General features: G+C 38.9%; 1 long non-coding RNA gene across 1 annotated transcript; it reads right to left on the bottom strand.

The window, feature by feature from the left end:
• Positions 1 to 40,899: 40,899 nt before the first annotated feature.
• LOC145529422 (uncharacterized) lies at positions 40,900 to 67,091 on the bottom strand. The gene is made up of 3 exons (XR_014071207.1): positions 66,908 to 67,091; positions 65,896 to 66,003; positions 40,900 to 42,312 (listed from the first exon to the last, which is right to left on the bottom strand). It is a non-coding gene; the product is annotated as an uncharacterized LOC145529422 (long non-coding RNA).
• Positions 67,092 to 72,089: the final 4,998 nt, after the last annotated feature.

Genomic DNA, 72,089 nt, shown 5'->3' with positions numbered 1-72,089 from the left:
CCAGATATATTGTAAAAATACAGATCACTAAAAAAAGTTAACAAACAAAGAAACAGTCTATTAAGCCACATTCCATAACTGAAACAATAATTTTTAAGAAGTTTTGTAGCTCTGATAACTGCTTCTGCAGCTATGAAAATCAACACTTAATCATATACTTAGTATCTTTTAAGGAATATAAAGATTTATCTTACCAGTAGTAACTCCATGCATTTTTCCATCTCTTTACAAATATAAATTTTTAGATTATTAACATTATTCTTCTGGTTTACTAATTCCACTTAAAATAAAATGATTAAACTTGAATTTCTTGTCCCAGAGAGTGGAAGTCATTTACCTTTGACTTCTTATCATGTTCAGGTCACTTTAGTCACACAGCTGTGTCCCCATGGACTGGAGCACACCAGACTTTCCTATGCATCACCAACTCCTGGAGCATACTTAAATTCATGTCCATCGAGTCAGTGATGCCATCCAACCATTTCATCCTCAGTCGTCCTCTTCTCCTCTAGCCTTCAATCTTTCCCAGCATCAGGGTCTTTTCCAATGAGTCAGTTCTTCACATCAGGTGGCCAAAGTACTGGAGTTTCAGCTTTAGCATCAGTCCTTCCAATGAATATTCAGGACTGATTTCCTTTAGGATGGACTGGTTGGATCTCCTTGCAGTCCAAGGGACTCTCAAGAGTCTTCTCCAACACCACAGTTCAAAAGCATCAATTCTTTGGCGCTCAGCTTTCTTTATAGTCCAACTCTCACATCCATACATGCTGCTGCTGCTGCTAAGTGGCTTCAGTTGTGTCCGACTCTGTGCGACCCCATAGACGACAGCCCACCAGGCTCCGCTGTCCCTGGGATTCTCCAGGCAAGAACACTGAAGTGGGTTGCCATTTCTTTCTCCAATGCAAGAAAGGGAAAAGTGAAAGTGAAGTCGGTCAGTCATGTCTGACTCTCAGCGACCCCATGGACTGCAGCCCACCAGGCTCCTCCATCCATGGGATTTTCCAGGCAAGAGTACTGGAGTGGGGTGCCATTGCCTTCTCCTCATCCATACATGACTACTGGAGAAACCATAGCTTTGACTAGACGGACCTCTGTTGGCAAAGTAATGTCTCTGCCCTTTATTATGCTGTCTAGGTTGGTCATAACTTTTCTTCTAGGAGCAAGTGTCTTTTAATTTCATGGCTGCCATCACCATCTGCAGTGATTTTGGAACCCCCCAAAATAAAGTTTGTCACTAATTCCACTGTTTCCCCATCTATTTGCCATGAAGTGCTGGGACTGGATGCCATGATCTTAGTTTTCTAAATGTTGAGCTTTAAGCCAGCTTTTTCACTCTCTGCTTTCACTTTCATCAAGAGGTTCTTTAATTCTTCTTTGCTTTCTGCCATAAGGGTAGTTTCATCTGCATATCTGAGATTATTGATATTTCTCCCAGCAATCTTGATTCCAGCTTGTGCTTCATCCAGCCTGGGATTTTGCATGGTGTACTCTGCATAGAAGTTAAATAGGCAGGGTGACAATATAAAGCCTTGACATACTCCTTTCCCGATTTGGTACCAGTCTGTTGCCGCATGTCCAGTCCTAACTGTTGCTTCCTGACCTGCATACAGATTTCACAGGAGGCAGGTCAGATGCTCTGTTATTCCCATCTCTCAGAATTTTCCACAGTTTGTGGTGATCCACACAGTCAAAGGCTTTGGCATAGTCAATAAAGCAGAAGTAGATGTTTTTCTGGAACTCTCTTGATTTTTCGATGATCCAATAGATGCTGGCAATTTGATCTATGGTTCCTCTGCCTTTTCTAAATCCAGCTTGAACATCTGGAAGTTCATGGTTCATGTACTGCTGAAGCCTGGCTTGAAGAATTTTGAGCATTACTTTACTAGCATGTGTGATGAGTGCAATTATGCAGTAGTTTTAGCATTCTTTGGCATTGCCTTTTTTTGGGATTGGAATGAAAACTGACCTTTCCAGTCCTGTGGCCACTACTGAGTTTTCCATATTTACTGGCATATTGAGTGCAGCAGTTTCACAACATCATCTTTTAGGATTTGAAATAGATCAACTGGAATTCCATTGCCCCCACTAGCTTTGTTTGTAGTGATGCTTCCTAAGGCTCACTTGACTTCACATTCCAGGATGTCTGGCTCTAGATGAATGATTACACCATCGTGGTTATCTGAGTCAGGAAGATCTTTTTTTGTATAGTTCTTCTGTGTATTCTTGCCACCTTTTCTTAAGATCTTCCGCTTCTGTGAGGTCCATACAATTTCCGTCCTTTTTGTGCCCATCTTTGCATAAAATGTACCCTTGATATCACTAATTTTTTTGAAGAGATCTCTAGTCTTTCCCACTCTATTGTTTTCCTCTTTTTTTTTTTTTTTTGCATTGATCACTGTGGAAGGCTTTCTTATCTGTCCTTGCTATTCTTTGGAACTCTGCATTCAAAGGGTATATTTTCCTTTTCTCCTTGTCTTTTGCATCTTTTCTTTTCTCAGCTCTTTGTGAGGACTCCTCAGGCAACCATTTTGCCTTTTTGCATTTCTTCTTCTTGGGGATGGTCTTGATCACTACCTCCTGTACTATGTCATGAACCTCTGTCCATAGTTCTTCTGGCACTCTGCCTATCAGATCTAAGCCCTTGAATCTATTTGTCACTTCCACTGTATAGCCGTAAGGGATTTGATTTAGGTCATACCTGAATGGTCTAGTGGTTTTCCCTACTTTCTTCAATTTAAGTCTGAATTTGACAATAAGGAGTTCATGATCTGAGCCACAGTCTGCTCCTGGTCTTGTGTTTGCTGACAGTATAGAGCTTCTCCATCTTTGGCTGTAGAGAATATAATCAATCTGAATTTGGTATTGACCACCTGGTGATGTCCATGTGTAGAGTCTTCTCTTGTGTTATTGAAGAGGGTGTTTGCTATGACCAGTGTATTCTCTTGGAAAAACTCTGTTAGCCTTTTACCTGCTTTGTTTTGTACTCCAAGGCCAAATTTGCCTGATACTCCAGGTATCTCTTGACTTCCTACTTTTGCATTCCAGTCCCTTACAATAAAAAGGACATCTTTTTCGGGTGTTAGCTCCAAAAGGTCTTGTAGGTCTGCATAGAACTGTTCAACTTCAGCTTCTTCAGCCTTACTGGTTGGGATATAGACTTGGATTACCATGATATTGAATGGTTTGCCTTAGAAAGGAACAGAGATCATTCTGTCATTTTTGAGATTGCATCAATTACTGCATTTTGGACTTTTTTGTTGACTATGATGGCTACTCCATTTCTTCTAAGGGATTCTTGCCCACAGTAGTAGATATAATGGTCATCTGAGTTAAATTCCAGTTTATTTTAGTTCACTGATTCCTAAAATGTTGATGTTCACTCTTGCCATTTCCTTTTTGACATTTCCAATTTGCCTTGATTCATGGACCTAACGTTCCAGGTTCCTGTACAATATTGCTCTCATCGGACTTTACTTCCGTCACCAGTCACATCCACAACTGGGTGTTGTTTTTGCTTTGGCTCCATCTTTTCATTCTTTCTGGAGTTATTTCTCCACTGATCTCCAGTAGCATATTGGGGACCTACCAAACTGGGGAGTTCATCTTTCAGTGTCCTATCTTTTTGCCTTTTCATACTGTTCTTGGGGTTCTTAAGGTAAGAATATTGCAGTGCTTTGCCAGTCCCTTCTCCAGTGGACCACATTTTGTCAGAACTCTGTGCCATGACCGATCCATCTTGGGTAGCCCTACACGGCATGGCTTAGTTTCATTGAGATAGACAAAGCTGTGGTCCATGTGATCAGCTTGGTTAGTTTTCTGTGATTGTAGTTTTCATTCTGCCTGCCCTCTGATGGAGAAGGATAAGAGGCTTATGGAAGTTTCCTGATGGGAGAGACTGACAGAAGGAGAAACTGGGTCTTGTTCTGATGGGGTCCCTGTTGTTTGACCTGAAGCCAAACTATGGTGGAGGTAATGAAGATAATGGTGACCCCCTTCAAAAGGTCCCATGCAGGCACTGCTGCGCTCAGTTCCCCTAACCCTGCAGCAGGCCACCACCATCCCACGCCTCTGCCGGAGACTCCTGGACACTCACGGGCAAGTCTGGGTCAGTCTCTTGTGGGTCTAACACTCCTTTCTCCTGGGTCTTGTTGCAAACAAGGTTTTGTCTGTGTCCTCCAAGAGTCTGTTTCCCCACACAGTGTAGGTAAGGATATTAGAACTCTGATCCTTTTGACCACTTTTCATCAGTGATCAATATCTATCAGCCATAACTTTACCTGTACACTGTCAAATTAATGCAGCAGCAGCAGATAACCTTCTTTTTATATGATAAAGTTGAAAACTTTTATTTATTATTTACCTGGTGGCTATGGAAACACTGCTCCCTGTGAAACAGATTGCTATGTCTTGATTAGATTTTCTTCTTTAGTTCCTGTGAACTCCAAGGAGACTATTTCAAACATGAAGTTCAAGTGGATTCTCTTTTCTCACATGTCATTAATTACCAAAATTATGCCATAGATATTTTTAATTTTATTTACTTATTTTCTTTCACTTCTTGGACATACTCTATGGCATGGGGGAATCTTAGTTCCTAGGCCAGGAATCCTACCTGCATCCCTTTCACTGGAAGCAGAGAATTTTAACCAGTGGATAACCAGGGAAGTTCTATGCCATATATTTAAATTTGGTTAACATTGGGTAAAATTAAATTTCCATTTTATTTTATTTTTTGTTAAGAAATTACATATTTTTGTACTGGGTAATTGTTGAATGGAATGCATTGTACCTTCTGTTGAGCATATTTTACTCATAACTCCCTGAGTTCCTGTTCTGTTTTGGAAAAGTATCTTTCTAGACCAACTCTGTGGGCATCTTTTGTAAAATTTTTTTTTTTTTTAAACCACATTCTTTCTTATATCCTAGATCTTTCTCCTTCCTTAAAAAAACACAAGAAATATATTCTTATGTATTGCAATCTCTTTATTGTGACCTTGTATTTGGTTGATAGCTTGTATGGAGTCCCAACTTGGAGCTCAGGGGGAAGCAGGGAGGGGTTCCCCAGAAGGAACTTGGGGGAGACTAACAGTTGTTGTTCTTTATGCTCACCCCACACCCCAGATGCCCTAGTTTAAAGTGACCTTCTCAAAATTTTACCAGATTTCAAATTTGGTGCCAATTTTGTTCACAGGCATATGCTTTAGTTTTATCAAAGTAGAAATATTTGAACCATTTGTCTTTTGTTTTCCAAAACTGTACAATATTAAGTACAGAACTATCTTTTGCGGGGTTTTGCTTTGCTAACTTTTTTTTTTTTTAAGTTCCTTTCAATTTGAAGATCTCTGTCTTTACTGCTGGTAAGTATTTTACTACTTTTTTAAAAGTAACTTTTTAAAGTTATAATTTTCTACCTTCTCTTTTCTCTGTTGTCTCTCACTGGAATATTCATTAATTGAGTATTAGGTCTATTTGGTTGACCTTGCTTTGCTTCTCTGATAGCTCAGCTGGTAAAGAATCCACCTGCAATGCAGGAGACCCCAATTCAATTCCTGGTCAGGAAGATCCCCAGAAGAAGGGATAGGCTACCCACTCCAGTATTCTTGGGCTTCCTTGGTGGCTCAGCTGGTAAAGAATCTGCCTGCAACGCTGGAGACCTGGGTTCGATCCCTGCATTGGGAGGATCCCCTGGAGAAGGGATCCCCGCTCCAGTTTTCTGGTCTGGAGAATTCCATGGAATGTGTAGTCCACAGGGTCACAAAGAGTCAGACATGAGTAAGTGACTTTCACTTTCACTTTTAGTTGATTCTTGGCCTCTTATTTTTCTTCTGCTTCTTTCTTTTAATTTGCAACAGGTTTTTCTTACTTCCCAATGTTTCCCTTTTTTGCATCTTTATTTTCTTGAGAATTTGCAATGAGATCAGTTTTTGTGTTTTGTAATTCCACAAAGTTATTTATTTATTTAGAACTCAAGTATTTTTCTTTTTTTTCCCTTTTTCTGTTTTGATCAGTTGGTTTTTGTTATAGATTTCAGTTTGATCACTTACTTTCTGGTTGCTATTTTCTTCATGTGTCTGGTGATCAGAAGTTTTCTATTGACATTTTATGATGACAAAATTGGATTAATTATTCTGTGCAGCAATCCTGATATTCCTCTTTTGCTATGCAAGTGAATTTGCTTACATAATAAGCCTTCTCTGAACAAAGAGACTGACAAGTGTTCTGTGAGGGGATGAAGTGGTCAATTTTGAGGCTTTGCTGGGGATAAGTGGGGAGTAGGCAGCCAACTGCTTAGAAATTTGGTACGTTGTTTTCTCGAACTGAAATTTCATACAGGGGATTATCTGCTATTGTTTGCTTCCCATTTGGCCACTTCTAAATTTAGATTTACAATAGAAAGTTCTTGAAACATCCAGCAATTTGCACACTCTTTATTCCAGAGGACGGTTCTCCTATTGTGTGAATTCTGCTTCCCTGATCTGAGTTGGTTTGAGCGATGTAGAAGAAGGCATCAAAACTCAAGCAAACCCCTTGCTGCTCTTTTAATAGTTTGATCAACCAGCGTGGTTGACGGAGGAGATGCGGTTGATCTTCCATCTCCACACTCCCTCCAGGGTGGGTCTGAGGATCCAAATTCTCTCCATTCTCACTTCGTGTGCTCTGGGTAGGGATTGACGTCTTCTTAGTTCCTGGAGTAAAGCACGTGACCCCAAACCAAGGGAATTAATTCAACCCATTTTGTTGGCCACAGGATTCTTTCTAGAACAAGCAAGTATTTATTCTGATGCAAAAAAAATTTTAATTAATTTTATATTATACACAAAATAAATTTAGATGGATTAAATCACTAAATATGAAAAAGAACTATCTAGCAACTATTAATCTAAAGGAAAATCATTTTATGATTTTGGGCTAGTAGAAGTGTTTCTTTTTAAATTATATTCTGAAATCACAAAACATCAAAGGGAACATTGAAATATTTGATGACAGAAAAATATAAATATTTTGTGTTTTTGACAAGCTCTAAACTGCAGGCAGAAATTGGCAAGACAATTTCTGTTATTAAACTACCGATTGTAATAGATATTATCTAAAGAATTCCTGTCAAATAGTAAGAAAAAGACAAGAAATCATGAATAAAAACTCATGACTATTTACCAAAGTAGATATGTATAAGAATGCTTACTTCAACTGTGTTCTGGCGGTAAAAAATTGGGTTTTGTTAGTCATTCAGTCGTGTCTGATTCTGTGTGGCCCCATGGACTATAGCCTGCCAGACTCCTCTGTTCATGGGATTTCCCAGGAAAGAATACTGAAGTGGGTTGCCATTTCCTCTTAAAGGAGTTCTTCCCCATCCAGAGATTGAACCCACATCTCTTGTGTCTCCTGCACTGGCAGGTGAATTCTTTACCACCAGCACCACCAGGGCAGCCCCCTAAATTGGAAGAAACACGAATGTCCAATAATCAAATTAGAATATTCTATATGCATCACATATTCATTGTTGTTCAGTCTCAGTTGTGTCTGACTCTTTGTGAACCCATGGACTGCAGCACGCCAGGCTTCCCTGTCCTTCACCATTTCCCAAGGAGCTTGCTCAAACTCATGTCCATTGAGTCAGTGATGCTATCCAACCATCTCTTCCACTGTTGTCTCTTTTTCCCACTGCCTTCTATCTTTCCCAGCATCAGAGTCTTTTTCAATGAGTCAATTCTTTGCATCAGGTGGCCAAAGTATTGGAGCTTCAGCTTCATCATCATTCCTTCCAATGAATATTCAGGACTGATTTCCTTTTTAGGATTGTCTAGTTTGGTCTCCTTGTAGTCCACAGGACTCTCAAGAGTCTTCTCCAACACCACAATTGGAAAGCATCAGTTCTTCAGTGCTCAGCCTTTATGGTCCAACTCTCACATCCATACATGAAGACTGAAAAAACCAAAGCTTTGGCTATATGGACCTTTGTCAACAAAATAATGTCTCTGCTTTTTAATATGCTCCCTAGGTTTGTCATAGCTTTTCTTTCAAGAAGCAAGCATCTTTTAATTTCATGGCTGCAGTCACCGTCGACAGTGATTTTGGAGCCCAAGAATATAAAGTCTGTCACTCTTTCCACTTTTTCCCCATCTGTTTGCCATGAAGTGATGGGACCAGGTGCCATGACCTCAGTTTTTTGAATGTTGAATTTTAAGATCTTTCCTGTAGCTCTCCTGCAACACAGGAGACCTGGGTTTGATCCCTGGGTCAGGAAGATCCTCTGGAGGAGGGAATGGCAATCCATTGCAGTATTTTTGCCTGGAGAATCCCATAGACAGAGGAGCCTGGAATGCTTCAGTCTGACTAACACTACTACAAGCCAGCTATTTAACTCTCCTCTTTCAGCTTCATCAAGAGGATCTTTAGTTCCTCTTTGCTTGCTGCCATAAAGGTGGTATCATCTATATAACTGAAGTTATTGATATTTTTCCCAGCAATCTTGATTCCAGCTTGTAGCTTCATCCAGCCCAGCGTTTCTCATGATGTACTCTGCATATAAGTTAAATAAGCAGGGTGACAATATACAGCCTTGACGTACTCCTTTCCCAATTTGGCACCAGTCTGTTGTTCCATGTCCAGTTTTAACTGTTGCTTCTTGACCTGCACAGAGGTTTCTCAGGGGGCAGGTAAAGTGGTCTGGTATTCCCATCTCTAAGAATTTTCTAGTTTGTTTTGATCCACACAGTCAAAGGCTTTAGCATAGTTGATGAAGCACATATATTAACATTAATAAAAATGAGCTTGCTCTACATGTATTTACTTGGATAAAACTCAGATATGCCAAACATAAAAAGCAAGTTGCAAAAGCCTATATATTCTGAGAATTTTATGAAACATTTGAGGCATGCGATAAAATTGTGTGTTTTTATTTATTTACAGATTAAGTGTACAAATAGTAAAAGCAAACAAGTGGGCATTATTATCTGGAAGGTGAGAAGAAGGAGGTAAGGGGATAGAATATACGTTAAGATGATGTACTGATCTATTCAGTGACCTTCATTTCTATTTGACGTTTTGTTTCTTAAGGTCGGCTCTTCCTTTAATGTCTAAATATGTTTTCACTGGGCTTCCCTGGTGGCTTAGTGGTAACGAATTCACCTGTCAGTGCAGGAGACGTGGGTTCTCTCTGGCCCAGGAAGATTCCCCATGCCGAGGAGCAGCTAAGCCTGAGAGCCTCAGCTACCGAGCCTGCGTGCAGCGCCCACTGAGGCCTGAGGACCAGAGGCGTGCTCTGCAACATGAGGAGCCACCGCCGGGAGGCGCCCTCGCGCCACAGCTAGAGAGTAGCGCCAGTAACCTCAACTAGAGAAAAGCCCTCGCAGCAAGGAAGACTCAGCACAGCCAGAAATAAATACATAGAATCATTAAAAAAATAATAATAAATATGTTTTCATTAATTAAAAATTAAAAGCAATATGATTTAGAGGATATCACTTAAGCTTCGGCATCCAAAAGCTAACCCTAACCTCGTAGGCAAAGATGTATTGTTTTGTCAGTTGTAACCTGTAGAATGGTATTCCCAGCTGGATCAGTGATGAAGAATCCACCTGCCAATGAGGGAGACTCAGGAGATGCAGGTTTCGATCCCTGGGTCGGGAAGATATGTTGGAGGAGAAAACGACAACCATTCCAGGATTCTTGCCTGGGAAATCCCATGGACAGAGGAACCTGGTGGGCTGGGGTCACGAAAGAGTTGGCAAGCCTTAGAGACCAAACATAGCAGCAACAACCTTCAGAATGCCAAATTATACAGGCAGGTACTGCTGTTCCTGTCATCTTCCAGTTGAAAATCAGAAATTTAAATTAGGAAATACAGACTATCTGAGCCTGAATATTGAGATCTTGGAGGTACTTAATATCAGGATCAGCAGCTTCTTTGAGGATGGGTCCCAGATCTAGATCTCGAAATTTCTTTTACATGGAAATGGAAGAGTGAGGCAAGATTTGCAATTCTGAGAAAGCTCATTAAACTCTCATTGAACAGACAAGAAAAGTGGAAATTAATAAATTAACCTCGTCCTTGTGTTTGAAATTTGACACTTGCTTGTTTGGCAAATGGAAGAATTAACCCATGTAGTCGAGTGAGTTGTTCAAGTCCAAAGAGAGTCCTTTCATTGAGGTAATATGTTATGCCCCAAAGGAGTAAATCTCTTATATTTCTGACTTCTTCAGACTTGTATCACTACATTGTCCAAGGAAAATCATTATAGTAATGTTAATAATCTTTAATTATTTGACAAGCATTCCAGATCATACATAATTGCCTTCATGTTATTCTCATTCTATTTTAAATGGTCAATGACAACTTTGACTGTTAGAAAGCACTAAATGTTAAAACAGTAGCATCGTAACTACTAATTTTCCAACTGTTTATATGAAGAGTTTATAATATTCTCAAATCGACCGGAGATCTCTGAATTATAACCTTAACCTCAAGGGGCCTAGCCTGGAAATATGTATCTTAAAAACATCTCCCTAGATGGTTGTAGTCATTAGCCATATTTGAAAAAAAAAAAAAGTTAAATGATTTGTATCACTACTCATTTTTAGATTTTTGGTTATTACTTTATATTTCATTTTTTACTTGCATATTGATTTTATGTTGATTATCTGATGTATATGCATTGCTTGATTATAAGATATGTCATTTCATGCATTGATTTGCCTTACTGTGCCACATGAGGAGATTGATTTAGTTTTGTAAGAAATCATAAACTCTAACTCATCAGGACTCAAAATATATATCTATAGTTACAAGCAATGTCTTCTTTCACAACCCAGAACCAGTGATCAGCATTTGCTATTTTTATTTCCCTAGTAAAATACTTTTATTATTTAAAAAACTGAAGCAGGGTCTAGATTAACTGCAGCTGAACCAGATGGAGCTGAGATATTTAAACTTAAGAACATAAAAATATTACAGTTCGTCAGATCAAAGGTGCATCTTAGTTTCTTATCTCTGACACGGACATACGGAAGGTTAAAAGGTATTAGTTGGTAGTTATACTTCATGACACAAACCTCTAAAGCTACAGGCTAGATCCTAAACCTTATTCTTTTTAAGGATGAATTTTACTCATATTTTATTCACATATTTTTTTTTCAAATCCCTCTTACTTAATTTGTTCTATTTCTTAGATCATCTTCTTTGCATTCTTAATGAATTCTATATTTTCATTACCTCTTCTATAAAATAACAGGACTTGCTTTTCATCCTATTTTGCTTTCTTCAGCCTCAAAGGATTGTTCCTTCTTGTAAACTTCCTAGATAATTGGGTTGATCTGTGTCCACTTTTGTCTCACTGTAATGGTGTTAGAGACTGACATAGCCTTTTCAAACAATTTCTGGATAGAAAAAAAGTTTTGTAGAAATGGAAGCTACTGTATCTCTTTAACTATATTAATGTTCTATTCTGTAGATTTTTCTAAATCGTGTGCTTTCTTGTTAAAACACTTATGAAATGGGTGCATTAAGTCTTTGGGTAAGGTTTTACTTTTGGGTTTATTTTCTAAACCTCTCATGGTGAATGCCAGTAACATATTGTAAATATTTTATATTTTCAATCTGTTTAACCAAGAAATTAACTGGCCATGATTTTCCTCAAGAAGCTTTCAATAGAAGACTATGACAGAGAATCTACAATTTTCTTTTTTGACTGGGAATGGGAACATTCATTCATTTGTCGTTCTATGTGTGTCTTTTTTGAGTGTCTATCCTGTGTCAGCCACAATGCTAGATGTTGTAGATGTAATGATGAGAAAAAAAATCTCCATCCTCATGGATGTAGCTTACATTCCATGTGAGTAGGGGTTGCAAAATAATTAGACTAGTAAATGGTAGTGTGGTGGGTGATGAGATACATCATCTCACGGAAGAGTCCAATGGTAGCGTGGTGGGTGATGAGATACATCATTTCATGGCAAAGTAAAATGGTAGTGTAGTGGGTGATGAGATACATCATCTCATGGCAGAGTCCAGTGGTAGCGTGGTGGGTGATGAGATACATAATTTCATGGCAAAGTAAAATGGTAGCGTGGTGGGTGATGAGATGCATCATCTCATGGCAGAGTCCAGTGGTAGCGTGGTGGGTGATGAGATACATCGTCTCATGGCAGAGTCCAGTGGTAGCGTGGTGGGTGATGAGATACGTTAAAGAGAAAATAAAGCAGGTCATGGGGAGTCAGATCGCACTGGGCCTTCTATATAAAAACAAAAAATGTTGTCTTTTAACCTGAGTGAGAAGGGAGATGATTAGAGGATTTGAAAGAAAAACAAAACTTCATCTAGCCTGTTGTTAATAGCATCAACCAAGTAGCCACATTCAGATAACATTCCAGGAAGGCAAGGTGAGTAGCAGAAAGGGCGATTGCTTTAATGCAGGAGACAGCTGATGATGGTTTGAGCAAGTGTAAGGGCAGTGAGGCCTGGTTAGAATGTAGACATATTTAGGAAGCAGGTCCACAGCTTAAGAAAATGAGAAATTTCAAAGGAATTTTCATGTCATTTGTCCAAAGCAAATAGAAATAAATTATGTCAACTGAGATAGGGAAGGCAGAATTTCAAGAGTTCCTGTTTTCAAGCCATAGTAAGTATAATTTAGTGGGTAGTTTGAAATCCAGAGTAGAATCCTAATTGATAGACATTCGCTGATCCCAGTTAGAATGTGGGTCTAACTTAGACACGATACCTGCACGCGTGTGTGCTAAGTCACTTTAGTCCTGTCTGACTCTGTGACCCCATGGATGGTAGCCCGCCAGGCTCCTCTGTCCATGGGATTCTCCAGGCAAGAACACTGGAGTGGGTTGCCATACCCTCCTCCAGGGGGTCTTCTCAACACAGAGAGCGAACCTGAGCCTCTTACGTCTCGTGCATTGGCAGGCATGTTCTTTACCACTAGAACATGCTGGGAAGCCCATATAAGATACCTAGAACAGTCAAATTCATAGAATCAGAAACTACGTTGGCATATCCCAGGGTCTATGCCTCTCTATCCCAGAGAGGGGGGAGGAGGAATGGGAGTTAGTGTGTAATGGGACAGAGTTTCAGTTTAGGAAAGTGAAAAATTTGGCAGATGGATGATGGTGAGAGTTACACAACAATGTGAATGTACTTAATGCCACTGAACTGTACAGTTAAATATGGTTAAAAAAAGAGAATGAGGGTCTAAACTGAGTGATCTGAAAGTGAACTGGAGGACTCACTATCATCAGATCAGTTCCTAGAAATGACCTGGAGATATTTAGGGAGATTTCTTTTTATATCCATTTATCTTCAACTGCTCTGATGTGACAAGACTTTCTTTAGAGTCATTCCATAGTGTCCCAGGAACATGAGCCTCAGTGAGCCTGTAATATGCTCTAAGACCCTTTCGTGAATGGCTGCTGAACTGCCTTCCAGGGAGCCCTTTGGGTGGCTGCAGAGACCCAGGCTTGTGAAGAGGGTCTGCTCTCTTGCTACAGATTCTCATACCATGTACGAATCTCTCCTGAAAGTTCTGTTGCCAACCCTGGCCACAGCAGCCTGTAATCTGAAGTCCATGTGGGCAGCCACGGGCTTAGTAGGATAATACATTGATTGGCATTCTGACTCTTCCTGCATTAAGACAACAATAAATACACCAATATTTTGCTTTCTTTTAAGAACATATTTTCATATTTTATACTTTCTTTAGGACCTTTTCTATTAATATGCAAATATTAATCTTTAGATGTAAGGCTTCACAAATATAAACTGGTACTGGGTAAGTGCAGAAAAGAAAAAAAATTATTTTAAAAATTTGGGGATCCCAGAGGGAAACTGTGTGGTGAAGAGCTAGTTTACTGGGGAAAGTAAGCCGACTACTCCATCCCTGTGGGCAGTGGCACCAAGTTAAGCTTCTCGTAGAGTCATAGCCGAGATAATGAATTCCAGTCATTTTCAGTGTGTTGTCTGCCTCCCCAAGAGCCTGAATCTCAGAGAAAGAACAACTAATTCATTGGATCCATTGGTTGGGCCAGACCTACTCCCACCCATTGGGCACATGAGTGACACTTGTCTACAAAAATGCACTTTATGTAATGGTGTGATCAGGAGGAATAAAAGCAAATATCATGTGCCTACTATGAGGGATATTTTGAATCAGAAAAGAAAAAAAAATTGTTGTTAAAAATATTATTGAAGGCCCTTTGAAAAAAATCATATAGTAAATCAGAAGAGTAAGAATTCTACTTTCACCAACATGCATTCCAGAGGAAATAAAGAATGAAGTATTCAAATCAAATTAAAAAAATTAGAGTAAGGAAAGGCACCCAATATGAAGTGAAAAATCAAGGAAAAGTCAGAAAGAAAGAAAACTGGAAGAATTTATTGCTTTATCAATGAGGAGGGTTCCATTGGTTGGAAAAAAAAAAGCCAGAATAATTAGAGGGCATATTATAAAGTTGGAAGAATCTTATTATACTTAGCACACACAGGGTTAATATTTTTAATAACTTCTACAAATCAGTATGAAAAAGGTGACCACCCCAATAGAAATATGAGCAGGGAACTTTAACTGACATTTTACAAAGAAGAAATGTAAATGGCCAAAGAATATGCGAAAATGCACTCAATCTCCCTAGCATTCAAAGACATTAAATGAAAATAACAATGAGGTGTCATTTTCATCTACTAAATTGTCAATGACATTAAAAATCATTATACCAAGTATTTAGATGACTATGGTGAAAGGGAAGCTCCCTTGATAATGGTGAGAGATTTTCTGAGCTGATTGTATAAGTTCATGCCTTTTCAACTGAGGTTTTAAGAGTAAAGATTTTTAGTGGCAGTTTGTTGTTGTTGCTGGATATAAAACAAACCAACTCTGGTAGGCTTAAACAAAAGAAAGCATTGTTGGCAGGGTATTATGGTATCTCACAGGCTTCCCTGGTACCTCAGATGGTGAAGAAACTGACTATAATGCAGGAGACCTTGGTTCAATCCCTGGGTCAGGAAGATCCCTCGGAGAAGGGCATGGCTACCCACTCCAGTATTCTTGCCGGAGAACCCATGGACAGAGGAGCCTGGCAGGCTACAGTGCATGGGATCGCAAAGAGTCTGATACAACTGAGAGACTAACACTATGGAATCTAAAATGGTGCCAAGCAGCCAGCCTTTGAAGATAGTATGAATCTGGTAGCTCTAGGAAAGTGATCAATAATGGTCTTGACAATTGGAAGAATCAACGCAGTTCTCTGAATTTCTTTCTCTAGAGCACCGCCAATGTCACGCTACCCAGCCATGGCAAGGTGCTGATTAAATAAGTCTATCGCCTGGCTGTTTCTAGACTGCACTGTAGGACCTATATTGAAGACTTGTCATGTGTGATGAAGTGTAGTTCTGGAAAGCTGAGCTGACTCACATGTCAGTTTTACGTAAGCTGAAATAGAGAAGGGAAAAGGAAGGAATCCGGGAGAATGATCTGCAGTCCTGCCATTGACAGTAACTCACATCCGAGAACGAACTAGTTATCATTCATTTGGTTCTTACTGTGTGTTGAAAATTATACTAGACACTAGAAATTAACACACCCCGTCTCTCATTATGGATAGTTTACTTTTTACGAAAATTGTATGTTGATATCTTGCTAGCTCTGTTCATCATACGTCTTCACGCATGGTTTTTGGTGTCATGTTTTTGTGATGGTTCTCCACAGTTTAAGTTGCAATTTATATATAATATCTTATATATGCTTTATATATCACAGATTATATGTTTGTATTTTTTTAAAGAAAAATAGTGTTTGGAGTTTTACCTTTGCTTGCATATGTTAGAAAAATTTCAAGTGCATTCAATAAATTTTGAAATTCCTATTTACATAAAAATGTAAATTACAAATAATTCTCTAATAAAGGAAGCCACTTGGTAGGGTTCAGTCTTTAGGGAACACATATTATTAGTCCAGTCTAAGTTACTTATTCAAATCTTTATATGTGTTATGTCTATTTAATATATATATATTTCAAGTTGTCATTAATGAAAGCTGCACTATATCTCAATTTTTAATGAGACATACCAGAACAATATTAGAAAAAAAGAATGATGTGATAAATTATATATGAAACATTTTACATAGAAGTAAGCACAATAATTAAAATCACAGACTCTGCCATTTAATGGCTGGATGACCAATAGTAAGTTATAAAATTTCTCTGAGTCTAATTTTCCTTATATGACAAACAGAAATATTAATAGTTTATACCTCATAGTTTTACATGATGATAAATGAGCTTATACATATAAGGTACTTAGCAAAAGTAGCTGGAAAATAATGTTAGTCAATGTTCATATTATTATTGACATAAATATCAGCTATACTGTAACAGCGATACACACAAACAGATGATAAATAGGAAGTATGGAGCATGTATTATTACCACAGGTTATTCTATGATCAATTTATGATTTAAAGAGCTGGATTAGGATGGTAATTCAAAAAACTTGAACTTGAAGCATATTCTACAGAAGTTTGATTGTTGAACCCAAATAAAATGAACAGAACACTAATTTTTAAAATATTTTAAGACTTTATTATATCTTTAGAGCAGTTTTAGGTTCACAGAAAAATTGAGAGGAAGGTACAGAGATTCCTCTATAGCCTTTATTCCCACATAAACCCCATAACCTCCCCCATTATAAACACCACCACCAGAGCAGTACATTTGTTACAACTGATGAAAATGTATTGATAAATCATAATCATCCAAACTTCATAATTTACCGTCGGGTTCAGTCTTGTTGTACATTCTCTGGCTGTGGACAAATATGAAATGACATGTATCCATAACACTGATTTTTAAGAAGTGTTAGTTGGCATTATAAATGGCTAAGAAGTTGTCTAGAACTGACTGTAGGCCATATTATCCACGCGCACCTCTGGCCTTTGAAAGCATTAGTTTCCAGCATAAATAGCATTTGCAGTGACAGTTACGGAGCCTAAAGGATAAGCTATTGAAAAGGTAAGAGTGTATTTATTCAGATTTTATTTGTCTAGAGGCCGCTGTTGACTGTGTTTTCCAGAGTTAACCTCAAAGAGAAGCATACCAATCGGACTTGGAAAGGGAAGAGGAAAATCTTCTGAACAGAGCAGCGAGGTTGTGAATTTAAAAGGAAAGGACAGGGAAGACTAAAGATTGACTAGATGGATTTTCAAAGGACCAACTTGAGGGAGAAAACTCAAACTACACTATGGGATAGTGTATTCTGATTTAAATGTGTATGCTGAAGTTCTTTTGACAGAAGAGAAATAGAATGGGAAAGTAAAAGCAAGAATGCCATCATACATCAATGAATTTGATACTCAAGGTATTCATTTGAATTCTCATTTAGATGTCGAGCTTAAAAAGTATCAGCAACAACAAAACCAACAAGCACAGAGGTGGTAGTGAAAATTAAATAAAAATTTTAAATATTCTAAATTGAGTGAACTCGTACAATTATAAAATAGGCTCCAGGCCACTTATCAATTATACATTTACACTGGAGGATAGGGATTGCAGCGTGAACATCTTTGCATGCCCCACATCACTGAGCACGGTAACTTGCATATAGCAGATATTCAGCAAATATTTGGTGAAAGAAGAATTCTTCATGGAATGCAAAATAAGTGTAAGACATGGTCCTTGCATTTATAGATCTTCCACTTTTCTGGGCCAGACCCAACTGACAAACATCCATGTACTGAATAATATTTATATGATGCAAAACACGAAAAAATTTAGATGACAATAACATAAGTAATATATTTTATAATTCTGTAGTGTCAATAAATAGAATTTTAAAAACTCAATGTGATTCTTAACATGAATAGAAGACTTTATGGAAGAGAGAGACATTGATTTGGGGTTTGAAAAATGGGGAAATGTCAGAAAGGTGGAATGAGAAACAGGGAAAATGCTTTGTGAAAACTATCAGGTAAATTACAAGAAAACATTATTAATATTTATGGTATTGGAGTGAGCACAAAGGGAACAAAGAAACAGTAATGAATGGATATGGGAGAGTTTATTCTGAACCTAGTTTATCAATTCCATATGAAGTTTCTATTTAAAGGCATCATAATTTATTTCCACATGATGAAACTAGGAACTGTCACACTGTTAGATCTATTAGAAGGAAATATGTCTTTTGGTTCAGTTAATTCAATTCCACAAGTATTTATTAAGCACTTATCTGAGCAAAGCACTATAGAATCATCCATGTACAAGCAATTAAAATTTAACTGGTTCAAAGAATATTTGCTACATCATTTCATGTTAAAAAGAGTTAACTGTTACCATATCCATTCTTGATCTTCTTATACAAGTGCCTTAATTTAGAGGCTTGAGATTAGAATAAATATAATATCACCCAAGCTGAGTATCTCAATATTCATATTCAAACTGGTTTTAGAGAAACAGCATTATTAAAAAATAATAGCATGTCTCTTTAGAATGCCATTTATAATATACTTTCATATTTATTAACTTATTGGATCCTGGAGAAAACAATTACATTTGGTTGGATAGATATATTCTATTTTACATACGATGATTAATAATTTTCCAAGAGCTTTCTACTATTTGAATATTTTGAAGCCACACTTTGGACATAAGATCTTTATGAGAAAAATCAAATGTTCTTTCAACTGTACAATGCTGCCACAGAGGTAGCCATGCCACCATGCTATCCAAGTGGTCATCTGAATGGTCTACTAGTATTGTGGGTCTAACTATGCAAAGATATACCTAAGTAAATAAAATGAAGGGGGGGCATTTACATAAAATTTTCAATAAATGTGATCAGTGTAGACTAGTAGTTCTTGCTCAGGAAATTTTGCCTTTCTTCTCCCAGAGAACAATTGGCAAATCTGTAACTTTTTGTTGTTGTTGTTATTGTCACAACTGGGAAGGGTAGATGCAAATAGTGGGGAAAGGCTGCAGACGCTGTTAAATATGCTGCAATGCACAGGACAGCACAATAGCATCACCACCACAAACACACAAACACAAACACAAGGGCTCACTAAGCAAAGAACTGTTTGGCGTGAAATATAAATAGTGCTGAGGTTTTAAAAAACTTGGACAACCGAGACAATTCAGGAAAAAATAAGATGGCATTTTAAAAAATATGTGAAGCTTGATGTACTTCTAATGGTTACATAGTCTGTGTAACAATCTCAGCATTCTTCTGGGTCTAAATCATCTGATTTGGAGATTTGGGAGTTGTCATTTTTACTCATTTTCCTCTGTAAACATCTTCTTTCTCTGTGTCAGCAGTTTGAAAAATAAATGAAAGAACAACATTCCTTGTCGAGATTCCTCCTCTCACATTACTGTTATTATTATTATTATTATTTTTTAAGCAGCAAATACTGCTACTGGCCGAAGTTTCTGAGTGTACAATTCACTTCTGTTCAGTTTTAAAGGGGAATTCAGTAAGATGTTACCAGCTAGGGAGAGATTGAGTTGTGGGACTCAAGAAACAAAGTAAAACAAATATAACACGCAGCTGTCCTTGTCAATTCATCACTCTTTGTTTGAGTTTCCTGTTGAAACAGTTTAGAGGCCAGTTTGGTTTGGTCAGGCTACTTGTGCTGTAGGGCATGGATTTTACATTTGACATCTAGTTAAGTTGGTTAAGTTTAGTATCAGCTAACAATTGATATTTGTTCCTCTCCATTTAATATTTATAAGTGTAAAGTTTAAAGACAAAAGGAAAACATGAGACTAAAAATGAAAGCAAAAACCATTTCATGGAAAATCCTGTGAAACATACCAAGGAGTATGAACTTTATCCAATAGGTGATAGAAGGCATGACTCGGATGTAATCAGAGCTGTGTTCCATGTGATCAGCTCTGCTTTATAGCTTAATCGTTATGATGTTTTTGTGGATTATGGATTTTACTCATCAAAACGAAAGGGAAGAGCAATTAGAGGATTCTGGGTCTATTATTGTACTGATGGTTATTTGTTGAATGAAGGTTTTCAGTGATTAGATTATGTGCAATAAACTTTCCTGACCAATATGTACAATACACTTGCTGCCTTGGCTAGCTTTTATTCAATATATTCATATTGAGTAAATATGAATATTTGAGGCAAAAATATTATTGAATCGTACTGTTACCATGTCTAAACTCATACAGTTTGCTGCACAACAGGCCAATAATTGAGAGGAGACTTATTGGGGCAAGGAATAATGACTTTATTTGGAAAGCCATCTAACTGATAAGATGATGGTTTCATGCCCCAGAGAACCATCTTTCCTCAGAATTCATGCTCCTTTTATACTAAAAGGGGAGGGAGTAAAGTCAAACAATTCCTGGTTTCCATCAGCCTTCTGATGGGATGTATTAATTTCTTTCTCCCTGCAGTCATTCACAGATGGGTCTAGTCAGGATGTTTCCTATGAGCTACACAAACGTATTTTAGCTTAATGCTTATTACCTGGGAAGCAGGGTTCCCAGGGGTAGGCCATTTTATATAATTTAAGCTTATAGGCAACATCCTTTTAGTGATTAACTTGTAAAAGAATACAAAATGTTCTTCCCTATTTCATCCTGTGATAGTCTCTATGCCATGGCTGGATGCAACTCATGGAAATCTAAAAACTCAGAGTGATAAAAAAAAAAAGTCCTCTTCTCTCTACATTTCCAAAACACAGGGTAGGCAAGGAACAAGACAACTGCAGTAATCACTGCTATTCAGACAGGAACAAAGGGAATCGCACAGCTACTCTGAAAACCCACTGGGCAGATACTGGGAGGCCCATTATCCTGGGGATAGCGGGTCTTCCTTGACTGGCTCTGCTTATGGCCCTGCGAGTACCTCTCAAGTTCATTGTTCCTCAAGGCTTTGATGCTACCTCTGTGTGCTCTCCTGTTCCAAGGCATTTCGTGACATCTGAGGGAGGCGCTGAAGAGAGGGCTCTCCCTGCTGGCAGGTCTACGTTCTCAGGCTGCCCCTCGTCCCAAGAAATTTGGGGGCCAGTGGCTGTTTAACTTGATCAGTCAGAGTCTTTGGGCCAAGTTTTAGAGTGCTTTTGTTTTTTGGGCTTCCCTGGTGGCTCAGATGGTAAAGCATCTGCCTGCAATGAGGGAGACCAGGGTTCGATCCCTGGGTGGGGAAGATCCCCTGGAGAAGGAAATGGCAACCCACTCCAGTACTCTTGCCGGGAAAGTCCCATGGACAGAGGAGAGTGGTAGGCTACTGTCCATGGGGTCGCAAAGAGTCAGACACGACTGAGCGACTTCACTTTTTACAGTGCTTTTGGCACTAAGACTCTCTCAAAAACATGTTTCTAATAGATTTGATTTCAGTTACTACCATGTGCCAGTACGTCTATAGACTTACAGATATTTTGAGATTTTTAGACTTCTGTGGATTGTGTCCTTAGTCTCTTTTCACTGAGCTATTTTCTTGGAAAAAAAAAAATTCCTGGAGGGCATCTTAATCCCATCAGAGGTCTTAACAAAAGATGTGACAGTCTTGCCTTAGGCTGATCTTTCTCCCCAGCTCTTAATCTGACAATCATTTGAAGGCTGAAGAGGCTGGAGATGAGAATCAGTTACATCTTGAGACTTTGAAAGTCCAGGCATATTTGGATTCTCTCTTCTCCTTTTATCCCTTCTTGTAAAAAAGGCCAAATCTTTCCCAAGCTCATCTCTGTCTCATGATATTTATCAACCACACCTAGTGTGGTTAACATCTCTTAACATGTGTTTTAACATCTCTTGCCCAAACCTACACATTCATTAGGTATATCTTCTGCCTCCTGAGTCCCTTCAGGTATCAGTCTTGTCAAATATTTGGCCATAAATAATACTTCCTTTTTGATCGAATCAGAAATAACAGTTTCTCTGCTGCCTTCCACTCAGCTCCAAAGCCATGGGATGCAAATTTCAGGTTTTTGCTTTACCAGCACGCATCATGTATGTATCAATGACTACGTTTATACGCTATTGCTCCAATGATGCTATGAACCCAATCCTCTCCAAATCTCAGTGGTTTACAATAATATGTATTGATCTCTTGCAAGCTGGCTGCAGCAGGTCCATGCCAGGCAGACCGCATGGTCAGGTTCTGGTTGGTACCACATGACTCTCCTTCAAGAGCTTCCTTTGATGGAGAAGCTCTAATATAAGTATGCTGAGGTCCTGCCAGGGTGAAGATGACACAAGGCTGACAGACACTTTCACTGGCCTCTAAAGATGCCACGGGAACCTGACCCTCCTTTACCTTCACTCCTGTTCCGTTGGCCAGTGCATATCCCGTGAACAAATCCATCACTAGCAAGATGGGAGTGGACCCTCCTCCAAGGGCAGGTGGGCAAGGGAGAGTAGGTGTTACTGAGCTATAATCCCCTATAAAAGTTATTATGTCACACTGCTGTACAGAACATAGATGACTAACAAGTACCTATTTACAGCATAGAGAACTCTACTCAACAGTTTGTAATAACCTATAAGGGAAAAGAATCTGTAAAAGAATATATATATATATATTCAGATATATATTGAGGAAGAAAATATAGGAAGAAATTTACATCAATAGTAATTTATTAGTTAGTGCTCACTAAACATCAGAAGAGATTGCAGAGCTGCACCAATAAAGCAAGAAGCATATCCTAAAGCTGATCCTAGTGTAAAGGGTATGTTTCTTCATATATAAATACATATCTGAATCACTGTGCTATCCACCTGAAACTAACATGGCATTGTAAATTAACTATACTTCAATTTAAAAATTAATTAAAAAAAGAATGTAGTATGTATCAGGCATGATATGTGTTGGGGTCTATGTGGATCCATACAAATCAATGTTTCCATGGATTTACAAATATTTTGTGCCGGGAGCCAGCTCACGAGATCCCACCCATGACAGAGTCATGAGGAGAAGGACTGACGAGCAAGGCTTTTTAGGCCTCAGGGATTTTTGGCAGGCTGCCTCAGTGCTCACCTTAAAGATGATATCTGTCTTTTTGATGTTTGCTATAATAAACTTCTTTTTATTTTTTGTGACTTAGACAAAAGGCCTTTTCTTGATTTTTTTCTAAAATAGATCAATTTGAAACCTCAATCGACAAGGCCCCTGAATGGTAACACCTTAATAAAACTATCTAGTATATAGAATATGTTAATCTAAATTTTTTCTTGTTAGCATATTGGTTTGTTTAATAAATGTACCTGTGCCTTTGGAGCTAATGTGCATGACTGTTCTTTAACAATAAACAACATTGAGAGCCTCCACACAGAAAGCCCCAATGGGCACAGAGCCCTTCGTAGGAAAAAAGGCTTATTAGGAAATATAAGAGATATTGCTTTATGAAGCTGTTATTTAGTCTATATTTACTCACTATGTTTTTGTTCTTAACGTATTTAGCCTATATAATGAAAGCATGATAGTTAGAGATTTATATAAATAGAAGTTTAGCTTTAATACAAATAATAAGACGATTGTTAATTCAGCTGGTGATTTTGCTAAGCACTGATCTTGGCGCTACATTGTTTTCAGCTTGCTGTGCCATGACTTTATGGGACCACATTCTTTTCTGTTAGGCTCAAGGCATGAGATAGAGTACAGAAAACAGGTTTTACCTTGAAATTCTGAGTTTATGAATTTTTTTTTTGTCATAATCTGCTGTGCCTGTATTTTTTAAAAAAATGTAGCCCTGGTACTTTTTGTGCCTGATGCAAAAGTGTCTTGGCTGATCAACCCTTATCAATAAAAGAGTCACCAGATGTTAGTAGGCCTCCAGGCCAGAAGATGATGTAAACAACTTTAAACTTTTTGTAACTAAAAACACAAACAGGGTCCTGGTTTTGATAAGGGTCAAAAACTGCTGACCCATTGATTTGATTTGGCATGACTTTACACTTTATATTTGTTTTTATGTACAACTAAAAATAGAAAAGCTGTCTTAAAAACAATAAAGTCAGGAGACACTTGGAGATGCTAAGACTCACTGTGTCTTTTTATTTGCCAACGCCATCCATCCTGAGGGAACCCCTGGACCAGCTGGAGCAGGACTCCGGCAATGTTGCTTAACAAAGAAATGGCATTTGAAAATCAACACTTTAGTTTCTTTTCTTCTGATAGGTCATATACATGTATGTGCAAAATAATAAAAAGAGAATAGCTAGCCTAATTTCTTTCACACACCCTAAAATATAATTCAGTAGGTGAGAATATATCTATTTTTTGTCAGCTGTTTAAAAAACATTACCAGTGTTGTGGTGTATTCTTCAAGGTTATTTAGGACATTGTGAAACTCATAATTAAATTTAAGGTTTGGTTTGCTAGCTTAATGCTTATTCCTAATTGAATGAGATTAATTATCTTTCAAAGAGAAGGTTTAGAAAAGAATATTTGTTTTAAGTTATACAAGTCCATAAATGTAGCCTGTTTGCTATGGAACAAAGATCATAAATTGCAACAGATTTTGAGAAATAATACTAATACTAAAACTTCAAAGAAATATTCAGGTTATTTCTGGTGTATCACCTAAGAGTACTCAGGAATCAATTTTGCATGGGAGAAAGATGACTTTGTCATTAAAAATCAATCAAAAGTAAACTTTCAAAGTTCAAAAAAGAAAACTATGTATTAAAATGAAAAATGACTTTTAGCAGTCATTTTACTTTAAAATCTTAATAACCTCACTAAAATAAATATGATTTAATAAATGAGAGATAACACAGATATGTTGCCATGGAAAAAGTCTCTGATCCTATAATGATAAAAACTTTTCGATTAAAAGAAAAAAAATTAAGAGCAGGAAGAAAATGACTCAGGGTTGAGGAAGAAAATCGAGGAAGAAATTTATATTCACAGTAATTGATTAGATACTGTTCACTAAACATCAGAAGAGGTTGCAGGGCTGCATCGATAAAGTAGGAAACACATCCTACAGCTGATCCTCGTGTGAAGGGTATGTTCTCCATCTCTCATGGTGTTGGAATATTGGTCAAGTCTCAAGCTTAGGACTGCAACACACAAACAGGGATCTGTTGCAACCCCTGAGCTTTGTTTAGTAGAAGGTCCAAATTAAATAAGCTTGAGATTCCTGCTCTAGAATACCATCCACTGAAGTGTGAGCTCTCTCTTACTTACTGTGCTTTTCCCTTATTTTCTTGACACAACCTCCTCCGTGTTCAACCTGCTGCATCCATCTGCCTCCAAAAGCCTGAGGAGCATTATGGCATGAATGCAAAGACAAAAGGAAAAGCAGCATGTGGCTCTGACATTCAAAGGAACATTTTCTAGTGCTCAGTAAGGCCATAGGCTTGTGAGTTGGTTTTACTGATACCTAGAGGGAAATGTATTTTCTAGATTTTTTCATTTCCTTCTATAATATGATCAAGACCTCTGATCTTACAATCATAGAATTTTCACCCTTTACTAAAGAAGGAGATACTAACAGTCCAGGCCTGTTGTCCCAGTTCAACTTGATGTAGAGAGAGAGTGAGGTGGGCTTGTTTAACCGCTGTGACGGCTCCTGACTTGTTGGAGTGGAAGGGACTGCTACGATATCTGGTGAGGTGGAGAGGACAGTGTAGAGCAGAAAGCCTCTGACCTCACTTCCTTTGGGGACCTTCAGAAGAGAAGTCCCTGCCCAGCTATGGCATATCTGCCTTGGGATAGAAGAGATAGTTCATTCTGGGAAGGCAGTGGGAACAAGAGAGTAGGCTCTGCCCCAAAAAGTCCACCTCAGCTCCTGGGTTGATAAAGACACCGAGCTGAACGGCACAGAAGACAGTCTAAGTGTGCTGGCTGATAAACATGGCGGGAGCCTGAGGCGTTAGTGAAGCTGAATGGAAAGGATACGAAGTCAAGGGCCGCCCCAGGGCCCCACCGGACAAGGGGCCACAAGGGAGTTGTTGCTAGACTGCAGGTGTCCGTAGCACCAGGAAGAGCTAAGGGCTAGTCATCTCCTGCCAGCAAAGAGAAGAAATGGCTTCCCTTCAGACACTGGTTGAGACAAAGGACACGTCACTATTTCATCAACTAGAATGAATGCCTTCAGGGTGCTCAGTTAACCACACTGGCAGATGGCTTCACTGCAGGTGAGTGAGTGAGTGAGAGTCGCTCAGTCGTGTCCGACTCCGTGCGACCCCATGGACTATACAGTGCTTAGAATTCTCCAGACCAGAATACTGGAGTGAGCAGGGTAGCCTTTCCCTTTGTCAGGGGATCTTCCCAACCCAGGGATCGAACCCCGGTCTCCCACGTTGCAGGTGGATTCTTTACCAGCTGAGCCACAGGGAAGCCCAAGAATACTGGAGTGGGTAGCCTATCTCTTCTCCAGGGGATCTTCTCGACCCAGGAATCGATCCAGAGTCTCCTGCATTGCAGGTGGATTCTTTACCAACTGAGCTATCAGGGAAGGCCACTGCAGGTGATCAGAAAGCTAGTAAAGAGTATCAGGAAGAGGGACTTCCCTGGTGGTCCAGAGGTTAAGAATTTGCCTTGCAATGCAGGGGACACAGGTTTGATCACTGGTCAGAGCACTAAGATCTCCCATACTGGGGAACAACTAAGCCTCATGCTCCAACTACTTGAGCCCGCGAGCTACAGCGAGAGAGTCCAAGCACTGCAACGAAAGAGCCTATATTCTGTAACTAAGACCTAGTGCAGTCCAATAAGTAAATAAACATTCATACCCCAAGGAGGAGCTGTCTGAAGAGTTTGCATTGTTAGACTGGAGTACCTCATTTTTTAATCTATACTCTCCTGTTGGATGTGCTTCTCTGAGGAAAGTTCAAATCGGATACTTAGTAAATACATGTAAAACACCACAGCTTTTCCCAGGTGTTGCTAGTGGTAAAGAACCCGCCTGCCAATGCAGGAGACGTAAGAGACGCAGGCTTGATGCCTGGGTCGGGAAGATCCGCTGGAGGAGGAAATGGCAGCCCACTCCAGTATTCTTGCCTGGAGAATCCCGTGGACAGAGGAGCCTGGTGGGCTACGGTCCATGGAGTGGCACAGAGTCAGATGTGACTTAGCACACGCATTTTTTCTTACATATTCCATTATGAGGAGGTAATTTATGACTCCCCAACTTAAAAATATCCAACATAGTCGATGTGAAATGTAAGAAGTCAGTCTCATCAAAGATGAAAGATAATTAAACTATCTCAATGGCTTTCCTGGGAGCCTGCTACCCACGTGCCTGATCCTTTGTTCATTTTGCCTCATCAATCCTGGGCCCGGATAATCACTGAGAGGTGAAAGCAGATGTTAGGGCCTGAGTGTGGCCCACAGATGCATTCTGTTTCCCTGCACTGTGTTATAAAACCTTGAAAAAATATCCATAAATACAGAAGTTTCTTTCATAAAAACTCGAATTTCTGAATTTCTTCAGAAAGTTTACAGAAACGGTAACAAATGGCAGGAGCTAAGTAGGACCCGTCCCTTAAAAATATGGAAAAATCCCTCCATGGTGACAATGTGTAGTCAGCACTATGATTTCTTTGAAGTAATTATGAATTAATTTTTTTTCTATGAATTTTTTTAGCATATAGCTCAGGACACTCATTTTTCTTATTTGCCCTGGCTTCTTACACCTTCTTGAAATCATAAATCTTGTTTAAAGCACATGGAGAAAACAAGGGCTCTTGGACCTACAGGAATAACTGACTTTTATTCCGGATTTTTTATTCTTATTTTTTAGACATATTTCCTAAGGATATAGTATTTTATTTCATGTATTTGTTCTCACGCTTGTCTAATTAACTGACCTTCACTTTCTAAGATATGGCCACTTGAACTTCATTCTACTATAGGGCTAGTGTTTGGAATTTCACGTGTCTAAGTTAATGATTGTGGCTTGTTAGCTTGTAATACTGTATTCAATAAATGCAGAGTTAGCAAAATGTGAGAGAATTTAAAAATCTAACAAAAAATTAAACTTTGAGTGACAGGGTTTCAGTCCCACTTTGGAAATATCTGAAACTAGAATAAGCTCTACGCCAAGAGCTAAGTCATCAGAACCTTCCCTGCCCCAATAATCTCTCCCTCTCCCCCTCCTCATCCCTCTCTCCCATTTCCCTCCTTCCCTCTCTTAATCTTCTATTCTCCCTCCATCTCCCTCCATCTCTCTTCCTGTACCATTCTGCATAAGAGATTAATTCTCTCTCCATCTTTTTTAAGAATGATTCTCTCCATAAACTGGGAAACCAACTTCAGCATGAATTCCCTTAAAGCTTGCTAAGCTAAAGCTCCATGTGATTTCCAAAGAAGGGGAATGACTGGATGAATATAGATGAGCTGTGTACTTCCAACGTTGATTGCAGCCAGATCATAAGGTCTTTGCAAATATCCTAGTTTCTTCCAAAGCCATGAGGAGACTTGTGAGCTGCCAACAGAACGGTTAAGTGCTAGGCAGGAAAATACCAGGCCAGTCCATGACAGTGGACCAAAGCAGTGCCATAACTTTTAACTAAATGGATCAGTTAAATAGATCATTGTATATATTGCATATGTTTGTAGTTAGATAGATGTGTACTGACATTTCAGTTCTTCTGCTTAAAAGTGACTTAAACATCCCATAGACCAAAGAGCCTGGCGAGCTACATTCCATGGGGTCAAAAAAGAATCAGATATGACTGAGAGACTAAACAATAATAAAACTTCCCGTATAAGTTTCACTTATAAAATGAGAAGAGAATACCTTACTCCATAGAATTTTAAGTGAGTTGTTGGGTTAAAATACTACATACAGCCACTATGGAGAACAGAATGGAGGTTCCTTAAAAAACTAAAAGTAGAGTTACTGTACGCTTCTGGGAATATATTCACAGAAAATGATAATTCAAAAATACACATGCACTCCAGTGTTCACTGCAGCACTATTTACAATATATATAGTACAATACATACAGTCCTAGCTAGGACATGGGAGCAACCTAAATGTCTATAGACTGATGACTTGATAAAGAAAATGTGGTACATATATACAATGGAATATAACTCAGCCATATAAAAGAAGGAAGTTGGGTCATTTGTAGAGACTTGGATGCATCTACAGCCTATTGTACAGAGTGAAAAAAGTCAGAGAAAAGCAAATATCATATATTAACACATAGATGTGTAATTCAGAAAAATGGTATAGATGAACCTATTTGCGGGGCAGGAAGAGAGACACAGATGTAGAGAATGGATGTGTGGACATGGTAGAGGAGGAGGAGGGCTGGGGTGAATTTGGAGATAGGGTTAACATATATGCACTACCACATTTAAAACAATAACTAGTGGGAACCTGCTATAAAACTCAGAAAACTGAGCTTAGAGTTCTGTGATGACCTAGATGGGTGGGGTTGGGGGATGGGAGGGAGACCCAGGAAGGAGGGGATATATGAATACATAGAGCTGATTCACTTCATTGTGCAGAAGAAACTAATGCAACATTGTAAAGCAACTATCCTCCAATAAATAAAAATGAATTTTAAGGATTCTAGCATGTTAGACGTCTGATTAATGTCAATTCCTCTTCTTCTTTGTTATCAAAAATTAGTACCTAATAAGATTTTGAAATTATGAAATGTTGGCATCTAAAAGTGGTCTTTATGGTTATATTTTTCTCTGACTGTTCAATTTACTGACATTCAAGTCATCTGAATGAGAGCATTTGATATTAAATGGGATTACTCAAAAACCTATTACTTGTGTGTGACAGAGTGGGTCACTGGAGTACAATATTTATTCAGATGAATTCTGATGGATGCCTACAAAGTGCCAGGTACCATCCTAAGACTCTGAGATCTATCCGTGGGAAAAGATAGCCCCAAATCCCTGCCTTGGGGAAGTTATTCTAGTGGGGGAGGGGAGCAGAAATTAAGCAGTGAACCAAGGAGTTAAAGAAATTATATAGTATGGCAGAAAATGATAAGGATCGTGGAGAATATTTGCCTTATCATGGAAGGCAAATAGGGAGTGCAGTAGTTGGGGTCAGGGTAATTCTCAAATATGGTGGTAATTGTAGACCTCAGGGAAGAATGACATTTGAGCAGAGATTTAAAGGATGTGAAGGAGTTACACCTGCAGATAGCTGGGGAGTGGGTATTCCAGTCTGAGGAAAGAGCCCATGTAAATGTTTTAACAGAAGGTTGTCAGGTATTTTGTCGGAACAGCAAGGGTGCCCACTTAGCTGAAGAGAAGCGAATGCAGGAGACCACAGAAAATATGGTGAAAGATATAAATGGTATACACTAGGCTGAGGATTTTAATTTCCTTTCTGAATGATAGTAGGGAAGCTACTGGAAACATTTTGAGAAGTGATATGATCTGAGTTATAGTCTTAAAAAGACAAAGCTAGCAACTTGTAGATCAGATAAGAGAGAATGGTTGTTTGGACCAGGTGTTTACAATGAAGGTGGAAATTAATTGTCTTATTCTCAGTATATTTGGACAATAGAACCAACAATATTTTCTGATAATCTGGATGTGGGGTGCAAAAAATATATATAGATGTCTCTAATACCATGCCAAAAGTTTTTGTCTGAAGTAATTAATGGACAAATTGAAGAGAAAGCCACTCAGTCATGACTCTTTGTGACCCCATGTACTGCAGACCATCAGGCTCCTTGGTCCATGGGGTTTCCCACACAAGAACATTGGAGCTGGTTGCCATTTACTTCTCCAGGGCATCTTCCCAACCCAGGGATTGAACCTACATCTCCCACATTGCCGGTAGATTCTTTACCATCCTAGCCACAAGGGAAGTCCATTAACTAATGGATAAACTGTGGATAATACCCATTATCCATTAATAGCTAATAGTCTATCCATTAATATACTGTGGAAAGATAATCTTGTGGGAAAGAACTCGGAGGATCTGTTTTGGATGTAAGTTTGAGATGTCTGTTTCCAAGTGCGAATGAAAGGATAAGTAAAGGAAACAGGTGAATATAGTCTGGAGTTTGGGAGAAGAGCCTTGACTGGAGACATAGATTTAGGATTATCCTACTAATAGACGGTATTTAAATTCATGAGACAGAATGATCACAAAAAATTTTTGACTGTGGGTAGTAAAGAGGACAAAGAAAATTCTCGAGATATAACAAAGCTAAGAGCTAGGGAAAAGAGGAGACACTAGTAAGGAAAATGAGAACGGTCAGTGAGGGAGGCATAAAAACAGGAGAGTATGGGGTTCTCAAACCCCAGTCAAGAGGTTTTAACAAGGAGGCAGACACTGGGACTGTGTTGAGTGCTACTGACAAGTCAAGTAAAGGGGGAAATAGAAATTGATCACTAAATTTAGCAGTATCCAGTTAAGACACCTTGCTAAGAGTACTGTTGATGGAGTAGGGGCAAAACTTGATAGAGTATGTTTAACCCAGAATGAGAAGACAGCAATTGGAGGGAATCAGTTCAGACAACTTAGTGGAGTTTTGCTGCATAGGGAAGAATTATGACTGCAGATGGTATAAAGAAGAACCTTTTTGTATGTTGAAAGCAATTCAGTAGAGCGGCAGTTTCCAGATGCTTTAGCACCAGGGACCACTTTCATGGGAGACAGTATTTTCCATGGACTGGAGGTGGTGTTGTGGTTTTGGGATGATTCAAGTGCGTGACATTTATTGTGCACCTTATTTCTATTATTGTTACATCAGCTCCACTTTGGATCATCAGGCATTAGATCCCAGAGGTTGGGGACCCCTGCAACAGAGAGAAAACTTGACGTATATAAAAGAGATGGGGCAATCTTTGGAGCCTTGACCTTTGATAGGCAAGAAAGGGTTGATTAGCTCATGGGCTGGAATTGTCCTAAGATGTTTGGAGGGGAGTATGAGTACCTGATCTACATGTCCAGGATAAATGGGTACCTACTACCTGGTAAGAGTTTATAAAACTTCTTTGATTTCTTCTATTTATTTTCAGGGAAAGATAAAGTGATAATGCCAGCCAAGAGTGAGTATAAGAAGTCATTCGTAAGAAGAGCTAGAAAGAGCACAGATCATCCAGGGAAGTTTGTAGTTATGGATTTTAAATGGTAATAATTTCGAGTTTTCTCCAGCCATGTTCAGTGCATGGGATAAGGTTCAGAGAAGGTGGAGGTTTGCCATGACCCAGACAACTCTAAAAAATTTTCTGTGGTTGCTGTAACAAATCACTACAGACTGGGTGGCTTAAAACAACATAAATTTATTTTCTGTTGTAGTTCTAGAGGTCAGAAGTCTGAAATCAAGGTGTCAGCACAGATGAACTCTCTCCAAAGGCTTTAAGGGGGAATATATATATTTGCCTCTTTCAGCTTATGGTTGCTGTTGACATTTCTTGACTTGTGGCTTCATCACTCCAGTATCTGTTCCCCTTGGACACATTTCCTCCTTCTCTTCTCTCTGACTTGTGGCCACAACACTAGAATTGCTGTCTGTCTTCATATTACTTTCTCTGCCTGTCTTCTGCATGTCATTTTTAAGGACATCCATCATTGGATTTAGGGTCCACATTAATAATAATTCAGCATGATCTCAAGATCTTTGACATAATTACATTTGCAAAGACCTCTCTCTTTTTCTCTAAATAAGATAACATTCACAAGTTCTTGGAATTAGAACATGGGCATATCATTTTGGATGCTACCATTCAGCCATAATGAGTAGCAAGAAACTGAGATTGGATGTAATTACTCCCTTGATTGTGTATTTTAAACTACATGAGGAGGAAAAGAGGACTTCACGAGGGATGACATGTGGAAAAGATGTTGGGATCAAAGTACTTGGCATTTATGTGAGGTTGAAAGACTGTCAGAATCATAGTGGTAGAAAAAATGTCATGGAATGATTGAAGTGGTACAATGACATACAAGAAATTTTGACATGTGTTTATTAAAGAAAGATGAATAAGATAATACTATGTAGCATAAATTAAAACTTCCCAAGGTGGCACAGTGGTAAAGATTCTGTCTGTCATTGCAGGAGATGTAGGAGACTTGGGCTCGATCCCTGGGTCAGGAAGATCCCCTGGAATAGGAAATGGCAACCCACTCCAGTAATCTTGCTTGGAAAGTTCTGTGGACAGAAGAGCCTGGTGGGCTACCATCCATGAGGTCGCAAAGAGTCGGACATGGCTGAGCATTCACGCACACACAAATATAAACTTGTAATTTTTCTCTCCATAGTATTTCATTCCAGCTGTCACAAAAGCTCCACTTTCTTTGATTGTTGCCATAGCTGTACATCTTAGCAAGCGTGGCTATGGGAAGCTGAGGGCTTTGGCTTTAGAAGCTTGGAGGCATAAGTTAGATAGGTTCTGTGTTTAAAAATATAACTAGAGACGTTTTCACCTCTCTCTCAACAGTTTATCTCATGAACTTGTCCTTTAGGCAGTGATGGTTACTGTTTGGGTGGTACCTCAAAAGAATATGTTTTCTTAGCTTCTTTGTATTTTCCCCTCTGCTGTACCATTAGAAAGGCCCACTGCGTTCTCCATATGATCTTTAATGACTGCATGAAGGATTATTGTTTAACATCTCAGCTCTTTTCTTTCTTCCTTCCTTCTCCCCTTCTTCTTCAAACTCTGTTCTCCTCAAAAGGCTGAGGTCAGATTAAATTTGTCAAGTTTTTGAGCAAGTGTTTCCATCTCTGTTATTCTAGTGCTACAACTAAAAGTTAATCCTAAAAGAAATTAACCCTGAATATTGATTGGAAGGCCTGATGCTAAAGCTGAAGCTCCAATACTTTGGCCACCTGATGCAAAGAACTGACTCATTGCAAAAGACCCTGATGCTGGGAAAGATTGAAGGCGGGAGGAGAAGGGGACGACAGAGGATGAGATGGTTGGATGGCATCACCGACTCAATGGACATGTTTTTTAGCAAGCTCTGGGAGACGGTGAAGGACAGGGAAACCTGGCATGCTGCCAGTCCATGGGGTCACAAAGAGCTGGACGTGACTGAGTGACTGAACAACAGCAACAAATGTATGAAATGAGTTTGAAATTCATACCCTCATTCTAATCCTCAGTGTAATTGAGTCAAGTCTGCATTTACTGACCAAACAAATATTAACAGAGCACTCACTATGTGCTCTGAGGATACCAATACCACCAAAACACAGATTCTGGCTTCAAATTACCGTCTAGTGCATGGACCAGAGCCGTGAGTCATCCAGCACACTGCTGGTTTCCACACAGCCTCCAAGCAAAGGAAGCTTTTCACACTTTTTGAGAGGTTGTAAAAAATAGTAGAATACATGAGAGAGACCACCTATGACTCAAAAATAACACATAAAACTTTGACTCTCTTGTCCTTTTCTGAAAAAGTGTGCTGACCCCTAGTTTGGTGAGAAAATATATGGAGATCATAATACCAGCCTCACAAATTGTTGCAATTTGATGCAGATTATGTGCTAATTTTTGCTTGGCTAGTATAAATGCCTTTTCTTCTAATTAGACATTATCTTTTGGCAGCAAATCCTACCCTGATCTCAGATTAGGAGGTCTGATTGGGCCTGACCCCAGTACTCTTAATTTAGAGTTGGGTACTTAGGACTAGTTAGTCCTGCTTTTGAATGTCTCTGATCACAGGAAATTATGCACATAACCCAAGTAGGTCCAGTAAGATCCAATCATGAAATTTTGCTGTAATTATTGGGAAAGAAAAACTCTATTTCTCCTGGAATTAATAAATGAATGAAATGAAAAACTTGAGATTTTTTTCAGGGTCATTGCTTCTAAGAGGGCTTATGTGAGAAACAGACTAACTCTGAGGAATAAAGAGACAAAAATGAAGGTGACATCAAGTACTGAAGATATGGTTTGAGCCCTGGATTGTACCAGGGGCTAATCCTTGTTTTGAGATTGGTGTTTTGTTTCATTTCGTGCAGTCATACAGTTATTATTTTCCTTTATTAAAAGTAGCTTAAGTTTCTGTTACTGTAACATAAGGTATTCTTATTAATATCAAATTAAATGAGAAAATGAACATTAAATAATTTATACATAATAACTGCTTATGAAATCATCTTCTTTAAAATTAGCACCTCATATGCTATAAGAAATATAAAATGTTTACTTTTAGAAGGTATTTTAAAGTTTCATTCAATGCAACTCCCTTGTTTTACTGAATCGGAGGCTGTAGAACCCCAGAAAATTTAAAAGAAATTGAAAAAAAAAACCTCAAAATGGAAAAATCACATGTTGTGTGCTACTTCCTAATTGAAGTGTATTTAATTTTGTCTGATAATGGTTATGAGCAGCAGCTAATACACTTGAGGCAGTCAGAAAAGGCTTCCCAAAAGAGACAATAGCTTAGCTGGTTTCGAAGGAAGAGCATTTTTGCTCAATTAGACAAAATTAGGATGAATACTGGAGTGGGCTGCCATGTCCTCCTCCAGGGGATCTTCCCAATCCAGGGATCACACCCCTGTCTCCTACCTCTCCTGCATTGACAGGCAGACTTTTTTTCTTACCACTGTGCCACCTGGGAAGCCCCAGGATAAGTCCTCAGTTCACGTAAGTCGCTCAGTCGTGTCTGACTTTTTGCGCCCCATGGACTGCAGCACGCCCAGCCTCCCTGTCCATCACCAACTCCCGGAGTCTACCCAAACTCCTGTCCATTGAGTCGGTGAAGCCATCCAACCATCTCATCCTCTGTTGTCCCCTTCTCCTCCCTCCTTCAAACTTTCTTAGCATCAGGGTCTTTTCAAATGAGTCAGTTCTTCGCATCAGGTGGCCAAAGTATTGGGGTTTCAGCTTCAACATTAGTCCTTCCAACGAACACCCAGGACTGATCTCCTTTAGGATGGACTGGTTGGATCTCCTTGCAGTCCAAGGGACTCTCAAGAATCTTCTCCAACACCACAGTTCAAAAGCATCAATTCTTCGGTGCTCAGCTTTCTTTACAGTCCAACTCCCACATCCATACATGACTACTAGGGAAGGTTAATTATTCTCCTCAGAGAACACACCTTAAAGGTCTGAATATGAAAGAAAACACACAACTTTCTGAGAGGTGCAAAGTTAAATACAGGGGAGCATCAGTAGTAAAACATAATCAGAAAGGATGAGGCTGTGGCGATAACAAGGGTCAGGTCAGGACAGTCCTCATATGCCATTGCAAAGAGTGTGGGCTGAGCAGAATTGCAGGTTCTCCATTTACATTTTGGAAAGAAAACAGCAATGTAGCAGTTCAGTTTCTGTTCTATTAATCTAGAACAATGTGAGAGTCTAAGGCAGTGGTCCCCAATCTTCTTGGCTCCAGGGACCAGTTTTACCCAAGACAATTTTTCAACAGATGTCAGGGCAGGGATGGTTTTGGGATGATTCAAGCCCATGATATTTATTATGCCACTACTGATCTGAGAGGAGGCGGCGCTTAGGCAGTGATGAGAGTGATGGCGAGTGGCTGTAAATCCAGATGAAGTTCTACTTGCTCATCTGCTGTGCACCTCATGCTTTTCAGCCTGCTTTTTAACATGCCAAGGACTGGTCCTGGTGTCCATGGCCTGGGGTTTGGGGACCCCTGGTCTAAGGTGTGATTGATCTGGGGATTAGAAGATATACAAAGCACGGGAGTCCAGATAGAGATATAGAGGATGGGAGAGATATTTAAAGGCTATACAACAGAGAAACTCTCGTGACTGCTTCCATGTGGGACACGCAACGGGATGGAAGAGTTGCTGAATGGGTGGAGCTTTGGGCTGCTAGAGGCAGGGATGCTGGTTATCCTCTCTGATCACAGAAAATAATGAAAAGGAGCCTGGAATAGTTGGTATTCACTTGGTTGTCTTCAGAAGAGTGGGCATTGGAGAAACACGATGAGTTCTACTTTTGATATTTTGAGTTTGAGGTGCTCATGGTCATTAAATAGTGTTGACTATTAAATAGTGAGATCTGGGGTACAGAAGGGAGATCTGGGTTGGAGACACAGAGTTTTCAAAAATCATCATGTTGATGGGAGTTGAAAACGAGTGATAGAATAAGGTTTTATAAGAAGAGACAATTGCTTTTCTTGATGTATTCTGGTCTTTCTCTATAAAATTGAATATAGTGAACAAAATATTTAGTTTAAGTGTAGGATGTAGCAATGAATTCTGAGCAAGTCATCATTATAGTTCATATCTACATACCTTAGTACTCCTGGGAATTCTAGAATTCCTTATAGCAATTCTAGGTATTTTAGCAATTTTTTTCATAGAGATTTTGAATCCTGCAAACTCAACAACAAAATTATTCTCTTCTTGAAGAATGACGAGAGTGTGGCATTATGTGTAGGATTTCAGACTGGAGTTGAGTAGAAATTATCTGCTGCTCTTGCTACTCTGAGAAAGCTGCCTGCTGTCAGTGGAACCCTTCTCTCCATATACAAAATAAGGCAGTTAAAGCAAATGTTCCATAGATATCCTCTCTGCTCAAACATTGTACAAGTCTAAGTATTTACGGATCAATGAGTAATTTGCCTTTCTGTAATTTCATTCTTGTGACACTCTTGACATTAAGAGATGGAAAGCAGATATGATGAGCTCAGAGCCCATGCTTTAAAAGTGAACTAGAGATATGTAGAAATCACCAACACTTTTAGACCAAAAATTAATCAAGCTGCAACCTGTGGTTGTTTATCATTTCAATAGTTACTGTTGAATTACCCTTACTCATCTTCTTAGCTAGAGTAGCCAGGGTTAGCATGGCGAGAGGAACCAGAGCCCCTAGTTACTTCACAACCCTTTGTTGTCAGTGGCTCAACACAAAAGTTAGGTTTTAAGACTATATGTTTAGTGAGTCTGCCTGGATATTTAGTGTTTTGAAAAGACCCTGATGCTGGGAAAGATTGAGGACAGGAGGAGAAGGAAGTGACAGAGAATGAGATGGTTGGATGGCATCACCAACATGAGTTTGAGCAAACTCCAGGAGACAGTGAAGGACAGGGAAGCCAGGTGTGCTGAAGGGCATAGGGTCACAAAGAGTCAGACACAACTTAGTGAATGAACAACAACTGCACTGATGCTGTCCTTATAAATTACTCACAATATTTAAAGTGGTATGTATTTGTGTCTTTTGCAGGCAGGTTTTTCAATTTAGCCAAAACATTTCACATTCAAGTACACGAGGTTTTCCAATAACTAAATAATTGGGCATACAGAACCAAAGTAATTCAATTATAAAATGTATTTTAATAGTGGGAAACTGACAACATAATGGATAGAACTTGTTTAAGCGAATGAACACAGTATCAAATAAAGAATGATTGACTTTTTAGAAGTCACAGAACCTGAAAAATATAAAACATTATAGATTAAAATGTGTCATTCTCCTGTGATTTTGAAAGTAGGCAAGCCAATCCAGTTTGAATATTTTACTCAAATATGTCTAATCTTCTTCCTAGTAAAGTAAAATAACAAACTTTAAGAAAAACATATGTGTTTAACTTCCAAAAGACAGATAAACATAACTCATAGATATCCTATATAGAGAGCTGTTTTTTTTTTCTTTTTTTGTGGGTCTTGATAGAACCACAACTTTAGTAAAAAAGGCCACAAAGCAGGTATCCTGTGTATTGATTTTAGTGAGGCGTTTGATGTAGTGTTTAATGAAATCTTATTCCCTAAATAATGAGCAATCTCATGTGTTGAAAAGTAGTTGAAGGAGCATGAACAAAAGGTGGTATGAAAAGCCTACCTGTCTGTAGAGTAAACTACAATTTCAAAAGGCCCTGTGAGGAAACCAATGAGACTGCAGGAACAAAGTCTGGAAAACCTTCCAGAAATAAAGTGAATGTTTGACTCATTAGCATATTGGTCTTACTAGAATGAAATAAAAATAAAGTATTCTGATTCAATATTTTTTTCTTTAACCTTTGTATTAATATTCCTTTGCCTGTGTTATAACTCAGCCTGAAATGAGAGCTTGCATGGCAAACTTACGGTTACCAAAGGGGAAAGGGGGCAGGCGAGAAATAAACTTCGAGTTTAGCTTCAGCAGATACACACTGTTGTTGTTGTTCGGTCACTAAGTCATGTCAGGCTCTTTGTGACCTCCTGGAATGCAATGTGCCAGGCTTTCTTGTCTTTCACTATCTCCTAGAATTTGCTCAAACTCATGTCTATTGAGTCAGTGGTACTATATAACCATCTCATCCTCTGCCGCCCCTTCTCCTCCCGCCTTCAAGCTTTCCCAGCATCAGGGTCCTTTCCAGTGAGTCAGCTCTTCCCATCATGTGGCCAAAGTATTGGAGCTTCAACTTCAGCATCAGTCTTTCCAAGGAATATTCAGAGCGGATTTCCTTCAGGATTGACTGGTTTGATCTTCTTGCTGTCCAAGGGTCTTCTCCAGCATCACAATTTGAAAACATCAATTCTTCGGCACTCAGCCTTCTTATGATCCAACTCTCAAACCCGTACACGACTACTGGAAAAACCGCAGCTTTGACGAGACGGGCCTTTGTTGGCAAGGTGATGTCTCTGCTTTTTAATATTCTGTCTGGGTTGGTCATAGGTAAAGACTGCGCTGTGCTGTGCTCAGTCGCTCCGTCGTGTCTGACTCTTTGCGACCCCATGGACTGTAGCCCACCAGGCTCCTCTGTCCATGGGATTCTCCCCACAAGAATACTGGAGTGGGGTGCCATTTCCTCCTCCACGGGATCTTCCCAACCCAGGGATGGAAACCAGGTCTCCTGCATTGCAGGTGGATTCTTTAGTAGCTGAGCTGCCAGGGAAGTCTGTTAGATACATACTACTATATATAAAATAGATGAACAGCAAGGTCCTACAGTATAGCACAGGGAACTATATTCACTATCCTGTAATAAACGATGGGCTTCCCAGGTGGCTCAGTGGTAAAGAATCCTCCTGCCAATGCAGGAGACACAGTTTTGATCCCTGAGTCAGGAAGATCCCTTGGAAAAGGAAATCGCAATCCATTCCAGTATTCTTGCCTGGGAAATCCCATGGACAGAGGAGCCTGGCAGTCTAGAATCCACGCCACTGTAAAACCCAGACATGACTTAGTGACTAAAACAGCAACAATAAACAATAATGGAAAAGAATCTGATATAACTGAATCAATCTGGGTGTACACTAGAAAGTAACTCAACAGTATCAATCAGCTATACTTCATTTTAAAAAAGCAAAAGAAAAATTAAAAAATGTCATTTGTTTTCAAGACATTCAAGACTTTGTGTCTACCTTTTGGAGTTTATCATAGTTTGGCTTCTGTTTTCGAGTCTTATCTATGTTAATTTTTCTCTTATTCATGGCAGGAACTTATTAGTTATTCTTTAAATTTATTACATCTCTTTTCTTCCCTCATTTGTATCTTTTCTTGAATTGAATTTACAAGTAACTTCAAAAACAAGCAAATCAAACAAAACAAAACAACACAAAACACTTTACTGAATTATCTAATAATCTTGAGACTGTTTTTTTTTTTGTGGAAAAATTAGTGAGGGCAGGAGTAAGGGATCTTTTAAAATGTATTTCATCAACATGCTGTATGAAACTTAATTTTAAAATATGCAAAGGTAATTCTTTCATTAAAAAAGAATACTTCAATCTAAATATGCATTATTAATATTCTTTCCTTTTTATGGATATCTGATGAGAAGAAAATTGCTTGCTGTGTTTGTTCAGAACACATGTTCTGGTAGTAACATTCATATGACTGAAGTATGCACCCAGTAGCTCGGTCATCTCAGACTTTTTGTGACCCCAGGGATCGTACATATTCTCCTCGGTCCATAGGAGTCTCCAGGCAAGAACACTGGATTGGGTTGCCATTTCCTTTTCCAAGACTGAAATGTAATTGTTAATAAAATAAAGATCTTATCATTTATGTAGAATAAAGGATATGTGAAATATTTTTGGAATCAGAATTATTCATGGTGTTAATTTATTGTATTTTTCCTGAAATAATTTTTACACAGAACACTCATAGCTGTTTTCACTCTATGATTTTTTTAATTTCATTAAAGGGTATCAGTATTATTCTTTCCATTTTATAGAGAAAATTTAGATATGGTCAGGATGAGTAAGCACATAAGATATTGAGAAGGATAGTAAAATACTGAGAAGGAAATTCACGTATGATAATCTTAATCTGTTTTTTCTGATGTGGTCAGGAAAGTAATCCTTCAAAATTAGTAGGTGTATTTCTCTTATCAGTAGCAACTCTAATTAAAATGTACTATATTTTTAAATATTTGAATTCTACTTCTTTGTCATGGTAGCTCAATATAAATTGTTATGAGATTACTGTAAAATATGCTTTTAATCAATAAAATAAAATTAGTTCTCTTGTTTATTTTGATCCTTTGAAGAGGTACTTAATTGTTTTGTTAATTCATACTGTTTTATTGCTGGCAAAATTCCAGATGATCCTGAGAGTCACAGAACTATTATTACAGCATAAGACATAAAAGCAAATGCTGTTGTCTTAGAAACAGACTTTCTTCTATTATCTTCCTGTAGTGGTACATGGGCTGCTGGTTACATAGAGCGTTTGTGTGGGGTTGGGTGATCAATTTGTAAGTGATTCTATTCTTTTAACTTCTATCATCATATTTTATATCTCAGAGGATAAATAATCTCTTTAAAGCAGTGAGATAAAATGTGGAATCATTAGTTTTCTTTTAGCCTTTTTATCAACTGTGTTTCTCTACCCATGAGTTGCTGCATCAGAAACTGTTAATAGATTTCAAAGGGCACACTTAAGAAGATTTCTGAATAATGCATGATACTAGGATATCATGATAGAAATGCTTAACACTAGCAAAACCAGGTAACATTTAATGACAGTTGACAATTACTGAAGATGCTAAAACCATTTAGAGAATGACCATTGAAGACACTGAAGATATTTCTACTGTGATAATGTTTAAAAAAAAAAGTGTCAAGAAAACAAAGCAGGTCACAGGTCACAGGGTCCTTTTCTGAGAAATCTCCAAATTGTTTTCCATAGATGCTGCACCAATTTACATTCCCACCAACAGTGTACAAGTATTCCCTTTTTTCCACAGCCTCACCAACATTTATTATTTGTATTCTTTTTGATGACAGTCACTCTGACAGATGTGAGATGATATCTCATTGTGGTTGATAAGTCAGAGAAAGAAAAATATGCTATTTTACCACTTATACATCATGTCCGACTCTGTGGTTCCACGCACTGTAGCCCACCAGGCTCCACGGAGTTTTCCAGGCAAGAATACTGGAGCAGATTGCCATTTCTTACTCCAGGGGATCTTCCCAACCCAGTGATCGAACCCACGTGTCTTGCGTCTCCTGTATTGGCAGGCAGATTCTTTAACTCTAGCGCCACCTGAGAAGCCCATCACTTATATGTGGAATCTGGAAAATAAAACAAGCAGATGTAGCAAAACAGAAGTAGACTCAGAGATCTAGAGGATGACTTATAGAGGGAAGGTGGAGGGGCAAGATAGGGGAATTAAGAGATACAAACTAGTACGTATAAAATAAGCAAGCTATGAGGATACATTGTACAACACAAGGAAAAAATGGTCATTGCTTTGTAATAACTTTAAAGGGAGCATAATCTATAAGGAACTGAATCACTGTGATATACTTCTGAAACCAATATAACCTTATCAATCAATTATTCTTCAGTAACGCGGACAAAAATAAAAATGTTTTCATGGAAAAATAGGCCCTTTTTTGAGAGAACCTTCAAATTGAAATGATCTCTGCAGCATAAGATATTCATTATTGCAGTACTTGGTATTGAGTACCTTCTACTTGCTGAATGCTGTTACGGGCATGAAGAAGCCTGCCTTTGCCTTCATGAGACTTACATTCTGGTGGGAAGAGATAGGCATGGCATCAACACACAAACAAAGTAAAGGGTGTGTCAAAGTGAAACAAACGGTGTGTCATCTAGGGTGTGATTCAGGGATGAAGCTGCAGGAAAGAATGCCCAGGAAAGAAAATAGAAAGGAAAGGAAGGAAGGAAGGAAGGAGGGAGAGAGAGGGAGAGGACTGTGTGTGTGTGTGTGTGTGATGGAGTGCATAGGAGTGGAGGTACCATTTTAAACAGAATAGTTGAGAAAGGCTTCCTCATACTCACATTTGAGGAGATAACTGAGGAAGATGAGCAATGAGTCTGTCTAGAAGATACTGTTTTTATCTACATAGCAACATAGCTCTCATCATGCTTAAAATATTCAGACAGACAACTCAGATTTCACTTCGTTCTAACTTTTGTGATTATTCCCCATAGAACCATTGTATTTATCCTGTCACATACTGAGCAGAACCCAAGTGCACAGCATTTCAGGGTATAAATGTAGAATTGATTAAATGCATTGAAATATAACATGTTACAGGGTCACGGGCTTGTTGCCTGATACATAAACAGTGAAATAGAAAGATGTTGGATTTCATTTTTAACGCAGAAGGGTATGTATAGGTGACATGTTGTGCTTCCTTTGTTTGTCTCATATTACATTCTCAGAAGCGACAGAAAAAATGTACTCTGAGTTGTACCGTGAGTAAATTTCTTGCATTCAGTAAATACACAGAAGGACATTAGCAAGCTAAAAAAGAGCAAGAGGATATTCTTTTTGAGTTCTAACCTTGCCTTTAATCATTTCCATGGGTATTGGTTTCACTGACCCTTACATTAATCATTCCTTGGCAAAAAGAGATGAGCAATACTATTGCTTCTGTTTTGTAAATAAGAAAGAGGATGATAGGAAGGTTAAAAGATCTGCCTCAAGCAATTCTAACTATAAGGCTCTGGTAAAGTCTTTTGAAGAAGCTATTTGTCTTAAATGACAGTCCTAAGTTTGAACCACTAGGGTCTAAAGTAAACTGAATATGAAACAGCATATTGAAATAAAAAGGAGTTCTCAATTCTAACTTCATTTGCATTACTAACTAGACTTGTGCCTTTTAGAATCGTTATTTTATAACTTGGGAAGCCATTAGATATCGTCATTTATCAGGAATTATTTATCAAGAGCATTTTCTTCATGGTATGAAGTATTGGTAAAGTTATGCTCTGTGTTCTGAAATAGCTCATTCAGTAGAGGAGAAATTCACAAAAAACCAGCAACAAAAATGACATAACGGTGTGTTCAGCACCATAACAGGCAAGGATGGTGAGAGATAAGAAGAGGAAGGTGGACATGCAAACCAAACGGAAGTGGGGATGAGAGAGCTGGCTTCTCAGGGGGGTCCACGAGTCTGCTTCTATTTTGCAGACAACTAATAAGGACCTACTATACTGCACAGGGAACTCTACTCAATATTCTTTAATAACTTACATAGGAAAATAATATGAAAAAGAATTGATATGTGTATAACTGATTCATTTTGCTGTACACCTGAAACTAACACAACCTTGTAAATTAGATGTATTTCAATAAAAATTTAAAAAAAATCTAGCATAAGGCAAGCAGGGAAAAGCAAATAAAAAAAAAGACAAGAAAGAAAAAAGTAAAGAAGTGTTTATTAATCACATAAAAGGGTCTTGTCTTGAACTTGAATACAGAGGAACATTTTGATATGCACTGAAGCATAGAAAATGACCTACTGTATTTGAAACTTACAAGATCATCCTAGAGGCAAAGAACTTATTTGAGATAGAGGAACTATGCAGCTCTAACAAGAATCTAAGAGAAAAATTATGAGGGAGTGAACTGAAAGAGTGAATGTGGAATAGATAAGAAAAGACTGATTCAAGAGATATTTACAAAGTGAAATCTATAGGATTCGATAGGAAACTATGTAGAAAAGAAAAGATAATTAGAATTGTCAGGGTAATTTTGAGTAGCAGTGTGGTCAAGGTCAAGGTTTTAGAATTGAAATTATTGAAAGGAAACACATTCTGGAGCCATCCAGAGTCTTTTTGGCTGAAGATCACTAAGCAAAGGCATAAATGAGCGTCCATTTGGCCAAAGTACATGAACTTTTACTTAAAGGTCAGGGCCTCTGGGATTAGTGGACCTCTGGGTGCAAAGTCATCACAGACTTAAATCCCTCTTCTCATCAGCTACAGTCCTCCTAAAGATTCCACTCAGAGATGTAGGATGGGTGTGACAGTTTCAAGAGACACGGTTAAAAAGAGCCGTGTCCAGATGTACAAAGAAAGACTATCCCTGGGGTTGCTGTGGAATTCAGAGTTCTCCTCCTCCCCTTCCTCAGCTCGGGCTTGCGCGCTGTCGCTTCAGTCATGTCGGACTCTTTGTGATGCTGTGAACCCACCAGGCTCCTCTGTCCACGGGATTCTCCAGGCAAGAATACTGGAGTGAGTTGCCATCACCTTCTCCAACAGATCTTCCTGACCCGGGATCGAACCCTGGTCTCTTATGTCTCCTGCATTGGCACGCGTGTTCTTTACCGCTTGCACCACCTGGGAAGCCCTTTCTCAGCACATCTCCTCTGATACTGAGAAGACCTAGTTCGCATGCTCACCAGAGATGAGATGGTGATGACTCATTTCAGCAAACTGGGGTTTTGGGCTGGGTAGAAGCTCAGTCTGAGTCAAGGGTGAAAAGAGTAGAAAAGGGAACAAAATCAGAGCTCTGCCTAAAAAAAGAGGGGGAATTAGGCTTAAGAATACCTACCTTGAATGCATATGAAAATAGGGGAAATAAACATGCTTTTCCTAAATAAAAAGATAGAGCAAGATTGCATATGTATTGCGGGGGTGATGCAGAGAGGAAGAGAGGAGAAGATAAGATAAAAAACTAAAAATTTAAGAAATTATTTAATGCAAATCAAGTGTATATGCCCATGGTTCATCTTCCTTCCTCATTGAGCACTCATATTTGTGGCATTACTGTTTTCTAAGATGATCACATTAAAATTGCTTTGATTGTTCTCCTTTGTCCTTTTCTCCCGCATTTCTCTAAAACAGAAGGAAAACAGCATTTCTGGTTTTTGTTCTAAACACTATGAAGAGATCTCTGAGTGTGAAGCAGACCCAAGGGAAAAATAACTGTTCTAGATATAGTTGTTACTGCCATTAAATTACTACCTTAAGTAGATGTACATATAGGAGATACAATTAATTTCACAGGAAGATGGAAAGGACCACGGAGGTAATGAACTTTATTGAGAGTGCTTTTAATCCCATTGTGCCTGTTTGAAAAGCTTTCTAAGCAGGGAAGACCACTGAGTTGATAAAAGAAGCATTTAGTTATCAAATGCCTTTGTGCTTCCCTGCTCGCCAGTGTATTTGCTTTAGAAATGAATGTTACACACTCGGTAGATACAGACATCCGTCTCTAACTGACTTGTCTCAGAAATAAAGTGTGTGTGTATTTGGGGGCGGGGGCGGAGTGGGGCCAGTGGACGAAGTTACTAAGGAATATATTAAGCAACTTTTTGTGGATATGTGGATTGCATAATTTAAGACTATCCTGGGGCATCCATAAATTATGCATAGGATTTGTTTTCTTATTTTACGTTTTTAGAGGGGAGAACAATGACCCTTGATTCTGCAATATCTGCATCTTTAGCATTATCGAAATTTCTCTCCTTGTTGAATCCTGAGCATCCGTAAGGAGCCATACCATCTGCCGTTTGGACAGTTTTCCTAAGATCTTTTCGGAATACTCATTCTTTCTGGAATCCTGTTGTCTTTTGCAAAGGAATCAACCTCGCAGTATGTATAGAATGATTCCGTTACACAGCACATTTCACTTGTCTTAAAACAGTGGCAGAGACCAGCTCAGCAGCAATTTGGAAATGATTTAATAATTGTTTTATTTTGCAGTCTTTAAATATTGTGTTGTTTACAGCTATATGAAGATAGGATTCAAGAATGACTGTATTATGGTGCATGTTACATACATCCTGACTGCTCCCTCTTTTCCAGTGTTTTAGGATGAGGGGCACCTTCTGTGACTCTACCTACTCTGTGCTATGACATGAGCTGTATGTTTTTCCAAGCTAATAATCTTGCCACTTATAATAACACTCCAATTCATCCCTGCACTTTGGAACAGTATACAGTTAAACAACAGATGGAAAAAAAAAATCAAAAACCCTGAGACTCTGGAGAAGAAATTCAATATAGTGATTTCATTTGCTTGGGTCACTTTGTTTTATAAATCAACAACTGGGAACACTGTAATTAGTTAACAGCATAGCGTATTTTGTTCAGCTGTTTACTGCTTAAAGAGCTGGCATCATTAAACATTACTTTTAGGTCACTTTTAATTACTGCATTTGAGGACATGGGTTACATGCCGTGATTGTCTCCTTTTAAGCTGAAGCCAAAGTTTAACAAGTTGATTTTCCCTGGCCCTATAGACATATTTACATTTTCCGATGAGTGCCACTTCGGCTGCCCCGCTAGGTGGCAGAAGTGCTTTACAATTGCTAGATCTGTGCTCTGAAGCCACCGAGTCCCCTCTCCACTCACTCCTGCAGCAACTGAGACTGATACAAATGTATAAACAAGAAGAAGCTATACATGACACTTATCACCCTTATTAGAGCAAAAAGCAACAATACTACATTACTAAGCCAAGTTCCTGGCTTCTGTTGGTCTAGGGAAGGCTAGACTTTGCTGGGAGGATGAAGTAAAAGAAGAAATCCTGAGAAAATGACTGTTTGCTGAGGTTTGGTGCTCTGTGTGTGTGTGAGAGAGAGGCAGACTTTGTACCACTGCCCAGGAATTGTGCATCCAAAGGAGACAACTTGCATCTGACCGATCCACTGTTTCTGAAAGGACTGCTGGTACTTCCACCTGACTCTACTCTGGGGCTCGGGGCTTGACCCCCTTTAGAAGAGGAGTGAAACACGTAAAAACTCAGTCTGTTAGACTGAAAGCTGGCAGCTTCCTGGCTTCTTACTAGGGATAGATCAGTTACAGAGTTGAATAGAGTAGAATCTGATAGGGAAACATTTTATTTGTATAAAAAGATTTGCTAAGTTGAGGTTCAGGATACTACCCAGGAAATAAACAAATGTTTGCAACATATGGAATATTACCAATCAATTCTGAGAGATGCGGGGTCACACAAAAGGGAAGGTGCTCACTCCTATTCATAAGCTACAGATTTATGGATTTGGGAGAGAGGATGGGTTTATTTATTTCTCTATTTTTGAATGAAACTATTGCATTCTAGTCTAAATTTTAATAAAACTGTTCTTCTTAGGAAGGCATCAGAGGTGGTAAAAAGAAAGGGAAGAGTGTGTGTTCCCCTACCAAAGGCAGAGACACAGTAGCTGCCTTATTCTGGAAAGACATTCATCTGTAGGTTGAATTCTAAGTGGATCCACCTACATCTGCCATTGCAGCCGGCACCTGGTCAGGGTGAATGACACACGATGCTACCCAAATGTCACAGCCCAGCCGCGTCCACCAATTAAAACTAATAAACATTCCTCCCCACACCGAGGATGCAGCGCCAGCCCAGCGAGCCGCAGGGCGCGCGATGGCAGAGCCTGATGACAGCAGCGGCGGCCGTGGCCGCCCGAGCCCTGGGCAGCAGGTGTACTTGGCTGGGAGCAGAGAAGGGCACAGCGAAGTGCTGGCATCGCAGGCTCACATATTATGCAGGCAGAGCTGAGCTGTTTACAAATCGAGAGCAGAGGGGATTTGGTTGCAGAAAGAACTGAGCGCACTGCATTTAGGGCTCAAGGCACCCGAGCGGGGGTTCCGTACTGGTCGACTGGATGCCATCCCCTGTAGAAACACACACACACACACACACACAACACAACACAACACAACGCAAAAAACACCCTCCCGATTACCCCTCAATGCACATCCTGACGCGGTAGCAGAGGCCCAGTTCTGCACGCAGGCAAAAACGCCTGATGAGAAACCCAAGGATCTCCGAGGTTGAGGGCCAGCAAGTCTCTCTTGCTCTCAAGAGTAACTTTCCCTAGTGACATGGGTAAGACCGAAGGCGGAGCCGACCAGCCTGGACAGAGCTCGCACGTAAGAAAAGATACAGAATCAGAAAGGGGCAGTGCTCGGGAAGAAAATAAGCCTGCAAGAAGGTCAGCGGCCTGGGAGTCTCAGCCTTCAGTGAGATGTAGGGGGCTTACACCCTCCTCCACGCTGGACTTCACTGGAAGTTGGAGACTCCCGGCTGGTCACACGGGGGAGAGAGTCTGCGTGCGTGGATGTGCGCCCATGCACGCTCGTGTTGGCGTCCGGAGCCCGCAGCGCTGGAGCATCGAGCATCTTTCGGATGGAGGCAGCGGGACTGCGCGCATGTCCTTAATCACACTCAGCGGTGAGCCGCCATGGGTGCGCTTTTCCTGGTTTCAGAGTTACTTCTACGAAAGGCGGGGAGGATGTGTCCCCTAGCCCTCTTGTCCGCCGTGCGAAAGCCTCTGTCAGTCTGCGTTTTCACCTCTCCTGGTGTCAACTCTGCTTCTCTGGTGGTATCAGTGTTGTCAGTTTAAAATCCTGCTTCTCTCCATGAGGGCTGTTATGATACGGGGCACCTGAAGGGGTCATTTTCCTGTGGTTAATTAACCTTGAGACCAGAGGCACACCAGCCCAGCCCCTTAATTACATTTATGTGTGACCCCGCAACCACGGGGTGATGAGGGGCCACCAGCACTGCCGTCAGCTCACGGCGCCACCTGTCTAGCCATAATCTGGGGATTGTTATTCAATACCGATGTCTGTCCTTTACATGCGTTGTCCTGAGTTCTGAGTTCAGATGGCAAAGCTTGGAGTGTCTGAGCAGAACCTTTTGACTGGTGGATGCGAACACTTGCAGTGGAGAATTTCTTTTACAATTTAAAAAGATCAAAGCAGCCTCATCTGCTTCTGTCTGCCATGGTTGCATGGCTGAAAGCTGGAAAAATGGCCTTGAGATTATGACTGTGGTTGTGAAAACCCGTGGGGGATATGTTTCTGCTTTCCTTGTTTTTCTCAGAGTGAGTCAGTTCCCTCATTGATATCCTAGTTTCACCCTTTTACACAATTGGAGTGAGCAGAGTCAAGGCATTCTCCATAATAGAAGCTGCCAAAGTCATTTGACTCCAGGATGTGGGGTTTTGGCCTGCAGGGAGGAGGTGGTTTGAGGCTAGGTTTGGTGTGGAGGAAAAAGCAAGAGTGACGGACGGCTGTGTTGTCAGCTCAGAAAAAGGAAAGAGAAGGAAGGAAGCACAGGATGCAGACCTGGACGTTCAAAGCATCACCAGGGAATGTGATCCAGTCTAGCAACTGGAAGAGCTAATTCCTGGCTAAGGATTCAGATCGCAAGGAGCCAAGGTGTGAGCCCAGAACGCACACATCATGGCTGGTTTGAAACCCAGATGAAGAAACGAGAAAAGGAAAGTAGAAAGAAACAATAGAGACTGATGTTATCACAGTGCACGGTCTCCTTATACCTGTCCCTGTCACACTGAAAGCAGGTTCATCATTTGTTTATTTAAAAACAAACCAAAAACTCATTACTGCTGGCTTGCGGCATTGTGTATTAATAGAAAATAGAAAAAAACAGAAATCCCTAGTAGTACGAACTGATCTGATTCTTGGATTTTCCTTTAGGACACTGCTGCCAAATGGTTCTTCGTTTTCTTTCTCGATACCTCCGGTGATCAGCTCCGTTCTGGTTATTGGTGATTTCTGTGTAGTGTTTCTGATTGTTTCTTTGGTGTATTCCCGTGTGTCCTCTTTAGAGTTTCTACTCAGGGACTCTCATCTGATTCTAGGGCTCTGGAAAGCAAGTCCATCAGTCCAACAGGCGAAAGTTTGTAAGAGAGTTAAAAAGAAAGCTCATGGTCCATCATTTAAATCTTAAAACTACAGTTCTAAAATATACATGCACCGCAGTGCTCATTGCAGTACTTTTGACAGAAGCCAAGACATGGAGGCCACCTATATGTCCACTGACAAATGAATGAATGAAGAAAATGAGATATTACTGAGTCATAAAAAGAAGGCGTTTGCGTCAGTTCTAGTGAGGTTGGTGAACCTAGAGCCTGTTATACAGAGTGAAGTAAGTCAGAAAGAAACAAGATGGTTTATTAATGCATATATATGGAATCTAGAAAAAATGGCATTGAAGAACCTGTTTGCAAGGAAGAAATGGAGACGTAGATATAGGGAATGGATTTATGGTCACAGTGGGAGAGGGACTGTGTGGGATGAATGGAGAAAGTAGTATCCAACATATACGCACTATCCTGTGTAAAATGGACCGTTGGTGGGAAGTTGCCATATAACACAGGGAGCCCAGTCTGGTGCTCTGTGATGACCTACAGGGGTGGCAGGTGGGGGAAGTGAGGGAGACTTAAGAGGGAAGGGATGTATGTATAATTATGGTTGATTTGCATTGTATGGCAGAAAGCAGCATAGCATTGTAAAAATTAAAAAATTGGGAAGTAACACAAAAATGCTTATAAAAAATCAACGCAAAATACTTTTCTAAACTCTGGAAATACAAGGAAAAGTAAGATGGGATCTGAGTTCTCTTGCAATGTGAACCCTTGCCCTGGAGACAGGGATGTACTCACGTCACTGACCAAACTTATGTGCGGTTTGGGTGGGCGTTTCAGTGCACCTGGGAAACGGGTGAGTCTGAGAAAGTGCGTGGAGGACAGAGAGAAGTGTGAGACAGAGCCACACCCTTTTCCTTGGAGCAAAAACAGGAGTTCAGTTGGTTTAACTATGGAGAGCTTAAATGCCCGGGGTTGGCAGGGAGAGAGAAGGGGAAACACCCCTCTTCTCGGGCAGGAGCAAAACAGTTCTGAGTTCTCTTCTTAAAGATGCTAATACTGTGAGGAGCTCAGAGTTTTCCCAAGGGGACCTGAGCTGACCCTACACTTGCAATTACAATTGGCCGTGTGGCATAAAATGGGGTTTATTAAATCAGTAACATTAGCTCTGCTCCAAGAGGAAGTCTGGGAAGAAGGCAGAGAAAGGCTTCTGGAATGTTTGATAGCTTTGCTTCTTTTTTTGACTCTGGTATGATGGAGACATAGGAAGAGAGGACGAGAAATTTGTAATGATTTTGAGAATCAGAGCAAAATTCTCGATAACGTTATGTTCCCTGTTGTACCTGACAAACTATGTATGAAATAGTCAACAAAAATATTTGCTGACTGGAAGCCTGTCATTACTATAAGAGCAAAGTTAATGCTATCATGCCTCTTTTATGAATTGAATTGGCTTTCCTTAAAACTGTAGTTTTATTATATGAATTATTACTATAAAACACATATCCTGCTTTTAAATGCTTTTGTAACTTAACCTTCAAATCTACCCCTCTCTGTGTTGCAAATAGATCACGCAGAGATAGTAATTTTGGTTAATTTTAAGAGTATAGAATGTTAAACTACACGTGGTTTATCCCAAGGAAATTCACAAGGAGTCATAAATCACCATGTAACATAGCACATTGTGGTCATTAGGGGGATAAAACACTGTAAACCTTTTCTAATAATTTGCAAATCTCCCAAATGAATTATCCTATTGACACAACTAGGGCCACTGCAGGAAATAGTTGTTCTCAACAGTTATGCATCCCCTAGAACAGAGGGGAAATCTTACACTGAAATCATGCCTGAAAGCTCAAACCACACTAATTGTGCCGTTGGCTCTTAGTTTATTTAATAGTTTTAAAGGAGAAATACCATCCATACCTCTAGGGATTCTAAAGCAGGATTTTCCTTTATAATTAGATGATACAGTTAACACATTTTAAATAATCCTAATTTATACTTTCAAAACACTTCTAATCTGATGATCCTCAGGTTCTTAAACATTAAAATTATATTAAGGCTGGACTTTCTGATGAGCATCAAATCATCATAGCTCTGCTTCAAAGACATCAAAGCTGAGGAAGTTTGTCTCTAAAAATGCTGCTTTGTATCTTCCAATTTTTTCCCCAGATATTCTTTGTACCTTTTAAAACAGTGAGTTTCTTTTAGTTCCCCACTTATACAAACAGTGATTCACAAGGGAATGTTTTCAGGTTTTAGAAATGTGAGATCATAAAAACCAGTTTATCACTGAAAAATTAGCCCCTAGTTCAGAGTAAAACATCTTTAACTGTTTTTAATTATGAAAATTAAATAATTCTGTACCATATATTGAACACTATAGAAAGGAGCAGGGAGGAGCGCTCCTTCTGGAAAACTGTAAGCTCATAGAAATTGCCCTGAATACTTGTTTTAAAGAGGTGAAAGAATGATTACCTTACATACCAAGTCCTGCAACCACAAGCAATCACAGTGGTTCACAAATACAGTTTCACTGTAGCTAATATACAGCTATTTGCTGGCATCTTTTGGAATTATTTTACCTCTTTAATAATGCAAGGTCCTCTTGGGACCTAATTTCTGCCTTAAATAATTCATAATGCATGCTTTGTGTTAAATGAACAATTTTAATGAGGAAACCATATCTATGTGACTGGGGAATAACTGTTGATTCAATTTGAATGTTATTTTGAATGAAGTAGCATTGGATTAACAAGATTTTACTATATTGTTTTCTCATTTGTATCCTAGCCTTATTGTTTAGCCGTAATTATTTATCTTACATCATAGCAAGTTGAGAAAGTGACAAGACATTGTGAGAATGAACTTTAGACTAAATGATGAAAAGTGTACAGGGGCAAGCATTGAAGAAACTGTATAACATACAAACACATACTTGCTTAATTGGGTATCTTTTCAGTTCTCTCCAACCTTGAGATCTTCTGGTGATAGCTATGTATCAGGTCTGTTACTCAAAGTGAAAACAACGATGAAGTTCATAGCATTAACCCACTCTTATTTGAACTATCTATAAGTCAAAAATTTTATACTTATTTGTGAATTTATTTAATAATGGAATTAATACAGTAATACAATAGACAATATAGTAAAGAATGCATAATGCAGAATTAGGATCAACAATGAAAGTGAAAGTCACTCAGTCGTGTCTGACTCTTCGCAACCCCATGGAGTACCGGCTGAGCCACAAGGGAAGCCAAACAATACTGGATTGGGTAGCCTATCCCTTCTCCAGCAGATCTTCCCAACCCAGGAGGCTCAGCTGGCAAAAAACCCTCCTGCAATGAGGGAGACCTGTGTTCTATCCCTGGGCTGGAAAGATCCCCTGGAGAAGGGAAAGGCTACCCACTCCAGTATTCTGGCCTGGAGAATTCCATGGACTGTATAATATATGGGGTCGCAGAGTTGGACACGACTGAGCGACTTTCACTTCACTTCATTTCTCCTGCATTCAGGTGGATTATTTACCAACTGAGCTATCAGGGAAGAAGTAACAATAGAAATAGAATAACTGTAAAATCCAGAGAACAAAAATGTATGTTTTTGTGCAGCTAGCACCTAGGACAGTGCTTCTTACTTAGCTGGTAGATATTTGTTAAATATAGATATATCCGTTAAATAGTTATCTGTTAAATGAATGAGAAGTGGACAAAATGTAAACTATCAAAGGAAGCATTCAGAATGTGCTAAAACTCTGATTACTAAGTACTATTAAATGATCAGTAACCACGTGCAGACACTGATCAAAGTGTTGTATGTGAGAAATGGGATATTTCCTGCCATATTAGTAAACAAGGATGTCAAGGTCAAAAGTGGTTGCAACCTTCCAACATGAGTCAATGAGCAATGACAAATCTCAGGAAGGAAAAGAATATTTGCCATTTACCAGCCATCAGACTGCAGTCACTCCTTGCAACCATTGCCAGTGGTGAGTCCTGAGGAAACTCAAGATGTGAAAACACAGGTTACTGGCCTCAGACAGATGAGGTGCATATCAAAGGAATTATTTAAGTGAACCCAGATTCTTGCATTTTCTCATATATAGAAAAGTGCAAAATTCCTTAACTTTAGATATCTGGTTTTCTTTTAATTAATAATCTTTTGATGGTCAGACTACCTGCCCTTAGGTGTAAAACTTCTATATAAACTAGCTCCCCTTCACCTCCTCAGAGAAGTTCTCTCAGGGTTACTTGAGATGCTATCTCTTGAGCCTGAAGTCTTAAAAACTTCCACCAAATAAAACATAACTCTTAACTTTTAGGTTATAAATATTATTAAGTAGACATACATGCATTAATATGTCTGTGTGTGTGTTATGCATTAACGTGTGTGTGTGTGTGTGTGTGTGAGTCACTCATTCATGCACAACTTGTTGTGACTCCATGGACTGTAGCCCACCAGGCTTCTCTCTGTCCATAGAATTTTCCAGGCAAGAATACTGGAGTGGGTAACCATTCCCTTCTCCAGGGGACCTTCCCAACCCGGGGGTCGAACCCAGATCTCCTGCATTGCAGATAGAATCTTTACCATCTAAGCCATAGGACTTGGTTTTTGCATGAAATCTCTCATACAAATGCTTGAAGATGCAAATCTGCTCAGTACTTATGATTGAAGTTGGACATCTTCTGGCTGGTGCAAATAGAAATGATTCTTATTAATACCAGACCATGACTAAAAGGCTCTTCTGCTTAACTCTTGATTTCACAGCTTAAAGTATGAGGAGAACATGAATACAACCAACTGAAGTGTCTGTGGGTTATTAAAAACCTACACAATTAGATTCAGACAGTATCATTTTAGTAAGATGGCATTGTCTTCATCTCTCAATACTTATAAGGTATCACAAAAAAGAAAACACAGTCCACATTTTGAAGTTGTTTACATACTATTAGAAATACAGAATGAAGCATGCAGAAAAGACTCAACGACATTGACAAAGCACCCTACAGATGATTTCAGTCTCCTATCTGGTTTATGCTGATTGGGAATTAAAATTGCTGTACATTTCTCAAAGTTGACAATTTAAAAATGGAAACTAGAGGTTGAAAGTAGGTCTATATTGAATTATAAATGTATATGTTTTAATTAAACAATGGTAAACAAAAATCCTAACTATTAGATATGAAAATAGTTGGTTTGTATTATGTGTATGCATATAAATATATGTGCTAAGTTGTTTCAGTCGTGTTGTACTCTTTGCGACCCTACAGACTGTAGCCCACCAGGTTCCTCTTTCCATAGGGTTCTCCAGGCAAGAATGGAGTGGGTTGCCATGAACACCTCCAGGGAATCTTCCCAACCCAGGGATAGAACCCATGTCTCTTACATCTTTTGTACTGACAGGTGGGTTCTTTACCACTAATACCACCTGGGAAGCCCTTATGTGTATGCATATATATACAGACATAAAGAGAAAGTATTATTCAACTCTCTCAAGCTCTTATTACTTCAACTGAGTCTCTGATGTTTCTTACTTTAAGTTAAATGAGAAAATACAATATGGAAACAGGGTAGGACATAGAGACAGAAGCCCTGGGTTCCTGTCTCAAGTCTCTTGCTGTCTTCTGAATTTCAGTTAAAATATGATAGTTTTTATATAAATCAAATTATACAGTACAAAAACCTACACTTATATATGTATATAGTTTATATATATACATATAATTTACAAACTGTAAGTTATTATGCTCATTTTGCTATGGTTATCATTATAAAATAAAATGACACCTAACATCATTTCCAGAGTTTTGATTTAAATGGAAATGTTACAGATTTTCTGTTCCTATTTTCAGGTCACAGCAAAGAAAGAAAGCATCCCCCTACTTCATTTCTGCCTTCAGATGATAGCAGGAAATTAACAAAAAAGAAAGCTGTTCTGTGTAGTATTTCTGACAGCAGATTTCTCAGAATCCAGAAATACTTCTTTTCTCTGTAATAGGTTGCCGCAGATACAAAGGAGCACTTATGACTGATGACTATCTCTGTTTGCATGAGCGATAATTCCCGAACACACAGTTCTTGATTAAAATACAAATGCATTTTTAACTGCATATTTCTTTATCTGTGTTTTATTCTTACATGACAAAATATGAAAAGAATCAGGTAAAGTTGGGCTCTAGTATATTGCAAAAGTGAACTGAAGCTAAGAGGATTTTCAGATGGGGACAGAATATCTTTTGCCATCATCCATCCTGTTCGTAGGTCCTGATTTAGGTGTGGCTGTATTGACTGAACACGTGAAGGTAAGAGTCTTCATGTTGACGTATCGTATTTCCCAAACTGCCTTTTCAAATACAGATGATCTATATTAGAGTCACAAAACTTAAAAAACGATGTTCTTTTGAGAATTTAAAATTCATGGTATGTGTCCTTTAAGGACATTACCCAGAGGACCAGCATCATGTCTGACATTGTAACACACTGTGGGTGCTGAACTTTAATCATCAGATTTGGCACTTGATACATCTGCAATACAGTGGCTTTTCTAAAGGAAATCAGATTTATCTGTAGCACGTATACATGATGAAGCAGAGATGAAATTAAACAGAAATATATGTGGACGAGATTACCAAGATGTTGAATATATCATTCTCCTATTCCCAATGGTTCAGTGGATAAACAGTCCTTCTGCAATGCAGGATACATGGGAGATGAGGATTTGACCCCTCGGTCAGAAAGACCCCCTGGAGGAGAAAATGGCAACCCACTCCTGTATTCTTGCCTGAAAAACCCTGTGGACAGAAGAGCCTGGAGGTTTACAGTCCAAAGGATAACAAAGTCAGACACGACCGAGTGATAGTGCAAGCATGCACCATGAATGAATGATCACACTGACAATTCTTACAGGTAAGAATTTTAGACTTTTGGATCCAATGCATTCTTTTAAGATGTTGTAGGCTATTATGCTATCATTTGAAGGGGGGAAATTAAATCCAGATCTGATGAGCAAATTGGCAAGTTCCCACTGCTGGAAAGTGTCAGAACTGAAATTAGAGGAGGAGTAGAGGGGATCAAGTGTGCCAGACACCGGGTTAAGCATGTCTGTCTGCACCATCTCCTTCAACTGTTGTCAGAGCCTTGTGAGATTACTCACTATCTCATAGATGAGAAACGGAGGTTTGCAGAAGTGAAAGAGCCTAGCTGCAAAGCTAGTAACGGCACACTTAAGAGGAATCAGTCTGTTTGACCCTGTGAATCATAGTATTCTCACAGCAACAGGCTGCCTCCCAGATAAACCAGTGCTTGGCTTAATAGCTCTGCTCAAACATGGAACATGCATTAAGGGCTACTGAAAGCTAATTAAGAGTCCCCAAATGAGACCAATGTGAAGTTGTCCCCACTGAGATGGTGCTTCTGAAACTTCAGGTTAAAGAATAAGTCCTATGGGGACTTCCATTGTATTCCAGTGGTTAAGACTCTGCACTTCCAAAGCAGGGGTTGCAGGTTTGTTCCTTGGTCAGGGAACTAAGATTCTACATGCAGTGTAGTCAAAAAATAAAAATGAAATTTTAAGGAAATAATTGAAAAAAAAAATACTCCTTTAAACAGAGACAGCAAAGAAAGGAAAGAAACTTTGGTGTAATTTAGGTTCCTTTGAACTCTGGGGTAACATACATCTTGTGATCAGAATCCCCCTAGCCCCCATGTCTCATGACCTTTTATTAGGTCATTTAGCTCACTGGTAGATATGTTCATGTCTTTGCAAACTTGCTCATTCACACATAGGGAGCAATGTGTTACCTGTTGGAAAACACAGTAGAGGAAAATAATAAAGATGTGAATTATCTTCTTATTCGCTTTTCAATTCTGAAAGATAATTATTTGTTTAAGTAACACATTCTGCCTTGATTAGAGGACATTAATTATCATTCATTATTAAGAATATGTTTATATTCTCAAATATGTTTGCATTGCACAAGTCTCATCAAGAAACCAGGCTCTGCTAACCCTGTCTTTTGGTCATGCTTGCAATTCTAGTTTACTTCCTTAATAAGCATTCCATGAGCAAATGTAAATAAGAATTCAGAGAAGTACAATGAGTAAACCTTTATCCCACATTTCTACATTAAAGAGCATAAGAGAATAGCTGCTGCTGCTGCTGCTAAGTCGCTTCAGTCGTGTCCGACTCTGTGCGACCCCATAGACGGCAGCCCACCAGGCTCTGCCGTCCCTGGGATTCTCCAGGCAAGAATACTGGAGTGGATTGCCGTCTCCTTCTCCAATGCATAAAAGGGAAAAGTGAAAGTGAAGTCGCTCAGTCGTCCGACTCTTAGCGACCCCATGGACTGTCGCCTACCAGGCTCTTCCGTCCATGGGATTTTCCAGGCAAGAGTACTGGAGTGGGGTGCCATTGCCTTCTCCGAAGAGAATAACAAATGATCTATTAACCTAGCTTGTAAAAGATGAGTGATATATAATAAAAGCTTTTAATTTCAAGCCTTGGATATATGCTAATTTTTAAGACATAGCTTTTTATTTCTTCTTTTATCTTTTCGTATAGGTCCTTTACATTCATTCACCCATTAAAAAATACTCACTGATGATTACCACAGACTATGAATAGAGCCAAGCCCGGTAATAGCAAGGAAACAATACAGTTGGCTCTTTGGGCTCATGGAGCTTATATTTTAAGTGGCAGAGACAAACAATGGTCAATTAGAAGATGCAAGATCATCATCATAATAAATGTACATAATTCCCCTACATGCCAATGAGTTCCATTCTGAAAGCACGTTCATAAATCTAATTTCTTCATAAGTCTAACAAAGTCAACCTAGGTACTCAACTAGCACAATCGGCTATATAGTACTGCACTATAAGTTTATAATACATTTTACAAAATAATACATGAAAATCAAACACAAAAAATTGACAACGTTTTAATCTTGCAGTATAATACCTTGCAAAGTAAAGTACAGCAGCTGGCATTGAATGAACAGGCAAGAAGAGTTACCGACTGGAGGAGGGAGAGGAGGTGGGAGATGGAAAAGCTGAGCTGGAAGGTCTCTGGCAATAGGAGATTAAGGACACCTGCAATTTCACTCCTGCCTGCAGTGATGGCACAGGTTTGAGGTCCCTGATGGAACCAAGGGCGTGTTCACATCTTTGAAAGTTCGCAACTTGAAGGTTTGCAAGTAAGGGACTTACTGAGATGCAAGCAAGATGTAGAAGTAAAATGGAATGGCAGATAATGACTTGAGATGAATGACTTTAAAAAGAATGCCAGGATATGTCTTTAGGAAAATATCTTTGAGAAGGGGCTTACCTGGGCAGAGATGCCACCCATGCAAAGATGCAGGGATGGTGAGAACTACTTGACAAGAACAAGTTTCAAATATTCAAAGATGAAAAGGAGAGTACTGTCAGGGAATGTACTAGATGAACAGTGAGGCGGAGATGTGACCTCAAGAAGCAAGAAAGCCATGACGAGTAGCATGCATTTTCATGTTGGTGCTGTGCAGAGTAGCTAATAGTGAGGTGGCAATCACCAGAGAGACCAGATGAAAGCCATCCTGGCCAGCAGGGGCAGTGCTTGGGGAATTCTTGGCCACAGTGTAAATGGCATGAAAAAGATTCAGAAATTATAACTGAATTAACAATCTGATGGATGGTATGACAGGAGTCAAGATGAACTTACCTTTTTGGCTAGGAGGATTTGGTGGAAGCTAATGCCATGTATTAAGATGGGGAAGCCTCCTTATATATTTAAAAATTCTTGACCATGACTAATAAGTCCAAATATTTTTGGTATAACAGCTCTAGAGTATTATTAAAAGGCTTTTAATGACTGGGCTTCCCAGGTGTCTCAATGATAAAAGAATCTGCCTGGCAATGTAGGAGATGCAGGAGGTGTGGGTTGGATCCCTGGGTTGGGAAGATCCTCTGGAGGAGGAAATGGCAACCCACTCTAATATTCTTGCCTAGAGAATCCCATGAACAGAGGAGCCTGGAGGGCTGCAGTCCATGGGGTCATAAAGAACTGGATACAACTGAGCACACACAATTAGCTCCATACTTTCAATGACTACACTTGCCCTTGTTTATTATTTGAAGACTTTGTCATGGTGGCCAGCAATTCACTCTTTATGTAGAGCATTGTGTGTGAGGTTCTTGGAATGCATGTTGATGACGGATGTTATTGGCAATGAATCATATGATATCACTAGCTCAGCACAATCAGATTATGAAGAAATTTGCTGTTTTTTTGCTTGGCTCCATAAATGGTAAGGATTGATGAATAAGCCAAGGAATAAAGCAGAGATAAGAAATACGCTATTAGTCACTTAAGGCATCACTGCCTTAGAATGGGAGTCCCCCTCTCTCTTTAGAAGGGCTATCTAGATCCTTCTGGAGGTGGTGAAAGCCAAGGATATTATAGGATGAGTTTATAAGGAAACATAAGACACATGGACCACACAATTCTCTGAGGTAGAAAACAATCTCTTTGTGGAAGACTGTTCAGTGCTTTGCAGCTATGATTCCAAGACGGACAGCCCCCTCCTGCTGCTGTTCACAGCTATTTGCGGTTCCTCAAGGCTACTTAATTGTAGCTTCCAGTGCCCTTGTTACTTGACTGTCCTACTCAAAATTCCTCAAGGACCCTTGTCTCTTCACCTTTTAAACCCTTCTTTGTATTATGGATCTTTTTGAAAACCAGTCTAGCATTTGAGGTGAAATATTCAGGATGAATAAGACAGAGGTCAGCAAATGAGTTGACTCCACCATGATGCAATCTCAAGAAAAACAAGTTGTCTAGCTGATAAAAGTAAGCTTGTGCTCTGATCAGAAGAGAGGTGTGAAAGTTTAATTTTCATTGCGTTTTCAACCCCAATAAGATTGGTAAACCTTTCCCTTAGCTGTTGCTCTATCTGTTGCCTACCCAATATTTCAGTCTAGTACTTCAGCCCAAGTTCTGTAAAGTACGTGCAGAACCTGAGTGAGCTGGTGATATAGACAACCTTAGAGACTGCATTTTGTGAGTCAGAGTCTTCCTGACACACAATGTACCCCCTGTTGTCTTCGAGGCCCGTACAGAGCCAGCTTCAGCAAACCTCTTGAGCGTGGTCATTATGCCCAAAGTGAGGATGTAGAACTTCACTGGGGTGAACTGATGGTGGAGGAAGGACATAGACATGTGTATGAATGAAGGCACAGCCGTCACAAGGAAGGGCAGGAAAGCAAGTGATGTGAGTGAGGTTACAGTGAGGCCTCCCTGAGAAGACTATCAAGATGTCAGGACCGCAAATGAGCATGTGATGCTTTAAGCTGAAATCTCTGGTATAAAACAGATAAACAGCAAGGACCTACTGTATAGCTCAGGAACTCTATTCAACATTTTAAATAACTTATAATTGTAAAGAATTTGAAAAAGAATATATATATATATATATATAAAGAATATATCTAGTTTTCTTTATATATCTATAAAAAATATCTATCTGTCTAAAATGGAATCATTTTTCTGTACATTTGAAACTAATACAACATTGCAAATGAGCTATACTCTAATTAGAAAAAAGAAAACCCTTAAAATTGAATAAGCTTGACTTCTTATAATAAAAAAAATCCTGAAATGTTTGAGACATTTCTTTTTTTGTTTTTTATGTGTTGACATGAATTATTATGACAATAGCAGCAGCTCTTGATTCTTCTTCTAATGATATGAATCATCTTGGAAAAATCTACTTCAATTTCTTGAGATTTTATTATTTTTTTTAAGTCTTTGAACTGAAGATTGTAAGAATATCCAGCACCTAGGGTTAGTGAGAAAGTTAATGTGATAAAGCATGTGAAAATATTTGTGAGGTATAAAATCCTCTAAGTTGTGGCGGTTGTCTGTATTAGTCATTAGAAGATGTTGGCTCTACATTCTGATTTATATCACTGTGGACATGGATAATAGCTGTAAACATATAGAGTTAAAGGCAACATTTATTTGGGCCAGAAACATGAATCCTCTCAGTTACCCCTTGCACAGCCCCTTGGGTAAGTACTGTTATTGTCTACCTTTGACCGAGGAGAAAATCAAGGCCTAAAGAGGTTAAGTAGTTTATGGCTGAGCTAGAACTTGGCTTCAGGTATATCCAATTTCAATGCAAAGATTTTAGCTCTGCATGCTATTTAGAATTGTAACTCCAAGTATACTATAAAGTAACACTCAGAATGTAAAGCTGTAAAAATCCTTCCAGCATTTTAAAAATAAACTGTAATAACTCAATTAAAATAGGAATTTTAATGCTCCTGAGATAGGGTACAGTGCTAACATTGTACTTAATGGCAGAATTTAATCAATATGGCTATATCCTCTTCACAAATCATTTGACTTTACAGCAACTATTGAATCTATGTACCAATTCTTCTCAAGGTTGACAATTTTTAATTTGAAACAGAAGTAGCCATGTTTGTGGAGCATGACACCATTGCAATTTTATTTGGAGGAAGATTTTAAATTAAGGTGAAGTGTGCTTGCTCCTTGGAAGAAAAGCCATGACAGACCTAGACAGTGTATTTAAAGGCAAAGACATCATTTTGCTGACAAAGGTCCATCTAGTCAAAGCTATGGTTTTCTAGTAGTCACATACGGTTGTGAGAGTTGGACCATAAAGAAGGCTGAGCTCCCAAGAACTGATGCTTTCAAACAGTGGTGCTGGAAAAGACTCTTGAGAGTCCCTTGGGCTACAAGGAGATCCAACCATTTAATCCTAAAGGAAATCAACCCTGAATATTCATTGGAAGGACTGATGCTGAAGCTGAAGCTCCAATACTTTGGCCAGAGCAGACTTGTTAGAAAAGACCCTGATGCTGGGAAAGACTGAGGGTAAGATGAGACGGGGGCAGGAGAAGATGAGATGGTAAGATAACATCACTGACTCGATGGAGATTAGTTTGAGCAAATTCAGGGAGATAGTGAAGGATGGGGAAGCCTGGCATGCTGCACTTCATGAGGTGGCAAAAAGTTGGATACGACTTTGTGACTGAACAACAATACACCTTTTAGTATTAATCACTATGCTCTCTCTTTTGTGAGTAGCCGGAAAACAACGTTATTACTAGCAAAAACTACCAGACTGCCATGATATTAGTTCAACATAGTTGAACTATCTCCAGATAGTAGACAGAGCAAGTTGTCTGAGTGCTAAGTAACTAAATGGGGTTTGCAAGACATGGGGAGTTGTGTTATTTCTAAGGTAATGAGTGCAGCTCTCACTTACCCAGCTTTGTTCCTGAGAGAGTATTACTTTTGGTTTTAGTTTCAGCATCAGTTTCAGTATCCAAAATTGGTCAGCTACCTGGATGGCATTTGAAACTTTATTTTGTGTTTGTAGAGATAGAAGGATATAATAGAGCACATACACGGACACATCTGATGTTGAATTTCAGACATTAGCCTTTTTACGGTTTTTGTGTTTGGGGTCGTTTTGTCATTTTGTTTTGGATTCTGTTCCTCCACTCCTTCCCCTTTCCCAAAGTTCTCAGTTTCCTTATGCTCAGAAGCAGAACTCTTCACTTCTTCCACTTTTTATATGGAACAGTTTCAGCTGTCTTTAGTCCATGTTTGAATGCTTTGCTTGCTCAGTCTCTCAGGCACATCTGACTCCTTGTGACTCCCTGGGCTGTAGCCTGCCAGACTCCTCTGTCCGGGGGATTCTTCAGGCAAGAATACTGGAATGGGTTGCCATTTCCTCCTCCAGAGGATTTTCCCGATCCAGAGGTCGAACCTGCATCTCTTGCATTTCCTGCACTGGCAGGAGAATTCTTTACCACTGAACCACCTGGGAAGCCCTTAGCCAGCATTTAGCATGGCCAAAACATGAAGGTTTGATTTCCACTAAAGGCCCAGTCAAGCTCCAGCACGTGGCCATTTTATTCCACTGGTTGCATTATCTTCTGATTTTTGCAACATTATCTTCTGATTTTATATGATCTTTCATGGCAAGAAATGATTACTAATTTAATTGTAGCGTGCTTATCATTGTTATTATTAAGAATCTTCTAATAATTATATTTGGTGTGCTACCATACTTATAATATTCCTCACCCTAACAAAATAACTTGCTTCGTAGGTTTAGAACCTGAGGAATAAAGGATGGGAAAATAATGCTGGCATAAAATTTATTCATTCAGTTCAGTTTAGTGGGTATATTAAAAAGAAAGGACACCAAGAAAAGGTCTATGTCTTTCCTCACCAAATGTTTTATTATCTCTACAAAAATTATGCTTGGAAGAGTTTCAAAAAGTAGAAAAAAATTACAGAAGGTGGTAATATTTTCCTCTTTTTCTTCTTTTATTATTATTACTATTAGAAATTATTGGGGACAGAGAATGGAAGGATGGTCTATAAATGCATGTAGCTCATATAAATATATTAATAAACATCTGTTTTGTATTGAGCACCTATTCTGAATCAGTTAAAATATGCCTTCTAATCTTCACAAACTGACTAAATTGCAGTGTATTAACTATTGCTGCATAAAAATTCATCACAAAATTTAGTGGCTGAAAACAATAACAATCCTTTATTACCTCTTATGGTCTCGGTTGGTTAGGAATTCAAGAGTAGTTTGGCTAGGAGTTTCTGGCCTTATGAGGACACAGTCAGAAGTCATCTCCATTCTGACATCTTGTACCTTGTCTGGAAAAATTCAACAGCTCTTTCTTTGGGGTGGGGGTGGGGTCCCTCCATGTTTTCCTTCCATGGTGGACTCAAGAGATTTGAACTTTGTGTACAGTGGGCTAGGATGCCACAGTTTCATGTCCCAAAGCTGAGAGCCAGCTGACAGCGATGCAACCTTTCAGGACCCAACCTTGCAATCCTGTGGTCTCACCAGCATAACTCTGTCTGTAAAGGCAGTCAGAAAGTCCCACCCATGTTCAAGAGAAGATTGAAGAAGAGATTTCCTCTTTACAGGAAACAACAAGATTCTAGAAGAGCATGTGAGACCTGAAATATTGCTGTGGCCCTCTTTGGAAAATATAATCTGCCACAGGTAGGCGTTCTCATCTCTGATTTAAAACTAAGAAGACCTAGGCTCAGTGAGCGTAGGAGATCCAGAGTCACCTGGTAACACGTGGTCAAAATATCTCACACTTGCAGTGCTATATCTGATTAACTTTTTCACTAGTGCTTTGGCTTAAACTCCACGGATCACTGAAATCCCTTTCTCACAAGAATGACCCCAAACAGCAGAAAAGCTTCCCCCCGCCTCTCACCTTCCAAAAGAACACCTTTGGAGTGAGCAGATGACTTCCTCTCTACCTCTCTGGCCTTTATCTGCACCAGAGGCCTTGCCTTATTTCATCACCTTCCTGCTGGTTGGGCTAATGGAGAGGAGAAAAAACAAAATTGTCTTTCTTAAAATTTTTAGTTTCTTGTGTGTACCCTTAAATCTACATTGTCAATATGCACTATACGCTCATATACAGAGTTTATCTGATGAATGGATTCTGGCTTACTGAAGGACACTAAGGCTCCTTGGTGAAGTTGAAATAAAAAGATGCTATAAAAAGGAGAATGGGAGTCAAGTAAGGAATAAAAATAAATTATTTTTTAAGAGATGACACATTCTACCTTACATGATTATATTTTATTCTAATCTGAGGGAAATGACAAAGCTAATGCTTTCTGAAAATAGATCTTTTTAGAGTAAATATTCTTGTGAAATCTTCCAAGCTATTTGTACTTCATTTTAAAAGCTTTTGTACCTTCTCAAGCTAAACAAAATACTCCAAGGATTATGTGGACATTTCAGAACACTGTATGTAAAAATAGAAGCAAAATGAAAATCAAGAATTGATTCAAATGAATAGATATTACATTCAGATAACAATCAAATGTTATTTTAATGTTTGACTTGGTGCTGTACAGGTCTTCACAGTCTAAAAGCAAAAATAATATTTGTTAATGATTTCTACCTAAAAGTAAATTTTATAGTACTGTTTTCATCCCAAAATTCAGTTGAGTGCTCCTATGTAGGTAATGAGTTAATTAATTTAGAGGAATAAATTCTATTCTGTCCCTTCTGGAAATTTCATCAGAATGGTAAATATTTATAAACTATAGAAAATATCCATTAATTTGTAACTACTGATTTTTCATTTTATGACCTAGAGTAATGAAAACTTCAGAAAACCCCAGATTATTTGTTGAGTGTTCAAAGTGTGCAGAGTTTAGTAAGTGTCATTGAAAAAGAGAATAGTATTAAAGAAATAGCAAACACATTACCCTTTCTTGAGAATGTTGGCACCAAACTAAGTGAGCAGATAAAACTCTAATTTCCTGTCACTAGGTCTCAGGGCTTCACATAGCTGCCCACTCCCCTATTCTCTGTTTCTTACTATAAGAGAGGATTTGTGTAACCTCCAACCTAAAGTCAATCCCTTCACTTCTTTTCTGAGAACTGAAAATGAAGTACAGAACACAGTGGAAAAATCTATATTGGAATGTGTGTACCCTAGGGGTTCTATGAATTCATACTTCAAAAAAATGCATTGTCTTTCATACAAATAACACACCTGATGTATTATTATCATCAATGCAAATTACTGTATTCTATATTACTCCTGAGCCTACTGCAGTGAACCAGGGCTTCTCAGGTGGCTTGAAAGTGAAAGTGAAATTTGCTCAGTCGTGTCTGACTCTTTGCGACCCCATGAACTATACAGTCTATGGGATTCTCCAGGCCAGAATACTGGAGTGGGTAGCCTTTCCCTTCTCCAGGGGATCTCCCCAACCCAGGGATTGAACCCAGGTCTCCTACATTGCAGGTGGATTCTTTACCAGCTGAGCCATAGGGAAGCCCCTCGGGTGGCTTAGTGGTAATGAATTTGCCAGCCAATGTCAGAAATGTGGGCTTGATCTCTGGGTCGAGAAAATCCACTGGAGGAGGGAATGGCAACCCATTCCAGTGTTCTTGCCTAGAGAGGTCTATGGACAGAGGAGCCTGGCGGACTACAGTCCATGGGGTCACAAAGAGCACTGGGCACTCCTTACTGAGCCCTCACACACAATGCAGTGAACCTGCTTAGGTGGAGCCTGAATTTCTGCCTTTATTTGCTAGTTCTGGTTGATATTGTCACTGGAGTCTGAGAAGTCCCTTTCCGTATCAGCCGGATTGCATAAACAATGGTATTTAAAATATATAAGCGTGTATAACGCGTGTGAAATTCTGTCTAAGCACCTTGCTGGTATGATGCATATAAACTTGCCAGCAATCCTGTAAAGTAAGTGGCATTATTCCCATCTTATCAATGAAGAAATGGCACAGAGAAGTTCAATAATTTTCAAAAAAATGTGAAGCGAGTGGTAAGACCAGTTTTTTGAAACCGTGTACTTCAGAATTCATGATGTTAATTATTTGGTAAACCATATGCAAAGTTAAGATGATGATTCTTAATTATTATCAATATATCAATAAGAGGTGAAAGCACTAAAGAATCTGTTTCAGAAATTCCCCAAGTATATCTTTTCTCTTTATATGATTCAGGCTCACTAGATTTTGTGGCTATTTCATAAGTTGTTTTTTCTAATTCAAATGAAATTATATTAAACTGTGGAGTGATGATGTGGCTTTGCACGATATTATTGACCATAGTTTTGCATTTTTTGATCTCTCTAGCATGCACATATACAGTAGGCACACACTGAGCCATATGAATAACAAAATTAATATTGCCCAACATCACCAGGCATTAACAAATCTCACTTAAAAAAATAGTCTTATTATAGGTTAAGTATAGATGTTGCCTTTGTGTTTCTAGGTCATTGAGAAGACAGAAACATATGATTATAATGTTTGAAACACTTTGACAATTTAAAACTGTCCAATGGAATTCAATAATGCTATGGTTTTATTATGTGAAAAAGTGTTCATATGCCTATAAAGTGAAAGTGAAAGTTGCTCAGTCATGTCTGACTCTTTGTGACCTCATGGACTATATAGTCCATGGAATTTTCCAGGCCAGAATAGTGGAGTGGGTAGCCTTTCCCTTCTGCAGGGGATCTTCCCAATCCAGAGGTCGCACCCACATTGCAGGCAGATTCTTTACCAGCTGAGCCACAAGGGAAGCCCAAGAACACTGGACTGGGTAGTCTATCCCTTCTCCAGCAGATCTTCCTGACCCAGGAGTCCAACCTGGGTCTCCTGCATTGTAGGTGGATTCTTTACTAACTGAGCTATCAGGGAAGCCCCTTCATAAGCCTATAAGCCAACATTATTGAATGATGATCGCACAGATTTCTTTGTACTGATAGAAAACGTGGAGGTGGATATAGAGGTTTATAATATTAATAGTTTAACCTTATTTATGGGCTTCCTAGGCGGTGCTGGTAGTAAAAGAGCTCACCTGCTAATGCAGGAGACATTAAGAGATGCAGGTTTGATCCCTGCGTCATTAAGATCCCCTGGAGAAAGACATGGCAACCCACTCCACTATTCTTGCCTGGGGAATCCCATGGACAGAGGACCCTGGTGGGTTCCAGTCCTTGGGTTACAACGAGTCAGATACAACTCAAGCAACTTAGCGTGCACACATGCAACCTTATTTGAAAAGTGAAAGTGAAAGTGAAGTTGCGCAGTCGTGTCCAACTCTTTGCGACCCCATGGACTATAGCTTACCTTATTTATAACAGTAAAAAAGCTTCAAACTTTGAGGTGCTTCCACACTACAAAGCAAAATGTCAGAGCGAAAAATCAATATTTGAAGCTAGACTTTGGAGCATTTGGTTTATTATAAGTCCTATAAAGTGTCTTATTATTCTAACATATCTGTGAATTAATCTTTGTGCAAATATTCGGTTTAGTTCTACTGGACATACATTATCAGGAAGACAAAAATGATTCAGCTTCATATCAGATATCTATTTAACAATTTTTAGAGAAAAGGGTCGTTTCTCCAATAATTTTTCTTTCTATTTTGTCCTATTTCATGGGACAAAGACCACTACATTACTGTAAAGTAATTAGCCTCTGATTAAAATAAATGAATTAATAAAAAAAAATTATCTTCTGAGATTGGACACTGAATTTAATAGGTAGAAGAAATGCACCATAATTTGAAATTTGGGAATGGGTATTTATTGAGTTTGAATTCTCAACAGTGACATGGTTAAGTCTAGGCTTCATTCAAATGGGTACTTTGGTTATAAAGGGGAGTTTGTTTGTAAAAGAAAGGAAGATTAGAGCCCAGAAGAGCAATTAGATATCTTACTTAGTAATCTAGAAGAGTGATGGCATTAATTAACTATGAGTTGCGGAAAAAAATAGATGAGTTTCAGGAGAAAGTGTGGACAGAAAGGGAGAAAGTATAAAACCAAAAGGTAATCAGTATCGTGGACTTCCCTGGTGGCTCAGCGGTAAAGAACCCGCCTGCCAATGCAGGAGATGAGGGTTCAATCCCTGGGTCAGGCAGATCCCCGGGAGAAGGAAACGGCAGCCCGCTCCAGTATTCTTGCCTGGGAAATCCCATGGACAGAGGCGTCTAGAGGGCTACACACAGTCCCCGGGGTCCCGGGGTCGCAAAGAGTCAGACATGACTAAGCAACTGAACAACAACAACAAACGAGGAGTATGCATATTTGAAGGGAAAACATCTGTGTCCCACATCCAGTCCTCTTTCTTCTGAAAACAACAGCTCCAGTTACTAAGGCGAAAACACTCTTTCCCCTAAGTAGACAAGGTTCGATTTGGCTTCCGGGCTCAGATTACGACTTAGACCTAACACATTATGAGTTAAACTCAGATGGACATATGCTTTGGTTGGTCTCGCAGTAACTCAGTCCCAGGAATTTTCTGCTTTTTACTCTTGGTCTGTAAGCTGAGAGCTGGTAGAATAAAGTGGAGCTGCTGGAGGTTATGATGTAACAAATGTCTGACAGATTGTAATATGCAAAGGACTAAATTGAGCACCCGTGACATTTTTTTAGCTCCTGGATGCAACCCTTTCTGGAGCCATAATGCCTCAAACTTTCCTTTTCTTGTTCTTTTTATTTAAAGATAGCTTGAACTGGGCTTTTTCACTTGCAATAGCTAGAATCCTGAATATTCTATGAGGCTTCTGGACTTTATTTCTGAAGCTGCCTGAGTAAAGCATTATGGAGAATTTAATAAAATGTAGGACACCAATCTATAATTTAAGATTTTGACAAGTCTTGGGGTTTAGAAATATTGCAATACACATTATTTCTTTTGAATATTGCTTAAAGGTTTATAAAATTAAAGGTTTAAAATTAAAGTTTCTCCTAAGAACTGCCTGTACTCTTGGGGTTTGAGGCCTTGCTTAGCATGTTATATATGTCTCAATTATGAATTTTTGTCCAAGTGACTTTGTAGTCTTTATGATTCTTAAAACTACACTCATACATAGCACTATAAATTTAATGATGATGAGAATAACTGGAATTATCACTTAACCTTTTATTAATTATATAAAGAAAATGAATACTCATTCTAAAAATGAAGTGAAAAATACTAACTAGTAATTTTATTTTGTTGTCTTTGTGGATAAAATAGTGCTCTAGTTATCACAATTATTTAAATGTGATGCAGCCATGTAAAATCTGTATTGTGTATGACTAATAGCCAGGAGACTGCTTGAACTGACTTCTTGTAATCTTGGTGTTTGCTTTATATTTTACTATATAGAAAAATGACTAAGAGGCTATGGTCATCATTTGTACCGAAGAGAAAAGTATTCATATGTTTTAACATTGGAATATGTTTTAACATTGGGTACTTTCCTCACTTATGCCTATTGCTTATTTAATCCAATAGTTTGCTAGAATGAGATAATTTTTAAAGCAATATTTGACAAATAAAACCAAGTTAGATTTTACTTTAAGTTCAATGGACGCACTGTTTATTGCTATAAAAAAGAAGGAACTCAAAGTAAAATTTAAATAATGAAATATGAATTATTTCTCCAGAATCCCAAATCCTCAAAATGATATAACTAGCATTTCCTTTTCAAAAATACCTTCTTTATCAAGGAGCAAAAGGAAACATAAGCCAATCAGAATTCAAATATAAATAGAAAAAAAGATTGTTCAGTGTTTTTTTTTTTTAATCTTTATACTGATAGTTTCCACTCCAACCATTCAGATAATTATATATATATTTTATATACATATATTATATACATATATAATACATATATATAGGTAAACTAAAAAGAATCTTTCCATTGTTATAATTTTCTCTGAGATGTTGGTCTTATTCCTATTGATGTCAAGGTGATTTTTACATGTTAAGAAAACAAGGTGTATCTTTTGTCTTTTAACTTTGATTATGATGCATTTTCCAATGCAAAGTGCTTATTTATTTTTATGTAGTATTTAAATTCATGACATCTGCATCTTTGATCTTTGAGCCATCTGGATTTGTGTGTGTGTGTGTAAGATGAGATGTTTC

This window comes from Giraffa tippelskirchi, chromosome 12 (genome assembly GCF_054371585.1).
Source record: "Giraffa tippelskirchi isolate mGirTip1 chromosome 12, T2T-mGirTip1v1.2.pri, whole genome shotgun sequence".
In the NCBI taxonomy this organism is placed as follows: Eukaryota; Metazoa; Chordata; class Mammalia; order Artiodactyla; family Giraffidae; genus Giraffa; species Giraffa tippelskirchi.
This window is presented reverse-complemented; position numbering and strand designations above follow the sequence as displayed.